Genomic DNA, 72,089 nt, shown 5'->3' on the forward strand with positions numbered 1-72,089 from the left:
GGATCCAGCGGACATGTAGTCGGATTGCTGGAAGTCAAGAGTTGAAGAATTTCATCTGTGGAGAGAGGAGAAAAAGAAGTCAGAGAGTTGGATGTTGGGGAATGCACATTAGTTGGAGGAGTGGGAACAGAGCAAAAGGACTGGCAGATTGCTGCAAACTTCTCCTCAAAGAAGGTGATAAAATCTTCTGGAGTAAGAGATGAGGAAGGGGGGGGATTAAGGACAGAAGGAAAAATTGTGAAGAGCTTGCGTGGATCAGATGGTGATGATTCGAATTTCTCTCTGTAGTAGGATAACTTTGCAGATGTTACTTCCAGTGAGAACTTGGAATGGAAAGACTTGTATAAGCTAAGATCTGAATCTACGTGAGATTTCCACCACCACATTTCTGTAGTCCTTAGTTCTCTCCTGTGGCAGTGAAGTGTTTCTGTTAGCCAGGGGGCAGGTGGGGAGGACTTAGTAGGTCTAGAGGAGAGAGGGCACAGAAGATTTACTGATGAAGAGAGTGTAGAAATGAGTCAGGGTGAGGAAGGGTGGACAAAATAGTAGAAGTAAGGGAAGAGGGAGTTATGGAGTGCAGATTGCGATGGAGGAAGGAGGAACATGTTGGAGAGGACTGGATGGAAAGAGAAGGAAGGGAAAGAGAGGATAGTGTCGTGGAAATGTACTTTGCTTCATTTTGTGGAAATTTAATTTGCTTTATTTTGCTTTGCTTTGTGTTTCTATAGTCACAGCATAACAGTCTGCAGATAAGTGTGTAAGTCAGGGACACCAGCTGCTCGCATACTGTTCTAACCATAGAGATAGAAGAAGTCTTCAGCAATCAGGTTAACCAAAACATGAATTAGCAGATACCCTGTAGGAGTCTTTTTTTTTCTTTTTTTCTCTTTCTTCTGTTCTGCGTATAAGGGGAGGGGAACCGTACTGCAGGTCAGTTCTCTTACTCTGTTATACAGGGGACAGAACTCAATAAACTTTTTACTTTTACTACTCAATGCATAAAGCTGTCTGTGTTTGATGTGCTCTCACTTTTCCACCACAGATAGAAAGTGATGGGCCGAGAGGTGGAAGGGGGTGACTGCGATGTCCAATGGTGTGGTGGTATGGGTGAAAATCAGGTCCAGAACATTGCCCGCTTTGTGAGTTGGAGGAGAGTGGTTGAGGGTGAGGTCAAATGCTGGAGGATGCAGATGCAGGAGGAATGCAGCTTGTCTGATGGAAGGTTGACATCACCAAAGAGAATGAGTGGATTTCCTTCAATGGGGAAATGACTCAGAAGGATGTCAAGCTCATCAATGAAGTGATCCAGGGAACCTGTAGGGCAGTAGATGACAATGATAAGAAGTTTGGTGGGGAAAGACACTGTAATGGCATGAAATTCAAAAGAGGAGATGGAAAGTGATGGAAAGATACAGACACAGTCGTCCTAATTTAAGTCAGTTCAATAAATGCTGAGCCTGCCCCTAACGTCAGGGTGAAATTACACCTGTAGTGAGTAATCACCACTACCAAGCAACTAATAACTAAGTTTAGACAACAAGCCTTGAATTTCACAGAATCTAAGACAAAAGTAAGTGAACTCAGAGCCTACCTTAACCAACCAGATGATAATCCAATGAGACAAACCAAAGCACAGTGAGACAAACCAAAGCACACTTCATAAATTAGATATTGCCTCACTTTGAGGGAGTACTGCTAAACTGTATGTCAATACCAAAAGATAAGATTAGATCTAAAGTATTGTTACAATTATGAGAAAAAATAGATCTAAAGTATGGTTACAATTAGTAGACCCAACAACTTTCTGAGTGACACCCATAGAATCAAGAATTGATTGAAATTTAATTTTAAAAGAATCTATATCTATATCTATAAAACACTGTTTCGACCCAACCTAACCTACCTGATCATTCAGCTAATGGTGTCTAGCAAGACATTATACATAGGTCAGCTTGTAACATGAATTCTCTCCCTATGTGATATAAGAATGTGAAAGTCCACTGTTTTTATTATAGGCACAACATGGCATGCATTGTGAAATATAGTTTGTGTAAAATACAAAAATGGTCTATCTTAAGTCAGTCTATCTTAAGAGTGGATGTGTGTTAGCATGAGATGCCACATGGAAGCTATCTTACATGGACTCAACTTTGTCTTCCCTGCTCTGATGTCTTATAATCCTGGATTGTCTTTGTGCCTCCAAATACTCTGAAAGCCTCTTTTCTTTCTCGTTCTCTTGCTCTTGTTATGGCTTACAGTTAAGTTGTCATCTGGGCTCCCCTGAATATGTTGGTCTCAATCCCTAACCATGTGATGTGAGCCCATTCTAATCTCTAACAATCACGTACTGTTCTCTGAACACCGTTTAGACATCCATAACCTGAACCATGGTGAATTTTAAAGGGGCTGAACATATTACAGCATCCAACATCATACCCATTAACTCACACACCTCTTTAACATTGTCCTTCATAACCTTTATCTGCCTCAATCACAACATCATTATTGCCAATGTGTAGAACCACTAAAGAGTCCTGACGTTGGGCACTCATTTCCCCAGAATACATTTCACCATGGCTGTGGGTGCCTCTAGAGGGATCACTACATTCATGTACTGAAGCTGAGAGTCTCTTATAACCAGAGCTCTTTAGTTTATGTACTGAAGCTGAGCTCTTTGGTTCACATACTGAACCTGATAGGCCGATATATTCAGAGCCCCTTCAACAGTCTGCTCTGAACATGTTCCACAGAGTGGGTCAAACCTGTTGGACACGTGGACCTGAAATTAACAATGCTCAGGGCTACAGCTATGCTGCTGAGAAACTACCAATTCACTCCTCTGTGAGAGTGATAATGTCTGAGCTGGAGGCTAACTATTTATGCCTGTGCCATTTATGGCTGCTAGACTAGATCCTACAGTCTGCACTCTAGACTAGATCCTACAGTCCGCTCTCTAGACTAGATCCTACAGTCAGCTCTTTAGACAAGATCCTACAGTCTGCCCTCTAGGCCTAGTGCCCGAGTCTACTCTTATAAATCCGAGATTTTCTCAGTCAAACTAATGATTACTCTACAATTCTCACAGATGCATTTATTGCAAACGATAAATCTACACTTCTCACAGATGCATCTATCCTAATGTCAGGGTAAGTTGTGTTGCACTCAACACAATCAACAAACAATTCTGAATTCATGGTGAAATTAAAATACTAGATAGCTAGTAGGATACTTAGCTGTGGTTAGTTGCCTGCATCAGCAAATTTTAATTAGTAGTCTCCTGTGTTTTGTAGACATTGTCAATATCAGAATTTAATGCAGTTGCGTCTAACAAAATGAATAAACAGTTGGAGGACTGTAAAGATTGGTATACCTAAACGGTGTCTTTCCAGTACTGGGTATTTTTTGTTTGCCTTATCAAACTCCTGTTGTGTCTTGTCCTCTGATTGAACTGTCGACAGTATTAAATTAATCTACAGAGGAAATATTTTCAGCATTTCAGCTCTGTAATTCATCATCCTCTAATCGAACTGCACTTTGTACTGTATTTACTCTTCATTTGCAGACTATCTGGCTGTGGTCTCACTGAAGAGTCTTGCAAATCTCTCACATCAGTTCTACAAATGGAAAACTCCACACACAGAGCGTGAGGTTATTAATAATGACCTGCAGGATTCAGGAGTAGAACAGCTCTGTGCTGGACTGAAGAGTTCACACTGTAAACTGAAGATCCTCAGGTAAGCTTTCCATTAATTATTTATTGAATGGAACCATTATGGTTAAAAAAAATCAATTTCTGGTAATTTATCAAATGTGATTATCTTCTTTAAAGCAATTACAGAACTGCCTTGTAGTACAGCATTAACAAAGTTTAAATAAGGCACTGCAGGACAATACATTTCTGGTGAAACTAGCTGCATTTCATTAAATGACCACACAGAAATCAAATTTTCCACACATAGCAATAGAAAAGTATAACAAAAGCTGATGTTTATTTAGGGTTTAACAGAGTGATAAAAGATCATTAACATTGTTGCTTCACTGACTAGTTAAGTGGGTCACATGTTCCTGTGTATAACTGGAGCAGTCTAAGGCTGTATTCTAAAGTAAAATAAAGGTTTGTGTCACTGCTACTCTGATGTATATTAGCAGGTTACAAAAGTGAAATGGGGCAGGTGAGAAGACACATGAGATAAGACAGATGAGATAGGAGGTAAATGGAGTTCTTAATTGTGGAAAAAATGACAAATGCATGAGTCAAGTAGATTCAAAATTCTAGTAATAGGCTATAAGTACATTAAGCTTAAAGTAAAAAAGAACACCACAACACACACACCATGTAGGAATACAGTTTACTATTTATTTAGTATTTACACAATATTTTCCATGGGATGTCCTAGACATCTCCAAATTGCCCAAAACCCTCACCAAATGCACACAAAGCCACAACAACTATGTTCAAAAACTTACTAAAAGACAATATTAACTTCATTATTAGCTTTATTGCTATTCCTACCCTTCCCCCACTCCGAGTCTGCATAAAGGGCATCTTTCATGGCTTTTCCATTTCTTTGTGTCATATAGTATTTTGAGTATTTAAAAAGTCTGCATGTAAAGTCTGCCTAAAGTACACACCAGAGTGAATAACTCCATACACAGTAGAGTGAGTAATCGACTTAGCCAACCTGCTAGCTAAGTTTAATGCCCCTGTATTTTTAAACTTGTATTACACTTTTATGGCTTTTCTATTTCTTTTAGCATGTTATATGGTGTAAAAAGTCTGCATGTAAACATTCTGCCTAAAATGCTTACCAAAGTGAATAACTCTGTACACAGCAGAGTGAGTAACTCTCTCCCAAATAAACCACTTTTCTCAGCTGTCTGAAAGGTCTTGTGGAATTTTTGGTCATTTTCTTTGTTACAAGATGACCCAATCTCATAACACTTTCCATATTGTCCACCTATCAGCACTTAGCTAACTTGCTAGCTAAGTTTCTAATGCCACCAGTATTTTTACAAATGTATTATACTGAGTTTTGCATATCTGAGAGAACTCAATGATCACTTGAGAGTCTGTGAACAGCTTGGAAACCACCAGACACGGTAATGATTTCTAACATTTCAAACACACTCGTGTTTATAGCTACTCAGGACAGACTGCTGCAAGACAGGGGCAGGACATGTAGGAGAGTAACTACTCTGGCGGATGACCAATCAGAATAGAGTGGTCAAGGTAACCAATCAGAGTACACTGTTTTTGAGAGGTGGGTAGTTAAAGGCACAAGAGCTCTAACAGAGTGTTTCAGACAGAGAGTGAAAAGAGATATAGAGTGTGAGGAAATGTCTTTTTAGAACACTGAAGAATGTAAATCTGTTCTAGTAGACCCCAAAAATACAATTATGATCATTGAAAATTAGAACAATAGGTCCCTTAAGTCTACTTAATGTAACATATCAACAATACATCTACTTAATGTAAATAACCTATCAACAATACATCTACTTAATGTAAATAATCTATCAAGAGTACATTTTCAAGATATTTACTTCAGTGTACTGATATGCTTCACTGATATGTTGTTTCCATAATCCCACCATCAATGTTGTTGGGACAGATGATACTGTATACCGACCCATTCTTCTGTCTTCAATGCATGTGCATATTTTATTACATATTTTATTATTATGCATATTATATGTGTAACCACATCCCTGTGTTTGATTTGTCCTCACTGACACACGTTTACCCTCACCTGTTCCTGTTCACCTCACCTTCGCCTCATCAAGACTACACAGTACTGTACTGCAGTTTATCTGAATGCTGCTAAACAGACCAAATGTGCTTGTTTCTGTAGAGATCATGGATTTTTAGCTCGCTATTTAGGTGTAATGCTTAAGTACTCACATATGTACTTAATCTCATATTACACTTGTGGAATATTGAAGAAGTTTATACAGTTTAGTAGAATTGTACTAATATAGCAAAGCCCCTAAAAGTACGATTTTACTTAATTCTGGGTTTGATTTTATGAACATTTGGTAAGAATTTCATAGAGCAACATTTCTTCTTAGGCTATGCCCCGGTTCTCTCCATAGTATAGGCTCACACCAGAACGTAACTGTATTCATGGCAGGGTGCTCTCGGGTACTTGGTCTTAACTTATCTGAAATGACATTTTACAAATTTAATGAACTGATAAATCTTCAATTGTCTTACATTTTATGCTTCACAAGTGTCTTCACTGTCATTCAAATGTGTAAAATAAAATTCCTATGACTAACACGGCTATTTCTTAGTTGCCCTGTCACCCAATGTAAATCTGAAAACTGTCTAGTGAAGACAAGAAGTAACATTTGATATACTGGTTAAGAAATTTGATATAACTAGTTAAGAGATTTGTAGTCTAAGTTTGCTTCCATAATTAATGATATGTCAGGGAGTAAAACATTCTCAACTTCCTCACGGCACCTGGAGAAGACAGCTAGGAAACAGGAATCATTAGTCAAGCTTTAATATTATCAGAGGAGGAAATCACTCTCTCAACTGAGGTAGCTAAGACATTTTTAAACTTTTTTTTTTTTACCATGACTTAATATTTTGACCTTGTTAGAAATGTAGATATACTGTCCTTGCCAACATTTTCTCCCAGCTGACATGATGCTTATAGATTAGAGTTTAGTCCTTCAGCACTCTAGCTAAATAGTTTTATGAATTGCTTAACACTGATTATGTCCATCTAGATGAGGAAAAATCTGAGTAGATTTTTAATTTTAATCAAATAACATTTGATCTTGTTCAATCTGGTTGGCATATACACTGTCAAATGGATATATGAAGCTATCTAGCTAGATAACTAACGTTACCAAACTCAAGTCCAAGTGACTAGCAAGTGGTCGTGGATCTCTACAGGAAATTCTAGACAGACTGATTCAATTTAACACTGTCCATCTCAAAATGTTCCACTCTATTTATAATTGTGTAACTTTCTACATATTTTGTGAATATGGTTTGAAATCCCCTCAGAAATCAGCTTGTTAGCTCCAGCTTTATCTAGCTAGCTACATCTGAGCATTACAGGGAAGTAACAGCTCTGCTCTCACTAGCAAAATACCGGAAGAAAGAAAGATAGATAATTTTGTTTTTGCTTCTGTCTGTATTCATTGCTTACAATATCCTGCTATCATTTATGTAGAAAGTGCCTAATTTAACTAGATTTTTTTCTGTCAGTTTCTTGATCACTTGGTTTATTTGGTGTTCTTATGTCTCTTCAAAATGATGAAGCTTCTCAACATTAGTCTGAAAGTATCAGTTTCTCAATTGCCATGTTTAAGTTATTTAAAATAACTTTATTTTTGTATATCCTCACTGCAAATTTGGTTTTAAATTACACTGGAAGTAACAATAAAAGTCTTGAAATGTCTTAAATCTGACTTGGGGGTGCCTGCAGACCACATGTGTGTGTGTAAGGGTTGGTGCCAGGCCGATGCCCCCTCCAGCCACCAGAGGGAGGCCTTGAGTCAGGCACACCACTAATTAGGCTAGACCTTATATAAGCCCAGTGATCCAGTCATTCAGTGCTGGGTCTTTGCAAAAGTTCTGGGCCAAGCTTCTAGCTGGTAACTTCAGGTATTGAGGTCTATGAGCCCTCGTGCTATACCTCACCTCTTGTCTGCAAGGGTGTTTGTGTGTTTACACATCCCCTCCCCTCTCAAGTTTTCCCCCTTGTGCTATACCTTACCTCTGTGCTGTGAGAGTGTCTGTGTTTTTACACATCCCCTGCCCTCTCCAGTTTTCTCTCTTGAGTCTGTCTCTCTCCCGAGCGTGGTTTCTCACCCAGTAGGCTGTTGGTGTCATTGCCTACCTGACCTGGGTTCGAGCCCACCTTACAGAAAGACCCAGCCAAGGACCCAGCTCAACAGTTTGTTCTGGAACAGGTAAAGGTGGCTCTGACTAATCAGGGGGTGACTGTTGATCAACATGAGCAGGCCCTGCAACAGATCCTCTCTCCGTTACAGGCCCTGACAGACTTCCTGACACAAACACCAGTGCCTCTGGCTCCTCCTAGTCAGGAGGCAGCTGGTGCTGAGGCAGCAGCAGAGCCAGCCCAAATCCTGCCCACCTCACATCCAGATCCATTGCCCCCTGCCCCTGAGCGCTATGCCGGTGAGGCAGGAGGTTGTAGGGGGTTTCTCCTTTAATGCTCACTGGCTTTCGAGCAGCAGCCATCTTGGTTCCCCACAGAGCGAGCAAAGGTGGCGTACATCATCTCCCTTCTGACTGGGTGGGCTCTGGCATGGGCCACCCTGGTCTGGGAGCACCAAACTGACATCTGTTCCACTGCAGCAGAATTCGCTGCTGCCCTTAAGCAGACCTTCGGCCATCCAGTCACTGGAGGGAGACGATTTCCCGTCTTCTTAACATGCGACAGGGGAGAAGAGCGGCGGCTGATTATGTGAGTGAGTTCCACACTGTGGCGGCTGAGAGTGGATGGAACCCCACAGCACTGATGGCTGCTGTTCACCAGGGCCTCAGAGAGGACCTTAAACATGAACTGGTCCACCGTGATGCTCCCGCCTCTCTCCATGACCTCATCCATCTGCTCTTGCGTATTGACAATTGCATGTGGCAGAGGCTCAGAATACGGGGACCAGAGATCAGTCGAGGCTCTCGTGGAGCTCTGTGCACCTTTAGCCCTGTTCATGTGCATGACCAGCAGGGGGAGTCCGAATCCCAGCTAATGCAGCTCGGACAGCCCGCCTTTCCCGAAGTGAACGCAACGCTTGGCTGCGGGAAGGGAGGTGTCTGTACTGAGGAAGCTTGGGTCATCTCCACCCAACTTGTCCTGAGCTCCAGGGAAAAGACAACATCCGGCAGGGGAGGGAGGACCTCTGACGGACTCGACCAGTCCTCCCCGAGCTCAGGGGTTGTTCCTCAGTACCACAATGGCTTGGGGAGCATCTGAAACACATTTTCTGCAAACTTGAAAGTCTGTAATGGAATCTGGAACTGGATCTGGAATGGAACACACACACACACAACAAACGAACACAGGATGTAACACTTGAAAAAAGATATTTTTTTTCTCGTTGGTTAGTGTTTTTCTGTAATAGTTACATGAATGCTTTATATTCCAAGACAGAAGAGATTATGCTCTCCTGTCAGTCAAGAAATGCAAAGTAAACATTCACTGAGTCTCATAAAGCTGGATAGCCTTCATATTACTGGGCTTTCCAGAAAAAAGATTAAGACTTTGGTTCCACAGCCAATATAATTTACTCCAGTTATTCTTTTTATGAGCCTATACACAGATAATTTCTCTATCTATATTAGTCTTGTCTTGTCTAATAATTCAGTGGAGCACAAAGGATTATTTTTCAAATGAATGGTGTGGACTGTCAGGTGTACAATATAATAAAATCACTCTACAGTATCATCCAGCAGAATACAGAATACAAAACAAATGAGTAAAGCAAGATATCCTGAAATAAAAAATAATGTATCACTTAGATGACAATACCAGCCAGAGAATTACTTTCAGTACTTGTACATTACTGTAATGAATTGGCACTTGAACTAAAAATGTAAAAAAATGCAAATAAGGGTGTGACAGCATCAATATCAGCTATAATTCTCTGAAATGACTGTGTGTGTATTTGTGTTTTTGTGTGTGCAGACACTTCAAAGAAATATGCAGGCACTGCAAGTTAAAGTGAAGAAGTAAGAGGGCCTTTTCTCTTCCTTTATCTCAGCTCACTCATTAAACCACTTATTGCGCAAATGTTTAGGACTTTTTGCATTTTGTCCCCCCAGTATCAACTCTCAGCACCAGCGTCAGATTTTCCATCTGAGATCCAGCCTCCAGGCAGCTTTGGAACAGCTAAAGGCATCATCTCCTCCCCACCTTGTCACAGAGCCAGCAAACTTCTCCTCAGGAAAATCCTCATCAGAGGATGGCGACTACCCACAGAGCACACAGTCCAGTGAGTGTGTGTGTGTGTGAGAGAGAGAGAGAGAGAGAGAGAGAGAGAGAGAGAGAGAGAGAGAGAGAGACAGACAGTTAGACAGATAATCTAACTTCTCTCAGGTTCTGTTCAGGCTTCAGCTGAAGCAGAGTTTGGGTTCTGAAAAGCGCTCACTCCTCACCATATTAAACAGACCTTATCATCATCATCACCTGTTTGAATGATGTATTGTTTGTTTGTTTAGCTCGTGCCTTTGCAGTGCTCTACTTGTTGATGGGAACAGCATGGTACAGTCTGACCTCTGGAATCTCTCTGCTTGATGTTTTTCTGTTCAGCAGGTACATTTGTGTGTGGACATGCGTGTGTGTGCATGTGAACATGTATATGTGTGTGTCTGTACGTGAGTGTATATGAGCATGTTTGTGTATGCAACTCTGCACTCTGCATAGCATGTTCTCTCTCTGTCTCTCCACAGACGCAGTGCAGGTGTGAGGAAGGCTCTCCTTCTCCTCCTTTTCCTCCTCTTGCTGGGTTTTAGTGAGTCTGCATTCCTGAGTCACTACATCTCAAATCATCTCATGTCCGAGCTCCCGTGTGGAGAAAGAAATTTGCACTCAACACACAAAAGACACAATGACAGAAACGCACATGTACTGATGCAGTGTAAGCTGACAGGTCTGCTGGTAGCAGTTAGGAAATGACAGCAGGTGTACTGGTAACAGATTTTTTGATGACTGGCATGTTAGTGATGTGTGTAGCTGACAGGGGCTTTAGTGACAGGTGTGTTATTTTTTACAGGAGCATGGGACTGGTATCTCTTACTCACTGCACAACTGTTGCACAATGATTGATCCCACGCACCTTCACACATCTGTCTGAGCCCCTCTGTATGAGAGTACTCTCATTGGCTGAAGAGTCACTGCAGGATCGAAACCACACACGTTTATTGGATGCCTCCTATGTCCTAGAACACATACTGATAATAAACCTACTGTTTCAAAATTCTTCTCTCTCTCTCTCTCCAGCCTGAGGTCTACGCTGTTAACTGCCGGGCGGTCCGTGGTTCCCAAAGTTTCCTGGTTATCGCTCTGTCCTACCCCGTCCAGATTACCCACGTTACCTTGGAACACATCCCTCGTCACGTGTCACCCACTGGACACATAAACAGCACTCCAAAGGACTTCACCGTTCATGTGAGTCATGAAAAACACACACATACCCGCACACACACAACACCAATGTTGCCTGAGGCTGCTGTAATGATTTTGTTATGCATGTGCATCTAATTTTATGCATTATGCTGTGTGGATTTTTAAAATAGTGTATTTTAACCAATGATAAATACATGTAGCCAATGAAAGCACAATAATAGTTTTAATTAATAGTTTTAATTAATAATGTCATCTCGTGATAGAGCTGCTCCTGTTTAAGGGGTTCCAGGGTGTAATGTGACACAGCCTAATTCTTATACACTCCTGCACTTCCCTTGAACTGACACATGAAAACGAGGAAGGAAAACCTCTTGGAACATTTACCTATGACCAAGATGGAGAAACCATCCAGATCTACCAACTTCCTGTAAGAAAGTTGTACAGTCACTCACCAAAACACAGAAAGATGGAAAATGTACACATCACTTTTTATTCCAATAATGTTAGCACTGTTGTAATGCTAGTAGTGTTAATATTATTAATACTGTATTATTGGTATTAGTGTATTTAATGTATTTATATATACTTTACATATTCACACACACACACACTACTATAAGTAATATCTGCTGTACATATAACTGAGTAGGTATGTGTGCAGTATTTGTATAAGTACAATACTTGTGTTTTATATTATGCTGTAAAATATGGATTTTATGATGATAAAATATTGACAAAGCATTTACTGCTGCTCTTTCTGTCCTCCAGAAAATATGTAAAGAACAATGCATTACAGTGTGTGTTTGTGTGCAAGCACACGATGTGTGTGCATGTGTGTGTTTGTGAAGGGATTATGTGTGATGTATTATAGTGTGTAGTCCATGTTATAATGTTATATAATATTGTAGTATGTAGTGATATATTAGAGTAGGATGTGTTGTTTGCAGGAGTCTCCCAGTGAGGTGTACTGCCTGGTGGAACAACCGGTCCACAGTAACTGGGTTCACCCAGAGTACATCCGTCTCTATCGCTTCTGGGTCCACGGCCTACCCTGCAGCATCTGACAGGCAGAACACAGAACATGAGAATTAATAAATAAATTAATAAATAAGCCCCCTTTCATTCTGTTTACCATCACATGACAAGTTCAGGTCATGACTGGGTGTCACTCTTTTGTACTCAAGTTGGTAACATTCATTGACACGCTGGCCCATTATAACATCTACAGTAATACATCCCCCCTCTAGTGGACAAATTAATGTACCACATCCCAAATGCATGTCAAAAGAACAAGTTCATCCTTGTTTCACTGATCTTAGGCCAGTTTTGCTGTTGCTCCACTTAAGAATAAAAGAATTATGGACAAAAATTTGTACAACACTCAAAAAATAGAACATAAATGGTGCCACACTAAGCTTGTAGTCTTCCAGCTTGCATGGAAGGAGAGCCTTCTCAAGTACAGAAAAGCACTTATGAACACTCCAACCGCTTATCTCTTGACCCTAATAGAAAATAACCAAAATAATCCTATATTTCTTTTTAGTACAAATGCACATCTACTTAGAAATAAAAGTCACACCAATACTCAGATTACATCACATAGTAGTAATGAGTTCATGAATTTCTTTAATGAGAAAAGTAAGCACATTAGCGATAACATTAATAGTATTAAGATGACATCGAGCAGCTACTTAGAGATCAGAACAACCAAGCCAAAACGACTCTAGAATCCTTTACACCGATCCAAGACCTAGAACCTACGTCTCTGATCTCGTGCTCAAAATCCTCCACTTGCTTACTAGAGTCACTGCCCTCACACTTCCTTTAAGGAAATCCTACCTGAAGTAACTGAACCTTTACTAAATTTAATAAACTCCTCCTTGAACATTGGCTATGTTCCTAAACCATTCAAATTATCAGTAATTAGACCACTTATCAAAAGAATGTGAGCTGTCAAACTACTGGCCAATCTTAAACCTTTCATTTATTTCTGCTCAGCAGGTAAGTTTGTGTGTGCATGTGAATGTGTATATGTGTGTACATGAGTGTGTATGCACATGTTTGTGTTTGTATATACAACTCTGTACTCTGCATTGCTATGTTCTCCCTCTGTCTCTCCACTCCAAGAGTCACTGCAGGACTGAAACCACACACATTGATTGGATGCCTCCTATGTCCTAGAACACATACTGTTAATACTGGTAATAAACCCAGTTTCAAAATTCGTCTCTCTCCAACCCATGTCTTGTCATAAACAGTGATCGTTTTTTTCACACCCAATAGTTTGATGCTTTATCGTGTACATTCAGCCAAAACCATCATTTAGGGCCAGCAGACGTTTACCTGTCCAAAGCGATATCTGGCTAGATAGACGAGCTAATTGGAAGATTTCCACTCTCTTGAAGAAAAATCATGAGCAACAAGAAAACGGACACGGAAGACGAAAAAGAAGTCATATCTGATTATATACACGCAGTGTCCCCGAAAAATGTCAGCGCGAAACAGGTACTTCAATAATTCAGTTGTGCAGAGATGAGCACCGCCACGCAGTTTGTTTCTCACTGGACAAACATGAGGGTCGCGGCTGCCAGAAATTCTACACCAGTTTTATCAATAAGAGAAACAAAACTATTAAGTAAGCATCGATGATAAATTACTGTTTGAAATGTAACCTTGTGTGCAACGAATGGAGCAAAGTGTGTTTCCTAGTTTTACATAGTTTTGTGATCTCGGTTAATGGCGAATGTTTGCTGCTAGCTAGTTCTATAAGCGAGCTAGTTAACGCTATATTAGCTAGCAAAAGTGAATCTTTTATACTATCAAACCCATATGTTTAAGATACACAACACCACATAAGGAGCCATCTATATCGCTGTAAATGGCACCTTTCCAAAGAATGAAACATGGTAGCTAATTAATCGTTGCTAGTTTGTTAACACCGACATAACTATTAATCCTGAGCCAGAATTTCAGTAGCTAGTTAGCTAGGTAGATAGCTGGTTAACTTGCTAGTTACGAAGCCGCCATCTTAGGATTTCATACTTCGCTGTCAAACGCTTTTTCCAGTATGACGGAGCATCATGTCACAAGGCAAAAGTGATAAGTGGCTCGGTGAACAAAAAATTGAAATTTTGGGTCCATGGCCAGGAAACTCCCCAGATCTCAATCCCACTGAGAACCTGTGGTCTATCCTCAAAAAGAGGGTGGACAAACAAAATCTGTGATCAACTCCAAGCACTGATTAGGCAAGAATGGGTTGCCATCAGTAAAGATTTTGCCCAGAAACTGATATCCAGCATGCCGAGGTGAATTGCAGAAGTCCTAAAAAAGGGTCAACACTCTAAATGTTAAGTCTTTGCTTAAACCAATAAAAAGTTTAAAAAATTTAAAAAATTAAAATTATGAAATGTTTATAATTGTACTTCACCGTACCATATAAACATCTGACAAAAGGATCTAAAAACTTGTGAAACCCAACATTTGTCAATCTCAAAATTTTTGGCCACAACTATTCACACACTCACACCTAGTGTACGTGTATATAATGCATAGTAACATACCTCAATCACACACGCTATGGTTTTTACCAATGAAGGATGTGCAAAATGTCTGTTATTGTCGAGACTGCAGAATTGACCAACCATAACAGGATCTGCAGTTCCCAGATATGAAGTAATGGATGTAACTTCATCCCCAAAGTAAAACATCCAGATGAATCTTTCTCCTGTTTTCTGCATTTGTAGGTGGGTGGGTTTGATGGTGCCGATCACTTGCGTAGAGGCCTATGGCCTATGTCCCCATGACCAACATGTGGAGAGACATCCCCACAGTGCTCAACCCATGAAGCACACACTCTCTCACCAACACACACACACTCACTCACAGAGGTGATGATGGTGATTGTTTGGGGTTTTTTGTCACATAAAACAGTCTCACAAAGAGGACTGTATACAGGTGTATGCAGGCACAATAAAGGAAGACAACAGTCTTCCCCATTTCACTAAAAACAGTGGATACACTGTCACACTTAAAATACACTACAGTTAACAGTTTTAATAAAGGTTTAATGGAGGACAAACCTGGAGAGACCTGTAGCTCATCTTAGTGCAAGTTGTGTTGGCTACTCTCTTGGTTGGATTTGATTGGGCTGATTAATGATTTAAATGAACTGAAAAGCTACTAGAAGTCTTTACATTTTTTATATATCAGCTGTTCTTAGTGACACATACTCAGAAGATGATTTGAAAAAAAAATTATCTGGCATATTAATACAAGCAAAAATACTGGCTTTAACTGTTTATCAAGTTTTCACTCATCAAAACATTTTGTCATCTGACATTTTGGAAATGTATGAAGAGGTTTCTTTGAGAGGTAATTTAATTTATTGAAAAAGTGTAAAGAAAATCAAATTCACAAATCCAAAGAAATAACATGGACTGGGATTGGTGGGGGACAGTTCGGTGTGTTAGATCAGGGTCAGAGTGAATGACAGTGTTAGGTGGACAACTTGTATCTAGGAGTCGTGTGGCGTGGGGCACTCGTGTCAGGGAGAAGTGTGGCGTGGGGTACTGATTTCAGGGAGTCGTGTGGCGTGGGGCACTAGTGTCGGAGACATGTGGCGTGGGGTACTGATATCAGGGATTTGTGTGGTGTGGGGTACTGATATCAGGCAGTCGTGTGGCGTGGGGTACTGATATCAGGCAGTCGTGTGGCGTGGGGTACTGATATCAGGCAGTCGTGTGGCGTGGGGTACTGATATCAGGCAGTCGTGTGGCGTGGGGTACTGATATCAGGCAGTCGTGTGGCGTGGGGTACTGATATCAGGGATTTGTGTGGCGTGGGGTACTGATATCAGGCAGTCGTGTGGCGTGGGGCACTTCAATGTGGGAAAGTTGCTGCTGCAGACATTTTAATGGCTGGATTGGCACTCTGATGTCGAGCTGTATGTGTGCTGTTGTGACCACAGTGAAGACCCTGTTTCAGTCTCTTTGCTTTCGTGCATCCATGGAGACAGTCACCATCGTCCGTCCTTGGCCGTTTTCCTACCACCAATGCCGGGAACCTCTATGTCCTCATGGCTATGGACAGATTCATGAAGGTTCAACACCTTTAACATTATTTGAATCTTTTGTTACAGGCATTGTTAATTGTTTACTTACTTCAGATCATTTGAAATGGAATGTATAGATTAGAGTTTTTGTCTAATGATCATTCTTAAATTGGGAAAAACTGACAATGTTTAATGACCTGTTATGTCATGGGACTGATTGCTGAGTGATTTTAAATGAACTGCAGTGAACTGAAAATGAAATGAAATGCATATTTACCATATATTAGTACTAAAAAGACATTTCCAAAACATCATATAGTCCAGAGAGCATGTATCTGACCACAATGGTCAAGCCTTTAATGGTAGCCCATGGACTAATGGGAGTGATGTATAGCTCCATTATTTTGTTCCTTTCATTAGTAAAAATATATCTTCATATATTTTTACTGTTCATGTGCAAGTGCAGTTGATCAAATCCAGCTTGTGCAAGAGAAACATGGTGAGGTCCAAATGCACCAGCTAACTGACAAATTTATGATATGGAGGTTTGTTATTTTGTAGAGGTCCATTTAGTTTAAAGTATATTGATTGAAAAAAAAAGTTTAATCTTTGGTGGCTATAACTTTCACCTGGTGCTGAATTTCACTCGGACATTTATTCGTCCGGTTTGAAAGACTTATTTTTTTCTTTGTCTTTTTCCCTTTATCTCAATACAGATTTGTATAGACATGTTTTACACTGTGGTGATCCTATCCTTTAATGGTAATGCATTTTATACTTTAGCTAATTCTGTACAATGAAATTTAGGAGTATAGGTCTTACTTTGAGGACACTAGGCTAATTTGAAATTTGTCTGTATATCATTTTCAGCAGGAATAACCTGCTTCTCAGGGAACATCAGCAGAGATGAGATGGCCAGTGGCAGAGGGGAGATTGACGAGACCTTCCCAGCACTACCTTGGGAGGGACCAGAGAGTTCAGGCAAGAAAAAAAAAAGATTATTTGGTTCAAAACAAACCATTCACCAACATGTTTCCTGTTGCAGGTTTTTAATGAAAAAATATCAGATCAGTATTCACATTGGGTGACATTAAAACACAGGATGTTGACATTGGAATGGTACAGAAAAACTGGTATCATGCCATCTCTATTATTTACAACTGTGTGATAACAGGCTGAAATCGTGAAGAGCTGATAATGTCCTCGGGCATCAGATTCAGTGATGATGACACCTACTATTACAACGTCCTTCTAATGACCTACAAAGCACAATGGTCTTGCTCTACAGTACCTTAGCAAATTCATGAGAACAGGAGAGAATATACAGCAGTGCCATGAGTTCTATATGGCATCAGGTAAAATTGACTTTTTTGGGTATTAAAAGCAAAAAACAAAAAACAAACTCTATTCCTGATGCTACTCCATTATGTGTGTGTGTGGGGGGGGGGGGGGGGGGGCGTGCGTGCGTGCGTGCGTGCGTGCGTTCGTGCGTGTTTGTGTATAATACAACATTTAAGCTACCTTGGTCTTTCCTTGTGTTTCCCTTCCTTCTACTTTCACTTCTGTTTGCTGGTTTTCTCATCACTCTTTTACAGCTTTGTTGCCTAGCCAAAGTTGTTATAGTGCTCTGATGAGCTAAGTCACAATTATAGACAAACACAGTCTAACAATAATTAAAAACACACAAATTCACAGTTGTACTCATCATGTCTGTTAGTAAGCATATTGAGTAAATATCCACATTGTTGGCCAAAAAAGGTCAGTGAACACTTAGAACACTTAAAAATGTACAACCAGGGGCCTGTATCAGAAAGCAGGTTTAGTGAAAACTCAGTTAGTTGGCTTAGAGTTGAAACAAACTTGAGATTTTTTGTTTCACAAAGAGGGTTTGGCTGACCGGGCTCACTGCACAACACCGGGTATTTGCTATTTATTTGATGGGCTATTTATTTTTATCTGATGGATGAGCAGCCAAGACAAAATGATGCTGTACCTGTAATCCTTAATCAAAACCTGCACAAAGGAAAATGTTTTTAAGATCCAGATTTAAATAATTGCACATAATATGGAGCGGTCACCATTTATAGGATTTAAAAGTAAAAGATGTCCAAAACAGATGTCTGTCTTAGAAAAGCAATGTTAATCACCTCAAAAACGATGGACGTGCTAATAGCAGTTTTCCTGCATGCACTGCCTTTAGCAAAATGCATGCCAGCAGTTTGGACTTACTCATCCATGCAGTCTGTACTTCACATGTGGACCTGCTATCCAAATGCATCATTTTTTCTTTCTTTTTCAATTTTCATTTGATAAAGCTGTGATTGCATATGAGGTCATTTAAACCTAAACGTTTGTAATTTGCAGGACAACCTCGGCCAATGGAATGTTTGCTGTCTAACACTGAAGCTTGAATATCTGACAACAGTTTACCAGGCTTGAATATCTCTACAGTTAACCGGACATTGAGAGTGCTTCCAAACGCACATGGCCTTGACAGACACACATGCCTGCTCCCTGCTTTCATAGACCCACTCAGTGCAAACACAAGGAAATAAAGGTAGAGGCATATCGGAATAGCAGCAAATGAATAAGAACAACAGGTGTCTTTGTAACACATTTCAAGTAGAAACTAGTACTATGTAAATTATCATATGTCAGGTTTGTGTTGGTCAAGAGCATGTGCCATAATCGGTTTGTCCGTCTGCTTATGCTGTGGTATCTAGAATGTCTCACAGTCATTAGAAAAATAAGTACCAGAATCCTTTATTGTTTTATTTGAAAGTATGTGATCTGAAATAAATCATCTAATTGTAGGTATTTAGCTCGAAACTAGAGTTGTATTATATAGAATGTCATTAGGTTGAATGGGAATGTAAAATAGTAGCTAGTGGGACCTCTGTGTTCCGTCCCACTCAATGATGTACACCAGGTTGTGAATAAAAGGGGTTTCCTTTTATTTTCCACACTATAACAAGTTCAGCAACCACATTTAATTTCACTGAGGGGTCAGCTAGCAAGCCCACAGGAGGTATGTCTCGCTCTGCCATGCACCTCCCAGTAAATGTTACAACTTCTTCCATAATAACAATATAATAAAATATATAAATTAAAGGAAGCTGTTGTCATATAGTGTAGTCGTTTGATTATAAATAATGATCTCATAATAATCTTATCTACATATTCTTATACATTTACAGAGTAACATTCACTCATATACTCAAATTTCATATCATACATAGAAAACGTCCATCTCATCCATTGTAGTTTTTTTTCCTGATCAATAATACAAATTTTTTTTTAAAAATGAACAGCACCCAGCGATGAACCTCAATTATTTCAAGCTAACTATAAAACAGCTTAAGTCAGCATTTGCTTGCAGGTAGAACACAAAATATTCAGATTAATGCATCTGAGTTAAAAATTAAACACAATGAAATCAAATTAAATTGACTCACCTACAACAAGCTCAGCAATCACATTTAATTTTACTAAGTGGTCAGCTAGCCAGCCTATACAAAACAGGGTATTGTTAGAAATTCTGCACACGTAATTCACTTAGCTTCACATCTCACACTGCTTATAATTATAAGATAACGTATCCACATTCGTAATAATGTGATGAAATCTGCCAACAATAGTGAGACTGAGCATATTAAATAATAAGACAAACTGATCACTTAGTCCACATATTTCTAAATGAGAAGAAAAGTTCTTACAAACAATATAAAGCACACAATTATATATGGGAAAACAGTTACATTTGTCATTAAGAGAAGCACTACTTTATAGACAGAAAGCACTACGTATTACACAAACGTCATAACTGTCCTAATATTAATAGTTCAACAGTCTTCCTCTGTCTATTATGCACACTGTAAACATGTTAAATATCTGCCTTGCTGTTACAATGAAATGACTTCCGGCACCCTGAAAATTGTTTTGCACACACGCAGCTGTAACGAGGTGGCCTGAGTACCGAGGGCAGGGAGCAGGATGCACAGACTCAATCAACATGGACGAACATTTATTACATACAACATAACGGCACTCACATATAACATGAATATGAATACGTTTAGCAATAACGAGACTAATCTTGACATCCACAGGCTACACCAACAATGATCAACAATACTGTACACACTAACAAGGGTTTAAATACACAAACAAGATGAGGTACAGGTGTGTGCAGGCATGGCCATAAACATATACTCCCAAGTCACGTGGCGGGCCAAACCCTGTGACTCGCGGGAGGCAAACATTCTGTGACAGCAGCCACACTCATACACACACAAGCATAGTGCAACTCTGTGTTTACGCATCAATGATTGAATGTGCAAGTGCATGTATATGCAAGTTTAAATTATTATGCACAAATGTAAGTAGTAGGCTATTTATGTGAAAATGTTTCATATATATGTGCAAGTACAGTTTCCCTGATTTCTCTTTAAACAGGCCCTCATAGTTCAGCAGTAATGAGGCTAGTTAGATTTTGCTCAGAAATAAGTACACTTTGGAATGTTATATGTATCACAGTCTCCGGTGGTGAGCCATACATGGTTAATCAATCCAGGTTGAGGAACCTGTTAGAGTCGCTGCATTAATGACATATCTGTTTGCATTGTCAGTTGTTGCTATGGCAGCAATTAAATTAGGAAATTCAAAGAAAAACAACTCATCTCCACTCTTGGAACTTTAGAACCCCATATGTCCCGTGTCATAATGTCACACATGAGGGGAATCCCATGAACACCTTTACAGATCAGTCTGTGGAAAGACACTGAAGAGAACAGATCGAACAATGAGGCGTTTCTGGAGCTGGTGTGCTGGAGGTATCGAGAATGAATATATTGATACAAAGGAGGTGGAATCCAGGAGAGACTTAATAAAGAAAAGCAAAAGAGGAAAGCAGAAGTGGAATCTAAAAAAATTGAAGATAGAGTGGAAAAAACGTCCTACAGTTGGTATGGATATTTGATTATTTTTTCTGCTTTTTGGCCTTGCCTTTCTAAAAGGATTAATTTAAATCTCATGTATAAAAAAACAGTAAACTAAATAATCTTTACAATAAGGGACAAAAACTGACTTATTGAAAATGCTTTTATCCTTTGATCAGCGATGACTAAAACTCTCATTTAAAATATGCAACACCACTTAGTGCAGTATTAGTGCATTATTAATCTATTACAAGGTTTTAGGCTCATCAGGCTGTATGTAGTACATACAATATGTGTTCTATATATATCCAGAAGTAATGATACTTGCTCTGGCAGATTTGAAGATGGCCCATGAACGGACTGAAAGGACTGTGGCAGTATATCTGAGTGAAGTGACTGATGGATATGACTTGTTCAGATCAGCCAGGACCAAGCAGAGATACTCTATGGCACCTGCTTCACCAGCCCTGAAAAGGGTCAACAAAGACACCAAACCAGGTGTGGATACAAAGCAGTCAGCCATCTTCCCTCTAGGGCCAAGAGAACATGAGTGGCTTGTGAAGTGTGCTGCAGGACAGCAGGATCAAATCTGCCAGCTTCTGCTCCAGGACATCAAGCTGGCAGAGAAGAGAAATTTCATTTCTGGCTTCACAGTACTTCACTGGGCTGCTAAACAAGGAAACAGTGAAATGGTGCGCAAGATCCTTCTTCTTTCACAGCAAGGTGGGCCAGGGGTTGACGTTAACATCAAGAGCTACGACGGCTACACCCCACTACACATGGCTGCTATTCACAGCCACGAATCAGTCCTGAGTGTTCTGGTGCATGATTATGGTGCCAACTGCAACATACGTGACAACAGTGGCAAAAAGCCCTATCAGTACTTACACAAGGACGCCTCACGCAAGGTGAGAGAGATGCTCGGAGACCCTCACGCTGCGGATTACAAGCCCTCAGGCCATGAGCAGCACTTTTCCAATCCATCCAAAGGGTTCAGCACTTTGAGTAAACTATTTCAGTCCAAGCACAGAAAAATACTCAGATGCGGATCAAGATTCCACTCAGCCTTGAAGCAGCTTGACCAGCCTTGACCAAGATGAGGACAGGATAGACTATATATTAATTTCCAGAATGTTTCCATACAATGAACTTCCCAAACTAAATAGCATATCCTCAAATAAACATTTTCTGTAATTTGTCTTTCACTCCTGATTTTGAATTTGTGATCAAAACCTTAAGCTTTGAAATAAATCATTTACACATACATGTTTGAAATATTGCATAGTCATATCTGCCTTGAACCATTATCTGTTTTCTTTGAATATTCTCTAATGTTTTGTCTTTGAGTAATGAAATGTTTTTGAGGTCCTTCATCGGCTGTGCAAGCAAAGTGCTTCTGAATTAGTAGTAGGAGAAGCCAGATAATATATGAAAAATTAGTGGTGTGCTTTATATTGTTTGTAAGAACTCCTTTGTATTTATACTCCTTTGTATTTATAAATGTGCAGACTAAGTGCTCAGGTGAAATTAGTGTGATAAAAATTTGCTCTTGAGTTCCAGTTGTTTTGTTTCCCTCTTTCTGTTCTTTTAATACTATATCGAATTAATTTATGTTTTGTAAGGTAACTCGAGGTAAATGCCTGACACAATCAAAGCCTAAGACTGAGACAAAGAAGCTATAAATTTGCATGAACACATCTGTTGAGCCTTTCCTTCTTATGCCACCCCTGAGATCAGTAGTTAAAAACTGATTTCAGCAGAGACATTTTAAACAGAAATAACTACAAGTCTAGAACCTCTCACGAGAAGATTATTGTACTTAGAATAAAATCTTATTTTATGTTTGTCAGATACCCAGTTTGTTAGTCTGTCTAAACTAGATTCATTTGCTCTTCACTACTCAGTCAATTTAAGGTCATCTTCTTTTGGCATTGGTAGAATTTGGATTAGTACTGTTTGGCCGACAGTAATCACCTGATTATATCACCTGATATAATGACCTAAATAACTGTTGCAGCTAAGATTAGTAAGCACAACATCCAAACAGTGTCACCTGAAGTCCAGGTTTACCATGCTCTGTATTGTGGCATTGACAGTATGCATAAGTGAACAGTACCATTAGGTGCACTAAGCCTAGTGGGTTAATTTGGCCTCCTGTTTCTCATATCACGTTGGAGTGTGAGGTTGGCTGACTGACTCTCTCCGACGGGTCACATCAATCCAAACTATCACTTTCATTGCACATCTGCCATCATTAGGTGCTGCACCGGCCCACATGAAACCCATCCCGGGGAGTAGGTGCCATGCACAAAGTCATACACACATACACACACATACAGTCTAAAGTTTATTCGATGTAGCAATTTTGTGCAAGTGCCATTGTCAACCTTAGTTCACATTTCTCTCTGTAATAAATGCCTGCAGCATGCAATGTGATAGATGAGGGCCAGGGTTACAGGCAGCCCCGCAGGCCTGACAGGGACTCATCACTGGGATCAAACTCAGCTCACTCTCCTGCCCTGTACACACCTCCAGTGGCCAGCTAAGTTTTGATCAACACAAAGCATACACAGCACCCAAGCTTAGTATGAGGAAATGTTTTACTGTGAAGGACAACACCTCCTTAATCAGCCCGTAATGTAGCATCAGCAAAACTCTACATCTAAGGGAAGAGAATAAAAGAAAAGAAAAAGAAAAAAGGCAAAGGTCATATACAGCAAACTTGTAGCGTTACCATCTGAACATGATGCACATATAACATGTTTAAAAGCAGTTTGTGAGAATTTCAAATCACTTCTTCTCATGTCAAGCACCTTTGTGTTTGTTCTTTCCAGCAGGATGGATGTCTTGTTTTCTGTTGGACGCTGTTCACCTGTGACTCCTCTGTAAATACGGAAAGAATAAGACTTAAGAATAATGTGAGGTCTTTCACTTCTCCTCTGCCAATCTCCTAGGTGTAGGTTCCACTATGTTTTGCTGTTATTCTTTATATCTATGAAATACTTATTAGATAGAACGGCATATACGCATTAGTTGGGGAAAACAGTACAGACTTTGATAAATGTAGCTTTAAAATTGTGTCATGTAGCTTATGGCAGACATAAATCAAGCATTCACTTATATGCCAACCATTCATGAAAATATTCAACCATGTTGCTGCATTGACCACTGGAGAACATGAGCTGACACTGTAGGCATCGATCCGCAAATCAATACTTCTTTATATAAAATAGGATAAAGCATGCTTTTTCATTTGACTTCAATTACATTTCCAAGAAGTCAAAGTGGCAAAAGAAGAGCCTTTCTAAGGAATACTACATAAAGCCCAAGAGAGACACATTTTTATTTACATTGTAATTTTAGTGGAGTTGGAGGAGTGATTCACACTCCACACCCACTACGGTTGCCGGGGAGAGACATCGAGCTGCAAATACACAAAGCATATTCATCAAAATGACATCAAATGCGATACATTTCACAAATGCGCTGCAAATACACAAAGCACATTCATCAAAATGACAACGCGGTGCAAATTCAGAAAATGCATGCAACGTCAGAAACCCTGGAAATCCAGTCACAACACAATGGAAATGTGCCACAACACATCAGAATTGCTGTTTGCAGAGGACAAGGAAAGGAGGTGTAAGAAGTAAGAAGCCAAGGGTAAGTCACTGGACGGGGCTTGTTCAGCACTGCTATTGTTTCCATTCAGTACTGTTGTTCAGGTCTTCCTGAATAAGACCATCACTGGGATCAGGCTTGGCCTGCAGTGTGTGATGGACTCAGGGATGTGCTCTGCCCTTTATGGGCCTTTTATTGGATGTCCTTGACAAGTGAGGGCAGTAGTTTGGTCCCCATACTGGGCTGGTCAAGTATGCCTATCATCATCACCAAGCTCTCCATTTGCAAGTTTCTTCCCAGTATTGTTGTGCAGTGCTCTGTAGCACTCCCACTCTTTCAGTTCACTCCCCTTCCCTGTAGTGATTACACCTTTTGGTTGGCTTCTTCTTCTTCTCCACTTCCCTTTTCTCCTCTGCACTTGGGTCCATCTAGAATGTCCCTCCTTCCTACAGAATACACCAGGGACACAGTCTGAAGGGGTACATCAACTCCGATCAATCTGACAGTCCTGCTGTCCTGATACAGAGGTATTTTTTGAGTTTTTCTCAAAGCAGTTAGTAATAAGTAAGAGATGTCATTGCTTGTTTGCTGATGGGCTACAGAAGAAGCCTGATATTTGAAGCATGAACAACTCAATGTGAACAGCTAGCTAGGAAACCAGTTTCCAAATCATCTGATTTGGTTGACTTTGTACATATACATACGATTCTACCTTGATACTGCTTAAATAGTCGTTCATATTTTGGTAGTTTGAAGTCTCCACTCTGGTACATAATTATACTTCAATATTGTTTAAATAGTGGTTCATATTTTGGTAGCCTACAGTATCAGACTGGCTTGTCTTATTAACTCGGTATATGTTGTATGATCACTTGTGTGTGTACCAGAAGTCCAGTCATGTGGAGATCAGAGCTCCACAGTGGCTTTGCTGTTGGTTCCGGTGGGGGTGGGGCTTGTGGCAGCAGGGCCATAGAGGAATAAAATTCAGCAGCTGCAGACAGGAAGTGTTGTAAATGGAGATGCTAACCATGACCACAGAGGAATTAATATGAATGGACTACATAACCTTTCAGATGAAAAGCAATTTTTCTTCAAATAATCTAGAGAAATCAACTTGAAATTATTGCATATAACCAATATGAAGTTGAAATGAAAGGTGGGTACAGAACAGAAGAAGAGATTGTTACCCACTAAAACTTAATTTATTCATTCATTAATCCACTACTAATAACCATTATGTCTCAGAGAAAAATTCCACAGTGAACAAGAAAAAAGAGATGTTTTGATTGGTGCTTTTAGGTATGTGGGAGCTGGTCCATTTATGGCTTTGTAGGTAAGTGTCAGTGTTTAAAATCTGATGTGAGCTGCTACAGGAGGGTGACAGAGAACTTCAAGAGGTTGCAGATGAGCTGTGCAGCAGCATTCTGAATGAGCTGCAGGGGTCTGATGACACAGAGGGATAGACCTGCCAGGAGAGAGGCCTGGAGACCACAAGAGACTGACAATGGACAGGTGCATTACACCTGTACCAGAACACCAAGGCTTCTGTGTGAGAGTGGTGTTTACACCTGTACCAGAACACCAAGGCTTCTGTGTGAGAGTGGTGTTTACACCTGTACCAGAACACCAAGGCTTCTGTGTGAGAGTGGTGTTTACACCTGTACCAGAACACCAAGGCTTCTGTGTGAGAGTGGTGTTTACACCTGTACCAGAACACCAAGGCTTCTGTGTGAGAGTGGTGTTTACACCTGTACCAGAACACCAAATATTTCGGAGGATTTTTTTTTAAAGTTAACTGTGTGAATGAATAATGTTCTGCAGTTTAGGGGGTTATTTACTTATTTATGTTTACATAAAGAATCACTTTATAATCCCATAATGACAATGTGAATCAGAATCAATCTCATAATTTGAGTGTTGACAGTTTGCCTAATCTGGAAATTGTTCATTAATTCATATTTATTGAGACATATTTTCTCATAACTATAAATGTGAACATATTTGATGTTTACTTTGCCTGCATACGGACTCAAGGAATAATTTCAGCCATCAGAAAGGAGTCAAGTTCAAAGGCACTCTGTGACTCTGTCAGACACTCACTCACGTACGCACGCCTCTCCACAAAAGCAGTACCCCATCTCGAGTTGTGAAACACCACTTCAGGTGCGCTGGATGAATTTAATCAGTCATTTAAATCATTTTAATCATGTCATGTAGCCAGATAGTCAGACACCCTGTATTTCACACAGAAATGACAGACAGACAGGTTAACGAGCGGCTAGCTAGCTCAGGCGGTTCTGGCCGTTAACTTCGCCCATTAAATCTAATTTTATAGTAAAGTCTTGACATACCAAAACCGGGAATTAAAGCCAGAAAAAAAGAAGTTGACTGTAAAAAACTAATCGAAGGGAATTTTTTAAAAAGGGAACTCGGCTTCATTTACTGCACGTTGTAAAGCAGTGAGAAGTGTGTCAAGGCAACAAGCAAATTGGAACAGACCAATGAGAGGACGCAAGTATTCTGGAACATACTGGAACAAAATCAGGGTCAGTAGAATGGAGGTCGACATGTAGAGACGGACAGAGCCAGAAAACGAAAGCAAAACACAATAACAAAGACCAAATACACTGACAGAAACACAACTGGGATCAGGTTACATGGTAATAACCTGGGATAAAGAACACATGCTAGACGAACAGCAAACACGACAGGACCTTAGTATAAATGGAGGCTTAGCACAATGAATACAGGCTGAGTGAACCAGAGACAAGATGAGAGAAACATAAATAATATATACACGAGATAACAAGGAACATAAACAAGAGTTAACAAAGAACAACTAGAAGCAGAAGAGAACAGGCGGAGCAGTCAAACAAGGGGGAGCAACAGAAAAATCAAAACAAATAAATGCATGGAAAGAAAACCAAGAAGTAAAGCCAAAACAGAGCATGACAGGATTGATAAGGTGAACAAACTGACAGGGTGGGGCCAACCGTGACAATACAGAGTAATAATTGTGAGTCAGACATGCAGGAATATAGAGAATAATAAGGATTACTCAGATATGCAGAAATATACAGAGTAGCGATAATTACTCACACATGCAGGAAGATACATAGTAATAATAATTACTCAGACATACAGGTTCATATGTAGTAATAGTAAATACTCAGTCATGTAGGAAGAGTATATCAAAGTACAGCACTGAAAGCCCTGACCCTTATACCTAAAATGTTTGATGAAAGACATTTACAGCACAGTTGTCCAATGTTCCATCATCATCATCATCAGTATTTTTCCCCTCATTGAAGCACACTGGGATGTGACCCATCTTACATATGTAGTACAGACTTCATCCTGTATCTCACCATTACATATGTAGGACAGATACAGACACGCGTCTACCGTGTGACACTCGTCTGTCCTCTGTAACAGCTGACCCTGATGCTTGGATTGGCTGGAATGGCCAAGTACTCTCTCAGTCAGCCAGGTGGGGTGGAAGGGCAGTGCAGGGCAAGGCAGGACAGGGCAGGCGGCAGAGGCCACAAGGTACAGGTGGAGAACGGGAGGTGCAGGTGGTGGAGGGCAGTGATACCAAATGCCAGCATTTTAGAGTGAGAGTGAGAGAATGTGACATTGAGAGACAGATAGAGAGAGAGAATGTGAGTGTGTGTGTGTGTGTGTGTGTGAGAGAGAGAGAGAGAGAGAGAGAGAGAGAGAGAAAGAGAGAGAATGTGAGAGAGTGTGTATGTGTGTGTGTGTGTGTGTGTGTGTGTGTGTGTGTGTGTGTGTGTGTGTGAGAGAGAGAGAGAGAGAGAGAGAGAACACACATACACACACACACCTGATAGTTAGGCAGATAGACATGACAGAAGAGTAAAAGGATCATTCATCCAATACGAATGATCTGCGTTCAATACTTAATTAAATCTCTGTATTAACAATTTACTATTGTCCATACAGTAGACAGCTCTGCGTTGAGATCTGAAGTAAAGGTGCAGACACTAGTCCTGGGTTGGAAATGGGTTTACCTTCCAATATACGGAACCCCCAGAGCGCCAAATCTTATCAAAGTCATGAGCAACCCCAAATGCATAACGGGAATCTTTGAAGGGGAGCTTTATGGGGAATTGTCCTGCTTAAAGACAGGAAGTGACATCACCCAATTTCCTGTTTTTCCTTGTATTAGTTTCCAATGGAGAGTGGAGTGGAGTGGAGTTTTGATGTTGACTTATATTGGAGAATTTATTATTGCTGGATTTCTTTTATTGAACTTGTAACTTGTAAATACTAAATTGTCTTTTTTGTTAAACATTTTGTTTGTTTTTATAGTGATGGCCAGATGAATCCTTCAAGCTTTCCATCCAATTGGTTCAAAAAAAGGTTCATATCTGGAGGCTTCATGTGCACACAAACCCCCCTGCTGGCTAAACCTTTATTGTCATTTCAACTATTTGTGATGGATCTCTTGGCTGCCAACAATAGAAATAAAAACACCTTAATATGATTTTGTGTGGTTCATTCAGTCATCTAATCTGTTTTTGATATGTAGGTAATAGTATTGGAGGTCTACTAGTGTCAAAAAACAGGTTGATTTCAGTCAATGTTTAAGTAAATCAAATAGGACATGAGATGTTTATGTTGAGATGTTTTTAAGACTGTTGCAGTGTTTTTCAAAGATGGGACAATGGTTATGCTTACGAATTCTGTGGTGACTTCATTCACTTTTATTAAGAAATAATATTTTTTCCACTGTGCTTGGACTCAGTTGATTTCTCTTTCTGGAAATAATCTCCACGGCTTTGGAGAAAACACTTTCACATGGTACTGAGAACGCAGGGGTGCACAAGTATCCCACAGCAAGCCTGTAGAGATTTGGATATATGCACTTTTGGCTCTCCCAGTACTGGAGGGGATCCTGTGTTCTGCTGATGTTCGGTTCTGCCAGGTCTGCACTTCAGCTGTGGCATCAGCAGTGACATTGTGAGTTCTTCTGGCCTCCATGAGCGTGGCATCAAAATGACACCACAGTTTGTTTCCTGAGAAGCAAAACCAGATAATATGAATGAGGTCATAACTCTGAAATTGACTTTAAACCAATGCAAAAATACTAACCAGGTCTTTCAGCTACAGCATCCTGTGATGTTGAAGCTGCAGCTGGTATTGAATGTGACTGTCTAGACCCTATTACATTGGTACATTCAAAGGTGAGTTTTTTAATTCCTTCATCTGCCTTTTTGTGCTAAAGGATCCAAGTGATTTGTATCTTGGGTCTAGCAGCGTTCCCAGCGATATAATGCTCATGCTGTGTGGAGCTTTTCCCTAAGGAGCCTGATGAGGTCTCTCCCAGTTCACTAGCTACCGTTACCTTTGCTGCCTCTTCCTGGAGCATCTTTTCCACCATTTTCAATAATAGCACCACTTTGAAGACAGATACCTTTTTCTCCTCTGACAGCACCAGTGTGGCATTGTGAAAAGGAGACAGTATAGACAGGAGCTCACAAACATTATTGTACTCATCGGAGGTCAGAGCAGGAATACCAGTTTGTAAGCCTGCCAATGCTTACAGGCACCCTGAGTTCTACTAATCACTCCAGCATTTGAAAGCTGCTGTACCACCTTGTTTCAACCTCCTGAATCAGTTTCTTTTTTGATTTTCCCATATGCTCTTGAACAAGGTCCAGCTTCTCCTTTAACAATAAAAACCTAAACGTTACATATGTAGCAATATAAAACAATGTGTAAACAAATGTGAAAATAATGTTACTAACTTTGACAGTTGTGCTGCTTCTAAAATAGCCCACCAGCTTCCTTGCCTTTGTAGGAATGGCAGACAGCACTGGGATTAGTTCAAGAGCTTTTTTAACAACTATATTCAGGGTGTAAGCAATGCAGAAGGCATGATGCAGCTTCAGCTGTTTACCACAGGCAATCATATCAGATGCGCCATCAGTAACTAGGCATGTTACTTTGGATTTTATTTCCCATTCTTCCATAAGAGAGGATTTCACACAGGCCAAATTTTCAGCTGTGTGCGCCTGTGGGAATTTCACTACACCGAGTAATGTGGACTTCAGTCATGTGTTGTCATCTATAAAATGGCAGGTCACACCCAAGTAGTTTGTCTGCTGTCACACTCACTGCAGGAACTTTCTGGACCTCAACTTTGGTCTTCTCTTTCTCTTGTTGATATTTGGTCTCAACCATGGCCTTTGCGGTCTAAAGGGAAGGAAGAAAATATTATTTTTTTAATACTACTCTCATAATTTATCCATGTCACCACACATACTTTCCTAGTTGGGAAAATATAGATTGGATCAAATTTTGCTACTAAATCCCTGAAGCCTTTATCCTCAACTGTGCTAAATGGCTGTGTGTCTCTAACAATCATGAAGACCAAAGCCTCATCCAGCTCTTCCTTTCTGGTCACTGCTTTGTAAAGATTAGATTACACTTTGTCATTTTTACACTTTGTAATCCAATCCAAACTGCAAATAACATGTAAGGTGCAGAGAATAATGCAGTATATAAATATATATATACACAGTATATACACATTATATTTTTTATATATATATATATATATATATATATATATATATATATATATATATATATATATATATATATATATATATATATATATATATATATGCATATTAATGTTAACAGTGAATAAAATTAAATTAGGTTATGGTTTAATTACAGTATTTGCATGTCAGAAGTCATTACATGAACATGTGCACATGTTTTGTTTTTATTTTGTGATGTGTGTGAGGAATGTAGCATCGTGGTCAATGTCATTATTATGATGGGTGATTAACAAATATGAAAATTGGAAATGCATACCCACCTTGGCTGGATCCAACTCTATCCCCCTCATTATACATGACAAGTACAGTAACATAGATGAGGTGTTGTTGTTGTATCCCAGTGGTTTGGAATGGAAAAAAAAAACGACTTGTGAATATTATAGTAGTAACACATTTCATTATTTACAGGCATATTATGTGCAATACCTTATTTGTAGAGATCTGCTCAAAGTGTTTCCATACAGGGGAAACCCTTTTCCTTTTAGCAGGCTCCATGAAAACAAGCTCATCAATGTCACAGGCAAATTGACAGAACACAAACATGCAAATTTTGCATGGATCCATTGCGCTTTATGTGTGTTCATAAATTGTGCCAACACTCGAAATGCTTCCTGAACCAGTGAGGTTTCAGGCATCATCAGTGACGTCATTCATCCTTAAAGAAGCAAGCCTCGATACATGTTTCATAAAAGACTTCCTGGAGCTCTCGACATGTGCTCCGAAGCCTCGGCACAGTAGGGGCCATCACTAGTATCTCACTTGGAGTGAGGAGTAGGAGTGAAGGGTGAGAGTGAGGAGTAGGAGTGTGGGGTGAGAGTGAGAGGTGAGAGTGAGGGATGAGAGTGAGTAGGAGTGAGGGGTGAGAGTGAGTAGGAGTGAGGGGTGAGAGTGAGGAGTAGGAGTGAGAGTGAGGGTTGACAGTGAGTAGGAATGAGGGGAGAGAGTGAGGGGTGAGATTGAGGAGGGGGGTGAAAGTAAGGAGTAGGAGTGATGAGTGAGAGTGAGGTGTGAGAGTGAGTAGGAGTGATGGGTGAGTGAGGAGTAGGAGTGAGCAGTGATAGTGAGGGGTGAAAGTGGGTAGGTGTGAGGGGTGAGAGAGTAAGTAGGAGTGAGGGGTGAGAATGAGAAGTGAGAGTGAGGGGTGAGAGAGTAAATAGGAGTGAAGGGTGAGAATGAGGAGTAGAAGTGAGGGGTGTGAGCCACTCAAACTAGGAGGTGCACCATATTAAAAACATCAAGGAAGCATTAACAAGAGAGCCTGACATTCTACCCGACTCACATGAACATGTAGGGAATTCCACAGCAGATATTTAAAAAATAAATGTTTTGTTTTAGTTGAGAGGAAATTCAACTATGAAATTTAAAACAAGCCTCGTAAGATGTTTATTGTAATCTAATCTGGATTCACAACCGCATGAGATGAATTTCTCAGATGTGTTTTCTTCTTCTCTTTCCCCCTGGTTTGCTTTAGTCTGTTGTCCAGTTTGTGGACATAGTGCCCATCACTTGTGAAACAGAATGTATGTCATGAATAAATGTCTTGTTTGGTCCTTCCTATTGTCCGTCTCTATGGTTTCCTTTCTCATGTTTCACTTTTCCAGTCCTGTTCCAGTCCCTGTTTTGGTTTTCACTGTTCATGATTTGCACCTGCGCCTTGTTTAGTGTTCATTAGTTCAAGTATTTAAACCCTGTCTGGTTCCCTGTGTTTTTGCTGTTCATTGCGTGTGTTTGTGTGGAATGTATTGCATGTATTGCATGTATTGCATGTATTGCATGTATTGCATGTATTGCAAGCTCGTCTTTGTTTCTAAGCCTCTGTTTATGTTAGCCTGTTTGATTCTAGCTGTTTTGTTTTTCCTTAACTCCGTATGTTACTTCTTTCTGTTATAGCTGCTTTCCCTGTTTGCCTTCGTGTGCTTTTGGTTTGTGTTTCCTAGGCTTTGTTATCCTAGCCCTTGTTTTTGTTATGTATTCTAGGACCCTTGACTACTCTGACTACAACTCTGGATTTGCCCCTAAGAAATCTCGCTCTCCTCCGCACATGCGACCACCTCATTACCGCTCACCATTACAATAACCTGAACAATAAGGGGAACTCTTAAATAAAATATGTTGACAAATGGCAACTAAACTATTTAAACTATTCAAAGATACTACAGACAAAATTGTCTGTTTTTCCATGACTTGACAAAAGTATTTACAGTTGCATTAAATTACATCACAGGATCGCATAGTAATATTTCCATAAACATATTTACAGTACTGGGCAGATCCTCTTATAGTGATTGATACATATTCATCAATATGACAGCATGTGTCCTCTCTGAGGATCAAACCTTACTGTACCTGCTCTACCAGGTGAGCTTCAGGAGCGCTCTAATCATGTATACATACACTGATCTTTGACCCCTGAATGGGACAGAGAAAGGCAGTGCGGATCTGTGTGTGTGTGTGTGTGTGTGTGTGTGTGTGTGTGTGTGTATTTAAACATACAGAGTTATAATTATATGTGTATGTACAAGATTGGTCACTGTGACAAGATCAAGAGGGATTGTGGGATCAAATTCAATCAAATTCAATCAGGAAGTAACTAGTACAGTGATGGAGAACTGTTTAGAAATCAAACTAAAACAAATCTGGATCTTGTAGAGAGATATTGTTGTAAATGTAGAATAGAAACATACTCAGAGTTCAAAGTGAATGAACCAGTGGAGAGAATGAGCTACACAAAGGGGGGGGGGGGTGTACACAACAACAACAACAACAACAACAACCACCACCCTGATCACCACCTGTGCTCCGTCATAACTATGATCACTGCTGAAGCTCCAGTCTGTCATATTAACACACAGCATAATTACTGCACCATCACTGACTACATTTACATATTAACACACAGCATAATTACTATACCATCACTGACTACATTTACATATTAACACACAGCATAATTACTGCACCATCACTGACTACATTTACATATTAACACACAGCATAATTAGTATACCATCACTGACTACATTTACATATTAACACACAGCATAATTACTGCACCATCACTGACTACATCTACATATTAACACACAGCATAATTACTGCACCATCACTGACTACATTTACATATTAACACACAGCATAATTACTATACCATCACTGACTACATTTACATATTAACACACAGCATAATTACTGCACCATCACTGACTACATCTACATATTAACACACAGCATAATTACTGTACCATCACTGACTACATCTACATATTAACACACAGCATAATTACTGCACCATCACTGACTACATTTACTTATTAACACACAGCATAATTACTGCACCTTCACTGACTACATTTACTTATTAACACACAGCATAATTACTACAGTAAACAGTGGTATTGAGGCTGAAGTATTTGTTGATTTATTGAGGGTCGGCTGTAGAGGGATTGAGCTTCAGGAGCAGACAAGGCCAAACTAAAAAAAAAAAAACATAAGACACACTAGAAATAAAACTACTACTATTATTATTATTATTATTATTATTATTATTATTATTATTATTGGTTACATTTATTTAGCACCTTTCTCAAACTCAAGGACACTTTACAGACAGAAATCAGCTTTTATTCTCAAATCACTGATAGACTGATGAGAAGCGGCAGCCAATTTACACACACAGTCTGTCAGAAACTACAGACCCCTGTGGGACTGAAGGGTGCAGGGGAAGGGGAGGAGGTTCAGACCAGGACAGAGCAGCACCCATAGCTGGACATATACACACACACACACACACAGAGCAGCACCCATAGCTGGACATACACACACACGTAGAGCAGCACCCATAGCTGGACATATACACATACGTAGAGCAGCACCCATAGCTGGACATATACACACATACGTAGAGCACCACCCATAGCTGGACACATACACACATACGTAGAGCACCACCCATAGCTGGACATACACACACATACGTAGAGCAGCACCCATAGCTGGACATATACACACATACGTAGAGCAGCACCCATAGCTGGACATATACACATACGTAGAGCAGCACCCATAGCTGGACATATACACATACGTAGAGCACCACCCATAGCTGGACATACACACACACGTAGAGCAGCACCCATAGCTGGACATACACACACATACGTAGAGCAGCACCCATAGCTGGACATATACACACATACGTAGAGCAGCACCCATAGCTGGACATATACACACATACGTAGAGCACCACCCATAGCTGGACATATACACACATACGTAGAGCACCACCCATAGCTGGACATACACACACACGTAGAGCACCACCCATAGCTGGACATATACACACATACGTAGAGCACCACCCATAGCTGGACATATACACACATACGTAGAGCAGCACCCATAGCTGGACATATACACACATACGTAGAGCAGCACCCATAGCTGGACATATACACACACACGTAGAGCAGCACCCATAGCTGGACATATACACACACACGTAGAGCAGCACCCATAGCTGGACATATACACACATACGTAGAGCACCACCTATAGCTGGACATACACACATACGTAGAGCACCACCCATAGCTGGACATATACACACATACGTAGAGCACCACCCATAGCTGGACATATACACACACACACGTAGAGCAGCACCCATAGCTGGACATATACACACACACGTAGAGCACCACCCATAGCTGGACATATACACACATACGTAGAGCACCACCCATAGCTGGACATACACACACACACGTAGAGCACCACCCATAGCTGGACATATACACACACACACGTAGAGCAGCACCCATAGCTGGACATATACACACACACGTAGAGCACCACCCATAGCTGGACATATACACACATACGTAGAGCAGCACCCATAGCTGGACATATACACACATACGTAGAGCAGCACCCATAGCTGGACATATACACACATACTTAGAGCAGCACCCATAGCTGGACATATACACACATACGTAGAGCAGCACCCATAGCTGGACATATACACACATACGTAGAGCACCACCCATAGCTGGACATATACACACATACGTAGAGCACCACCCATAGCTGGACATACACACACACGTAGAGCAGCACCCATAGCTGGACATATACACACATACTTAGAGCAGCACCCATAGCTGGACATATACACACATACGTAGAGCAGCACCCATAGCTGGACATATACACACATACGTAGAGCACCACCCATAGCTGGACATATACACACATACGTAGAGCACCACCCATAGCTGGACATACACACACACGTAGAGCACCACCCATAGCTGGACATATACACACATACGTAGAGCACCACCCATAGCTGGACATATACACACATACGTAGAGCAGCACCCATAGCTGGACATATACACACATACGTAGAGCAGCACCCATAGCTGGACATATACACACACACGTAGAGCAGCACCCATAGCTGGACATATACACACACACGTAGAGCAGCACCCATAGCTGGACATATACACACATACGTAGAGCACCACCTATAGCTGGACATACACACATACGTAGAGCACCACCCATAGCTGGACATATACACACATACGTAGAGCACCACCCATAGCTGGACATATACACACACACACGTAGAGCAGCACCCATAGCTGGACATATACACACACACGTAGAGCACCACCCATAGCTGGACATATACACACATACGTAGAGCACCACCCATAGCTGGACATACACACACACACGTAGAGCACCACCCATAGCTGGACATATACACACACACACACGTAGAGCAGCACCCATAGCTGGACATATACACACACACGTAGAGCACCACCCATAGCTGGACATATACACACATACGTAGAGCAGCACCCATAGCTGGACATACACACACACGTAGAGCACCACCCATAGCTGGACATATACACACATACGTAGAGCACCACCCATAGCTGGACACATACACACATACGTAGAGCAGCACCCATAGCTGGACATATACACACATACGTAGAGCAGCACCCATAGCTGGACATATACACACACACACGTAGAGCAGCACCCATAGCTGGACATATACACACACACGTAGAGCAGCACCCATAGCTGGACATATACACACACACGTAGAGCACCACCCATAGCTGGACATACACACATACGTAGAGCACCACCCATAGCTGGACATATACACACATACGTAGAGCACCACCCATAGCTGGACATATACACACACACACGTAGAGCAGCACCCATAGCTGGACATATACACACACACGTAGAGCACCACCCATAGCTGGACATACACACATACGTAGAGCAGCACCCATAGCTGGACATATACACACATACATAGAGCACCACCCATAGCTGGACATACACACACATACATAGAGCACCACCCATAGCTGGACATACACACACACACGTAGAGCACCACCCATAGCTGGACATATACACACACACGTAGAGCACCACCCATAGCTGGACATACACACATACGTAGAGCAGCACCCATAGCTGGACATATACACACATACGTAGAGCACCACCCATAGCTGGACATACACACACACACGTAGAGCACCACCCATAGCTGGACATACACGCCCATACGTAGAGCACCACCCATAGCTGGACATACACGCACACACGTAGAGCACCACCCATAGCTGGACATACACGCACACACGTAGAGCACCACCCATAGCTGGACATACACGCACATACGTAGAGCACCACCCATAGCTGGACATACACACACATACGTAGAGCACCACCCATAGCTGGACATACACACACATACGTAGAGCACCACCCATAGCTGGACATACACACACATACGTAGAGCACCACCCATAGCTGGACATATACACACATACGTAGAGCAGCACCCATAGCTGGACATATACACACATACGTAGAGCAGCACCCATAGCTGGACATATACACACATACGTAGAGCACCACCCATAGCTGGACATACACACACACGTAGAGCACCACCCATAGCTGGACATATACACACATACGTAGAGCACCACCCATAGCTGGACATATACACACATACGTAGAGCAGCACCCATAGCTGGACATATACACACACACGTAGAGCAGCACCCATAGCTGGACATATACACACACACGTAGAGCAGCACCCATAGCTGGACATACACACACATACGTAGAGCACCACCCATAGCTGGACATACACACACACACGTAGAGCACCACCCATAGCTGGACATACACACACATACGTAGAGCACCACCCATAGCTGGACATACACACACATACGTAGAGCACCACCCATAGCTGGACATACACACACATACGTAGAGCACCACCCATAGCTGGACATACACACACATACGTAGAGCACCACCCATAGCTGGACATACACACACATACGTAGAGCACCACCCATAGCTGGACATACACACACATACGTAGAGCAGCACCCATAGCTGGACATATACACACATACGTAGAGCAGCACCCATAGCTGGACATATACACACATACGTAGAGCACCACCCATAGCTGGACATATACACACATACGTAGAGCACCACCCATAGCTGGACATATACAAATATACGTAGAGCACCACCCATAGCTGGACATACACACACACGTAGAGCACCACCCATAGCTGGACATATACACACATACTTAGAGCACCACCCATAGCTGGACATACACACACACACGTAGAGCACCACCCATAGCTGGACATACACACATACGTAGAGCAGCACCCATAGCTGGACATATACACACATACTTAGAGCACCACCCATAGCTGGACATACACACACACACGTAGAGCACCACCCATAGCTGGACATACACACACACATGTAGAGCACCACCCATAGCTGGACATACACACACACACGTAGAGCACCACCCATAGCTGGACATACACACACATACGTAGAGCACCACCCATAGCTGGACATACACACACATACGTAGAGCACCACCCATAGCTGGACATACACACACATACGTAGAGCACCACCCATAGCTGGACATATACACACATACGTAGAGCACCACCCATAGCTGGACATACACACACATACGTAGAGCAGCACCCATAGCTGGACATACACACACATACGTAGAGCAGCACCCATAGCTGGACATACACACACATACGTAGAGCAGCACCCATAGCTGGACATACACACACATACGTAGAGCAGCACCCATAGCTGGACATATACACACATACGTAGAGCAGCACCCATAGCTGGACATATACACACATACGTAGAGCAGCACCCATAGCTGGACATATACACACATACGTAGAGCAGCACCCATAGCTGGACATACACACACATACGTAGAGCAGCACCCATAACTGGACATACACACACACACGCAGAGCACCACCCATAGCTGGACATACACACACATACGTAGAGCAGCACCCATAGCTGGACATACACACACATACGTAGAGCAGCACCCATAGCTGGACATATACACACACACGCAGAGCACCACCCATAGCTGGACATACACACACATACGTAGAGCACCACCCATAGCTGGACATATACACACATACGTAGAGCAGCACCCATAGCTGGACATATACACACATACGTAGAGCAGCACCCATAGCTGGACATATACACACATACGTAGAGCAGCACCCATAGCTGGACATATACACACACACGTAGAGCAGCACCCATAGCTGGACATATACACACACACGTAGAGCAGCACCCATAGCTGGACATACACACATACGTAGAGCACCACCCATAGCTGGACATATACACACATACGTAGACCACCACCCATAGCTGGACATACACACACACACGTAGAGCACCACCCATAGCTGGACATATACACACACACACGTAGAGCAGCACCCATAGCTGGACATATACACACACACGTAGAGCACCACCCATAGCTGGACATACACACATACGTAGAGCACCACCCATAGCTGGACATACACACACACGTAGAGCACCACCCATAGCTGGACATATACACACATACGTAGAGCACCACCCATAGCTGGACATATACACACATACGTAGAGCAGCACCCATAGCTGGACATATACACACACACGTAGAGCAGCACCCATAGCTTGACATATACACACATACGTAGAGCAGCACCCATAGCTGGACATATACACACACACGTAGAGCAGCACCCATAGCTGGACATATACACACACACGTAGAGCAGCACCCATAGCTGGACATATACACACATACGTAGAGCACCACCCATAGCTGGACATACACACATACGTAGAGCACCACCCATAGCTGGACATATACACACATACGTAGAGCACCACCCATAGCTGGACATACACACACACACGTAGAGCACCACCCATAGCTGGACATATACACACACACACGTAGAGCACCACCCATAGCTCGACATACACACACACACGTAGAGCACCACCCATAGCTCGACATACACACATACGTAGAGCACCACCCATAGCTGGACATATACACACACACGTAGAGCACCACCCATAGCTGGACATATACACACACACGTAGAGCACCACCCATAGCTGGACATACACACACACACGTAGAGCACCACCCATAGCTGGACATACACACACACACGTAGAGCACCACCCATAGCTGGACATACAAACACATACGTAGAGCACCACCCATAGCTGGACATACACACACACACGTAGAGCACCACCCATAGCTGGACATACACACACACACACGTAGAGCACCACCCATAGCTGGACATACACACACATACGTAGAGCACCACCCATAGCTGGACATACACACACATACGTAGAGCAGCACCCATAGCTGGACATACACACACATACGTAGAGCAGCACCCATAGCTGGACATACACACACATACGTAGAGCAGCACCCATAGCTGGACATATACACACATACGTAGAGCAGCACCCATAGCTGGACATATACACACATACGTAGAGCAGCACCCATAGCTGGACATATACACACATACGTAGAGCAGCACCCATAGCTGGACATATACACACATACGTAGAGCAGCACCCATAGCTGGACATATACACACATACGTAGAGCAGCACCCATAGCTGGACATATACACACATACGTAGAGCAGCACTCATAGCTGGACATATACACACATACGTAGAGCACCACCCATAGCTGGACATACACACACACGTAGAGCACCACCCATAGCTGGACATATACACACATACGTAGAGCACCACCCATAGCTGGACATATACACACATACGTAGAGCAGCACCCATAGCTGGACATATACACACATACGTAGAGCAGCACCCATAGCTGGACATATACACACACACGTAGAGCAGCACCCATAGCTGGACATATACACACATACGTAGAGCACCACCCATAGCTGGACATACACACATACGTAGAGCAACACCCATAGCTGGACATACACACATACGTAGAGCACCACCCATAGCTGGACATACACACACACACGTAGAGCACCACCCATAGCTGGACATATACACACACACGTAGAGCACCACCCATAGCTGGACATACACACATACGTAGAGCAGCACCCATAGCTGGACATATACACACATACTTAGAGCACCACCCATAGCTGGACATACACACACACACGTAGAGCACCACCCATAGCTGGACATACACACATACGTAGAGCAGCACCCATAGCTGGACATATACACACATACTTAGAGCACCACCCATAGCTGGACATACACACACATACGTAGAGCAGCACCCATAGCTGGACATATACACATACGTAGAGCACCACCCATAGTTGGACATATACACACATACGTAGAGCAGCACCCATAGCTGGACATATACACACATACGTAGAGCAGCACCCATAGCTGGACATACATACACACGTAGAGCAGCACCCATAGCTGGACATACACACATACGTAGAGCACCACCCATAGCTGGACATATACACACATACGTAGAGCAGCACCCATAGCTGGACATATACACATACGTAGAGCACCACCCATAGCTGGACATATACACACATACGTAGAGCAGCACCCATAGCTGGACATGTACACACATACGTAGAGCAGCACCCATAGCTGGACATACACACATACGTAGAGCACCACCCATAGCTGGACATATACACACATACGTAGAGCAGCACCCATAGCTGGACATATACACACATACGTAGAGCAGCACCCATAGCTGGACATACATACACACGTAGAGCAGCACCCATAGCTGGACATACATACACACGTAGAGCAGCACCCATAGCTGGACATACACACATACGTAGAGCAGCACCCATAGCTGGACATATACACACATACGTAGAGCAGCACCCATAGCTGGACATATACACATACGTAGAGCAGCACCCATAGCTGGACATGTACACACATACGTAGAGCAGCACCCATAGCTGGACATATACACACATACGTAGAGCACCACCCATAGCTGGACATATACACACATACGTAGAGCACCACCCATAGCTGGACATATACACACACACGTAGAGCACCACCCATAGCTGGACATACACACATACGTAGAGCACCACCCATAGCTGGACATACACACACACACGTAGAGCAGCACCCATAGCTGGACATACACACACACACGCAGAGCAGCACCCATAGCTGGACATATACACACACACACGCAGAGCAGCACCCATAGCTGGACATATACACACACACGCAGAGCACCACCCATAGCTGGACATACACACACACGCAGAGCACCACCCATAGCTGGACATACACACACACACACAGAGCACCAACCATAGCTGGACATATACACACACACAGAGCATCAACCATAGCTGGACATATACAAACACACAGAGCACCACCCATAGCTGGACATACACACACACACACACACACACACACACACACACAGAGCACCACCCATAGCTGGACATACACACATACGTAGAGCACCACCCATAGCTGGACATATACACACATACGTAGAGCAGCACCCATAGCTGGACATATACACACATACGTAGAGCAGCACCCATAGCTGGACATACATACACACGTAGAGCAGCACCCATAGCTGGACATACACACATACATAGAGCACCACCCATAGCTGGACATATACACACATACGTAGAGCAGCACCCATAGCTGGACATATACACATACGTAGAGCACCACCCATAGCTGGACATATACACACATACGTAGAGCACCACCCATAGCTGGACATATACACACATACGTAGAGCAGCACCCATAGCTGGACATATACACATACGTAGAGCAGCACCCATAGCTGGACATGTACACACATACGTAGAGCAGCACCCATAGCTGGACATATACACACATACGTAGAGCACCACCCATAGCTGGACATATACACACATACGTAGAGCAGCACCCATAGCTGGACATATACACACACACGTAGAGCACCACCCATAGCTGGACATACACACATACGTAGAGCACCACCCATAGCTGGACATATACACACACACACGCAGAGCAGCACCCATAGCTGGACATATACACACACACACGCAGAGCAGCACCCATAGCTGGACATATACACACACACCCAGAGCACCACCCATAGCTGGACATACACACACACACACACACACACAGAGCACCACCCATAGCTGGACATACACACACACGCAGAGCACCACCCATAGCTGGACATACACACACACACAGAGCACCAACCATAGCTGGACATATACAAACACACAGAGCACCACCCATAGCTGGACATACACACACACACACACACAGAGCACCAACCATAGCTGGACACACTCAAATCACTCACAGACAGATGAGAAGCAGCAGCCAATTTACACACAGTGTTCTCTCTATTAGAAACTACAGGAGAACCAGGTGTAGGAGAAGGGGAGGAGGTTCAGACCAAGACAGAGCACCAACCATCACTGAACATACACACACACACACACACACACACATCTATCTTTATCTATATTCATGCACAACTCACATTGATACAGGACAGTTTGAGTATCCAATCATCCTAACCTCCATGTTTTTGGGAGGATTCCAGAGGAAACCTACGCAGATACAGGGAGAACATGGAAACTCCACCCAGATAGGGACTCGACCCCCACACAGACACAAGAACACCACGGAAACTCCACCCAGATAGGGACTCGAAGGCTGAGAGGCAAACATGCCAACCACCAAGCCCTTCTGTCCAAACAACCAACTGTCCCAAATGAACACAAACAAAATTAAGTACAATAACCCTCCCTACTCCCAAAAACTAATAAACAGAAGTAAAGAACTGAGCAAATAAAAAAGGTGTCAAACTCCAAACTTCCCAACTACGATTCACGCAGGACTACTACAATACACTATACACAGAATAATATTTACAACAGTGAACACGTCCAGAAAAAGGGGAAGCAGAGGCCCAAAACCACAACAATCATCAAACACTTACTGAACAAACAACCAGCTTCAGCAACAGTGAAGATGTATCTCTGTCTGTCGCTTCTTCCCAGTCTTCCCCTTATATTCCCCTTATGCGCTGGGTAGAATGAGGCAGCCAATCAAGACAACACCGCAGCCGAGAACAATTCCAGCACAGGACAGAAGACTTGATCAAGTGGAGGAGGAGCATCAAGAAGGGGACGTAAACAAACACAAATTTTTCCCACTCAATCACTCTTTTGTTTTGGTATCAGCAAGCAAGCATCACACCAAGTGGTGTAAAACATCAGTGGCTGGATTCAACATGTCCATCCACCTCAAAGAGTCCAGTGAAAATCAACCAGGTCCACATGCTCTATTGGGGATATACTTTGATAAACAGGACCTCAACTAAGACCAAGACCTCAAACTATGACACTCAGTTCACGCTGTTTACATGATCCCAGCATTCATAGTCTAACTAATATGGAACCACGGATGTGCATGTAAACATAATTACTGATACTACGCACACCCCCCTCCCCAACAAAAAGTAACTAGGCAACATTAAAATCACAGTAACCATACTTACCTTCCACAGTAACTGTGTATGTCTGTATAATCTCTTCATGCTTAGTGTCTCTGATGATGTAAACTCCACTATCAGATGGTGTGGTTCCTTGCAGCTCCACAGCAGAGATAAGCAACACTCTCTGAGTGTATTCAGGTTTACACTTCAGTGAGTGTCCAGCCACTGTACAGATCTGTCCACTAGAGGGAGCAGCTGCACCTGTGCTGTTATAAATCACCTCCACTGACTCTGATATGAGCAAATCCAGCACCAGAGGTTCACCAGGCTTAATCTGAACTGAAGAATTACAGGCTTTGGAAAAAACAATTAGAAACTTCAATGTAATATACAACTGATTTGACCATGTAACCTCAGAACGGCAAATCTGATATAAACATTTAAACGTTACATACAAGCTCCTTCTGTTTTTCCCCACATATCTGATATTTGAAGTTTACAATTCTATGTTCTACTTAGAACATACTCTAAGTTCTACTTAAAGTTCTCTCTGTCTACATAAATAATGGTTTAGTAACAATAACTAGGTAATCCATTGAGGACACTTACCCTCTATCTGTAGACTCACATCACAGAGCTCTTGACCTTTACAGGCGCAGGTGTACAAGGACCTCTTAGTGTAATCAGCATCAGTGATGGTGAGGGAGAGATCTCCCTTCAGGTACTGATCATGGGACATGTGAAATCCCTCCTCTGACTGGCAGGATGTCTGGTTACACTGAGCCAGTACGTCATGTGGTGACACGGACACGGAGAGACGTTTGGAGGCAGGTCGCCGATTGCGCGTAAGCTCAGGTTCAGCCGCCCAGTTCAGTAAGATGATGAAGTGTATCTATTAATATTTTATATTAACTGTTACCTTATAGAAAGCATCACCCTTGCCGTTCCTGGCAGCTTCACTAAATATTACATATTAATTTATTATCTATGCAGATGGATACTTTTTCCGTCCTATATTGCTGAGCCGTTATGTTCATAAATCACTTTCTGACAGCTAGCGCGCATATCTGGACGGTAATCAGAAGTACATCTATATAAAAACTCTTAAACTCACCGTTACAGATGTCACCTTTCAACCTGAAACTTGATTCAAAATGTTTCAAAAATTAAACCCGCGTGTAACCTCTGCCTAAAGGCGCCCTAATGAAATCATTTAGAGGAAGCACATCTCAGAAATTTCGTGTTAGATCAATGCAAGTTAGCGCGGTGCCTCCAGAAATGTGTCTAGTACTATGTTGATAGTAATAAATCCTTTTAAACCCTCTCATGATTAATGACCCGAATGATTCACAGATTAGTAAATACAACAAATGACACTTAATTTAAAAAAAAACAAAAACATATCCCTGCACAAAAGAAAGCAATCGCGAAATAACAGAAGCAAATCACAAACAACGAAAACCGATTCAACATAAGTATGACCGATTAATGCAGTCACCTATTAACGTCACCACAAGCGGCGGAAAAAACTCAACGCGAAAAAAATACCAATATTAATATTTCTCTTACCCTCAGAGGCTTCAGTTGCAAATCAACCAATTGAATAATTACGGAAATTAGCAAATAAACGCTCAACAAAAATTGGTCAATACAGCAACGTAGTACGTGGATGTTCACAAACGTTTGTGTTAAGTAGTGATAGCAAACGCACTGACGCTTTTTCCTAACTACCAAACAAAAAAGTTCATTACTCACAGCTTCATGACACAGTACACAATAGCGGCATCTGGTGGCCAAAACTTCAAAGTGCTTTGTGCATCTGGTTGACAGATCTTTATTTGTTTAGGTAGTTGGTTAGTTATCTATTTATTTATTTCCAGCTTTTAAAACGTGTGCATGTCTTCAAAATCTCATTGCTGATGTGGGTACATACATCCAGGGCAGGATACTTTGATGGCTGAATAATGTGATGTATTCTATTACAATACATAAAACAGTAATATATTCAGAATACATTTAGAATGCACCCAGAACACATCTTACTAAGTCATATTTAAGAGCAAAACTATTTTATATATTTTAAATTTAAGTTCTAAATTGTGAACAGCTTATCATTAAACTGCCATCAATTTATGACTTTATAAATTAAAGAATTATAAATAATTATTATAATAGCGTTCTTATAAAATATTCTACCTTATTTGACGGCAAAAGTTAAGTGTTCAAACTTCAGAACGCTTTTTCCCATTTCCGGCTCTGTGGTCACGTGATCATTGTAGAACGAATGAAGCGCGAGCGTGTTTCATGTTTGAATCACGCGCCAAGGTTCAGGTTCAAGTTCGACATTTAGCGGTGAGTTTAAAAGTGTTTATATGTCGATGTACTTCTGATTACCGTCCAAATATGCGCGCTAGCTGCCAGAAAGTCTGATTTATGAACGCAACTAGCCAACTGCATAGATAATAAGTTAATATGTAATATTTAGTGCAGCTGTTTTAAAGTTTGCATGTCTGCTAAGAACTCTGATTGTTCTCGCGGACTGTTGAACGGGTTCATGTGTTCATTTAGGGACTTTAGCTCCTGCACCAGACCAGAGTCTTAACAAACATTATCGCGCTTGTGTGAGAAGCTGAGAGGAGACGCGAGTAGCTGCTTGTTGTGGCGCTTCGGCTCCTCTCCATGAATCATGGACTTGTGAGTATCGGAACAACCAGCCCCGTGTGTCTCAGACGCTTCATTCTCCACTTGTGCACCAACGAGTTAACACAAACGCTTGTGAACATCCACGTGCTATATTGACCAAAAGTGCGAATGTTTCTACATAAACTAACCGGTCACTTTATTAAGAACACCTGCCTTGCACATACAGTAACGCTTGGAGTTAGTCCTGTTTAAATTATACTCCAACCCAGATGAGGAGATCTTTGGAACTGGTAGAGAGAAGCCTGTGAAGCACGTGGAGGAGATGCGGACCAGAATCACTCAGTTTAGTAGTAAACTTGCTGGTTTATTCACCACGTGACACAGGCTGGCTCCTGGAGTATTGTAGACAGCTCATAGATGAGTTGTAAAAACATCCAAAGCTCATAACGCGTTACTAAATAAGTAAATAACGATAAATGAAGATCTGGGTCCAGCAACGTCCGTCACGCACAGTACAAAACCAGCTCTTCCGCGTGGGCTACGTGCACACGCCTTTTACGTAAACGTAACTTAAGGGGACAGTCCGCAAATTACTGACCCTTACAGTACTCCTGTTTTATAGGTGCATTACAGACTAATTGATTCTGCATGTTGCCAGGAACATCTTATCAGCCCAAAGAAAAACTGTTTCAGGTTTATTTCCGTGTTTGTCTTGACATATAAGGCTGGTAACAGTGCACCCGCTGGCAGACAGTTTCAGGTTTTCTGGGTCATCAAGTCTTTCATGAGCTGGATCAGATGGAAAACTGTGCAGGGCGGTGGGTCCCCAGAACCGGGGTTCAGAACCTCATATGTGTTAAGAATATTCAGACAGGATTCATTTGACATGGCGAGGTGCGGTGATGTAATCATTTCCCTCGTTCCTCAGTGATTTTACTCTCGCCATGTCAGTCATTTTACCTACTGCAGCGTCAGCAAGAATTCTTGCACCTTTTTCCTGCTATAAACGGTTGTTTGCTGTAATCTCAGGGGTTTTTAAATCCCGGGTGAATATCCAGGGTTCACATATCAGAGTTTGGGCGCTTTTATCTCCAATCACGGAAGTGCTCGAGGAGGCAAATGACTTCTCAGAAGTTTTAAGTAAATTCCCCTACACGTATGTAACCTGCTAATATTCAAACCCAAGTCATTATTATTATAAGTGGTTTCATTAAATAACAGAATTCTGTGCAGATGTGTGAAAAATATTCTGTGGTTTCTTTCAACGAAAGCTACGCATCACACGTGGTTATTTTTGTGAGATGGTAATACGTAAATCCAGTAGCCACTGACATGTCTGTAATTTATCCCGAGGTTTCTGATCCTGTGTGCGAGTCTGTCATACACTCTAGAGGTCTTGTGGTAAAGTTGCTTTACGTATACGACTGGAAAATGAGTCCCGTCTGATTAGTAGTTTAATGTTGCCAGAAATATCAAACACAGCATGACTGCTGGGAATAAGGGAACTAAAGTGACACAACGTACAGGCAGGCAGGACTGTGATGTTCTGGACCCTGGACTAACCCCCTCTGGTAAAGGAGGATTACTGTGCTGCTGAGGTGTAGTGGGGTTTAGTCCCGTTTCTACTGTGAGATAGATGGTGCTTTAGTCCCGTTTCTTTTATGGCAGGTGGTATAATCAGGGTACTGTAAATAAGCGACTTTTTTCCTAATAGTGATCACTCTGAGATTTACTCAGCTGCTCCTACCTGTACAGTACTGACTGGGTTCTCCTGTCTCCTCTGTACAGTACTGACTGGGTTCTCCTGTCTCCTCTGTACAATACTGACTGGGTTCTCCTGTCTCCTCTGTACAGTACTGACTGGGTTCTCCTGTCTCCTCTGTACAGTACTGACTGGGTTCTCCTGTCTCCTCTGTACAGTACTGACTGGGTTCTCTTTTGTCTCCTCAGACATGCTGAGCAGGTGTCACTGTGTTCTGCTGTTACAGCTGCTGACAGTCATAGCTGGTAAGTGGATAGAACAGGTTCTCTCAGGTCATCAGAATTTCATCCTTGACTTTGGTGTGTTAACCGGACTATTGTACCTGCTTGACCTTTATCTTTATTTAATCTTCTTTATATTTAATAAAATTATTATTAAATTAATTAATACATTCTGATGGTTGTTTTTAATAATTCATTTTGCGCTGCACAGCGTAAACGATGCCATCCATTTTTATAACATTTAAATGGATAAACAAGTTTACTGCATTGCTGCTATTCATGAGAACTGTACTGTATAACTCACTGTGGATGCTCGGCTCCTTGTACCTACTGTATAACTACAGTGTCTGTCTCACTCATATACCCCATTCTTAGTCAGCTGGCTAAGGTAACATGAACACAGTGATACTTTACTAATAATGTCATAACCTTTTTTTCAGAACACTGAGAAGGGATAGGTTGCTAATGGCCCACCCACAGAATGAGAAACATAAAATTATTAAATTTCATTGGACAGATTTCCTGTCATTTTGCTAATAGACTTGCATTTCAGAACCCTTTAATTAAAAGATCACCAGAATGGTCATGTAGACACAGACATAGAAGGCACAGATGTCCCTGCAGCCGTACTAATGAGCAGTATCAGTCAGTTCTGCTCTTACTTAGAAATGCATCTTTGAGTAACCAAGCATATTTAAGTAGCCTGAGTGAATGGGTTGATTATTTTTAGTTTTACTGTATTTATAGAGAGAGCACGATACCAGTTTTTCTCTATTGATCTGATACTGATGTCTTGCATTTGATTGTCGCCTGATATCAATACCAATCTAATATTTTTTCATTAAAAGCCACTGTGGTTCAATTGTGTAGGGGATTATTTAGTGTGGGATGTATTTTATATATGTATAATTATATATTATATATAGATACTTGCGCTGTATCATGCATGGATATGACAGATAAAATAAATAACATTCTAAATAATAAATATTGTTTACAAGTTGATATTTATTGCCTTGATATGTAATATTGGGTCGTTTTCCTCTCTAAATAAATTACAGTCTAATATTTGGTCTCATTTGTTTCTCTTTATCTAATTTCAGGACTTGTTTGACAATCTGATGAAGTTTTAGTTCAAATATTTGCAGAAATATAGAAACTTCTAAACGGTTCACAAACTTTCAAGCACCACTGTAACGTTTTAAACTCTCTTTTCTTAATGTGTCTTTAAGGCTTTTTTCCTTCAGTAAAGGTGAATCTTCATGATGCTGCTACTCTCCCCTGCACTCAGATGTGTTCTGGTCTGCTCACATGGACTGTGTCCTTTAAACAACTTGACATTCTGGCTCAATGTAACCAGACATCCTGCCAGTCAGAGGAGGGATTTCACATGTCCCATGATCAGTACCTGAAGGGAGATCTCTCCCTCACCATCACTGATGTTGATTACACTAAGAGGACCTGGTACACCTGCGCTTGTAATGGTAAAGACATCTGTGATGTGAGTCTACAGATAGAGGGTAAGTATCCTCGTGGATTATCTAGCTATTGTTACTAAACCATTATTAATGTAGACAGATAGAACTTGATTTATCTGGGGTAAATAAAGTAGAACAGAAAACTTCACAAACATTAGATATGTGGGGGAAACACAGAAGGAGCTTGTAGAATGTTTAAATGTTTATATCAGATTTGTAGTTCTGAGGTTACATGGTCAAATCAGTTGTATATTGCATTCAAGTTTCTAATTCTTTTCCACAGCCTGGAATTCTTCAGTTCAGATTAACCCTGGTGAACCTCTGGTGCTGGATTTGCTCATATCAGAGTCAGTGGAGTTGATTTATAACAGCACAGGTGCAGCTGCTTCCTCTAGTGGACAGATCTGCACAGTGGCTGGACACTCACTGAAGTGTGAACCTGAATACACTCAGAGAGTGTCACTAATCTCTACTGTTGAGCTGAGAGGAACAGCTCCATCTGATAGTGGTGTTTACAGCATCAGAGACATTAAGAATGAAGAGATTATTCAGACATACACAGTTACTGTGGAAGGTAAGTGTGGTTACTGTGATTGTAATGTTGCCTAGAGTTGAGGTCCTGTTTATCTAAGCATATCTCCAATAAAGCATGTGGACCTGGTTGATTTTCACTGGACTCTTTGTGGTGAATTCTCACATGGACACTCACATGGACAGCCACTGATGTTTTACGGCACTTGGTGTGATTCCTGCTTACTCATACCAAAACAATCATGAGATATTGAGTGATGAGTCAGAAAATTTGAATTGTTTGTGTTTGAAGGTGTTACAGCCTTGTTTGTGTTATGGGTAGGGTTATTTGTGTTTGTTTACATTTGTTACATTTATGTTTGTTCAGTGAGTATTTGTTGTGGTTTTGGGCCTCTGCTTGTTAAATCATTCTCAGTTATCGCATCACCTCTTTCTGGATGTGTTCACTGTTGTAAATATTATTCTGTGTATAGTGTATTGTAGTAGTCTTGCGTGAATCGTAGTTGGGAAGTTTGCAGTTTGACACCTTTTTTATTTGCTCAGTTCTTTACTTCTGTTAGTTTTTGGAAGTTAGGGAGGGTTATTGTGCTTAATTTGGTTTGTGTTCAGTTGAGACAGTTGGTTGTTTTGGGCAGCAGTGGTTGGCATGTTTGCCTCTCAGCCTTTGAGTCCCTCCCTGGGTGGAGTTTCCGTGTTGTCTGTGTGGGTTTCCTCTGGGGTCCTCCCAAAAACATGGAGGTTAGGATGACTGGATACTCTAAAACTGTTTGTTTGTTTGTGTGTGTGTGTGTGTGTGTGTGTGTGTGTGTGTGTGTGTGTGTGTGTGTGTGTGTGTGTGTGTGTGTGTGTGTGTGTGTGTGTGTGTGTGTGTGTGTGTCCGTGTCCGTGTCCGTCCAGTGATGGTTGGTGCTCTGTCCTGGTCTAAACCTCCTCCCCTTCTCCTACACCTGTTCAGTCCCCCAGGGGTCTGTAGTTTCTGATAGAGAGAACACTGTGTGTAAATTGGCTGCTGCTTCTCATCTGTTTGTGAGTGATTTCTGTCTGTAAAGCGTCCTTGAGTTTGAGAAAGGCGCTAAATAAATGTAACCAACTAAATAATAATTTTTTATTTCTAGTGTGTCTTATGGTTTTTTTTTTTTTTTTTTAGTTTGGCCTTGTCTGCTCCTGAAGCTCAATCCCTCTACATACGACCCTCAATAAATCAACAAATACTTCACCCTCAATACCACTGTTTACTCTAGTAATTATGCTGTGTGTTAATATGTAAATGTAGTCAGTGATGGTGCAGTAATTATGCTGTGTTAATATGACACTGGAGCTTCAGCAGTGATCATAGTTATGACGGAGCACAGGTGGTGATCAGGGTGGTTGTTGTTGTTGTATACACACACCCCCCCCCCCCCCCCTTTGTGTAGCTCATTCTCGCCACTGGTTCATTCACTTTGAACTCTCAGTATGTTGCTATTCTACATTTACAACAATATCTCTCTACAAGATCCAGATTTGTTTTAGTTTGATTTCTAAACAGTTCTCCATCACTGTACTAGTTACTTCCTGATTGAATTTGATTGGATACTGATATCCAGGTGGGAGGTGCTGAGCTCACCAGAGAACACACACAAATCTGTAGAAGTGGTTACTATGGTAACTGGTGAAACATTATGCGTACCTACTTGTTAAGATCTTGTGCAGTGATGCTGTTGAGATCTTTTTGTAAGGAACTGGAGCTGAACTGCCCTTGTCCCACAATCCCTCTCAATCCCATCACAGTGACCACTCTGGTACATACACATATGATTATAACTCTGTACTGTTTAAAGAGTTGTTCATAATTTCTGACCATTTTTATGTCTGTGTCTGTTGCAGAAGTCCAGCCACGTCCCAATCAGAGCTCCACAGTGACGGTGTTGACGGTGCTCCTGGCTCTGACGGGGGCGGGGCTTGTGGCAGCAGTGCTGGTGATTGTGCAGCTGAGGAAAAAAATCCCGGAGCTCTAGAAAGGAAGTACAGTGAATGGAACAGTAACCATGACAACAGAGGAGTTAATATGAATGGACTAAACCACTCAGATGAAGAGCAGAGGTGATCTCCCAATAATAACCGTGAGAGTCTGAGAGATGATAAATTATTTCGTTCTCTTTTACACACAGACAAACGTATCCGCACTGCCTTTCTCTGTCCCATTCAGGGGTCAAAGATCAGTGTATGTTCGGTCATGCATGATTAAAAATGTAATCACATTAGCTCTCCTGAAGCTCAACTGGTAGAGCAGGTACACTAAGATTTGATCCTCAGAGAGCACACATGCTGTCATACTGATAAATATTTATCAGTCACTATAAGAGCATCTGCCCAGTACTGTAAATGTAATGTAAAGATGTTTACGTAAACATTACTGTGAGATCCTGTGATGTAATTTAATGCACATTAAATACTTTTGTGTTAGCTCATGGAAAAACCGGACATTTTGTCTGGAGCATCTTTGAATAGTTTAAATATTTTAGTTGCCATTTGTCAACATGTTTTAATTAAGAGTCCCCCTTATTGTTCAGGTTATAATTTCAAGAGTCTCCCTTATTGCTCAGGTTATAATTTCAATAGTCTCCCATGTGGTCTTGGTGATTATGGTCAGTTGTTGTGGTTGGTTTTCCCAATGCTGTAATGCTGCATTCATTTCAAAGCATTGTATTATGGAAACAGGCCTCATGTCATTTGGCCTGCTTCATGCCACTTGTGACAAATGTTTCAGATCATTAAACAAATTTACTTGTTATCTTTGTCCAATATTAAAACACAAAATGCAGTTTTTAAATGAAGGTTTTTATTATTAACGAGAAAATAAATAGGACCTGCGAGACAAAGTGAAGTAGACCAAAAGATCCTTAAAACTAGACAGCATGCTGCGAGCCAAAGAAATTCAGAAACTCATCGTCTTACTTTCAGATATGTAATGAGCATTGATTTAGGCAGAAATTCACCAGGACACTTCACAACACAGTTAGTAATGCTATAAAATGTCATTTAAGATATAATTGGTTCAGTAATAGTACAGTTTTGAAGAGAACCACAACCGAGGCATACAAGCGCTAATCTTTTTGTATATCTGTAACGGCGTCAGTCCTACCCACTAGCCTTTCTCTGCCCAAACGTAGATCACTGTCGCCTGATTACTGATTAATTACACCAGTCTCTCATTTTAGTTTCTTTTATAACCTCCCTTTTCCCATAGTATCCTCGCGAAGTATTGCATTCTCATGCATACCGAGTGTTTCTTGTTTCTGTTGCTTTCCCCCTAAACACCACCTCACTCTTAGCCCCTTACACAACCTCGGATTCTACCTTCTGGTTTGGACTTGGACTGCCCTTGACTCTCCCCTTCACCATTCCACTCCTGTTTATGACTACCCTTCTATTTTGCCTCACAAGTCCTTCCTGCCTGTACTGAAAATAAACTCTTGCATTTGGATCCACACTTACCTGTGTCCTGACGATTCCTTACAACATCCTTGTATGATGCACTTACATACGCGTGACCCACCTTGCTCAGACCACGTTAGGCTGTTGTGCATGTAGATATCAGGAGCACACGCAGTGAACGTATTCCAAGGCTGTACTTCACAAAAGGAGCAGACCGTGGTGCACTTACAGGTGTAGGGCTGCACCCAAAACGTTCTCGCCCCAGTTCTGAGAATCCTGATCTGTGCAGCCAGTGAGGATTTATTACGACACCTTCACTTTTTTCTCTCTGCATTCAAATGTTTAATTATTCAATTTTTGGTGTATACAATGAGTCCCTTTTCTATCTAATTTAATCTTATTTATTCAAAAGAGGCACTTTTTTCTCTCTAAACAGAAAATGTCTCCTGATAACTTAGGTTTATTTTAGGTTCGGTTTTAAAATTAGGTTTATTTTAGTCCGTGATGATCAAAACCGTACCATATGGAGCTGTCTTCAATCGTATTAGCTTTTCAAAGCTTCAAATGTGAAGTTTTACATTCATTTTTGTAGACTTTTTAAAATCCAGTTGCCTAACTCTTTCTGGCATCATCCACTGGTTCACTGTATCACTGTATGTGACAGTTTCTCTTCCGCCAGCTTGCCTGAACGTTGGTATATTTTGACAGTTTTCAGTCTGTTCTGCAATGCTTTCCTTTGTACAGTTATCCATGCTTGGTTAAATATGTGGATTCAGATCTGGAATAAATACTAACATACCCATTAAAGATGTTCCTACATGCTGCAGTATGTTTTTCCATTTTTTATTTTTGTTTATTTTTTTGGACAGCTAATAAGTTAAAAACAATTTGCAGACACTTCAATACTGAACAAAGCAGAATATCCCGATACATTTTAGACAGTTTACATCAGTGTCCAGGATACATTCCAAGAACATCTTAACCTTTACAGCATTTGGCAGGTGCTCTTATTCAAAGCCAATCACATTTTAAAGCAAATTCTAGCTGGTTATCCATTAATAGGTCTTTGTCATTGCTGTACATCAAAAAAGCTGTAATACCAATAATATACAAGAAATACTTCTAAAAGAGCAAGAATTTGCCTCTCCAAAGCAAGACATGCCTCTTTCTTCCGCATCAAAATTTTTGCTTGTATTAAAAGTCAAATCCTAAAACCTTGGCAAGTTAAACAACCAGAATTTTTGATGCACCTTGTTCCTCACTGCACTAGTGCTCTGCATATGTAAAAATGAAGACCCAGAACATGCAAAGATGTCATCAAAATATAGAATAGTTGCTTTAAGGAATCTAAAATCTACGATTGTCAATATTTGTTTATCACAGCTGCTAGCTAGTGTAACTAGTTAAGAGTGCATTACGACCAATATCTAGCTAAGGTTAGCTACTTTGAGTGGTTACCTACCTAACCTAGCTATCTGCTTTACTTGGCTATTTTATTCTGACATGTTCCAATCAAAATGAAATGAATAATCTCTTCTGATTGTTTTCTGAATCAATTCTTGATGATTCAGGGTAGCTAGCTAACCTAGTAAATTTAGCCACCTGGTCAAAGTGTAAAAGCCATGATTATTAAGGTTGTCTGCCAGATTTAATTTAAAAAAAGAAAGAAACAAGTTCACATGAAATGGGCCTTTATGAAGACATTGCTTTAGCCAGCGATGCTGACTTTTGTATCATAGCAAGCTTTAGCTAGCTAACCTAGCTAGTTAGATACTCGATAGAAATCTGATCATTTCCAATGTACCATTACGGGAGGAGAAAAAACACCAAAATAATCTAGGGTGAAGTTTAAGATAGCATGTTAACTAATCATCGGCATGTGAGTGACTATATCAGCTGATACCTGCCTGTAAAGTGTCCTTGAGTCTGAGAAAGGTGCTATATACATGTTAATAATAATAATAATAATAATAATAATAATATTATTATTATTATTAGCTAGCAAGATGAAACAAAAAGCATCAGGGAGATGAGGAAGAAAATATGTTACTTGCAGGTTTGTCACCATGGGGAGATTTACAAGTGGGTTCTTACAACGCGACACATAAAAAACTGAACAGAGCCCGAATGATGTGATATTGTTAAGGGACTGAGGGGGCAAAACGTTCAATTAATATTACACATACAAGACATTTAATACACGTTCACAGTAATCATGGTTTATACATTGAAAAAATGCATCAAAAACAAATAATATGAACAGTTCCATAGCTGGATACACCTGATATATTAATGGACAGAACACAGGAGTTTATGGAGAAACAACCTCTGTGCTTGAGAGGAAATAAGATATTTTAACATACACTAAATATCAATCACAAGGTCCAGTAATACACAGTCCAGTAGTACGTTTTAGTAATGCTAAAATGAGACAGCAGTGTACATGTCGTCACACCTGGTGTTTGTGACGTCACTGAAGCAGATATATAAAAAGGCTCATCTGGTGTCATGGTTACCATTTGGACAAAGTGCGCAAACTGAACAAACCAAAATACAAACTACAAGTATATTCAACAATTGTTATTTCACATTTTCCTGTGGATAAATTGGATTATTGTCAGTATACATTTCTCCGATATCAAAGATAGGCCTAAATATTCTCTTTAATGCAAACCGGGAAACGTCTATATGAAAAGAGTGCATAAAGGAAATAATTTCTTTCTATGTTTCGTTTTGATTGCGACTTTAATGTCTTTATATTAAAAGCTTAATTTTGCTTTGAAAAGTGCTGGGTTTTGGATTCATTTCAGATGTCCCTTAAATTCGCGTTCCTTTCGTCATCGATGGCACGCGCCTTCACTGAAATCAGCGCTTGGTCTAAAAGGAAGAAGGTCCACAAAATGTTTTATGCCCGTTTGTAAACTTGTCGGCGTCGAAATGTATCAGCACTGTAGTGGAAAATATATTTGTAATACAACTTTTCTATTTTGATTTAAAAAAAAATCGTTTCACGAAATATCAGTTGCGCTGCGTTCTGACATTGTGTGAAATTCTAAAAGTTTTCAGATTATAATCATGAACGTTTTCAGATTCTGTCATTAGAAACACGATGACTAATACATGCATGTTACTTAAATTATTTAATAAATGAAGGAAAGATTGCTTGTAGATGAAACATTAACATTTTCACTTTCAAAAAGTGGTGGGCATAAAAACAGCCATTTAGGAATGTTACAATCTGATTTTCAGCCGTAGTGACATGTAGCATCCCCATCATTATTTACGCACATGCTCGTGAACAAAGTAAAATTGTTATTTGTGTGTTGATCAGTTTAAGAGACTATTGAATAGATTAAGAAAAGTGTGACGGCCCGAATCCTGCAGGGCAAGGAGCAGGACACACAGACCTCTCTCGTCCCAGACAGACATTTATTAAACACGAAAGATTAGTAATCAACGTTAACTGCACTCATATGTAACGAACCATTGCAGCGTGAACACAGGGACAGGCAGACACACACACAACGAGTACAACCAGTAAACAATGAACACTAACACTAACATTAACGTAAATGACCGACATCGAACGAAACACACACACACACACGAAGAACCGGGTGCAGGTGTGTGCTAACGAGGGGGGCGTGGTTACAAACAAGACGCACGTCACACCGAACAGTCAACAGGGAACTCCCACTGCACGTGGCGGGGCGTACCACGTGATCAGTGGGAATGGGAGCTTACCGTGACAAACGTTTGCTGAAGAGTAGTTGGATATCAACTAAGGGGTTTTTGTAAAATAATGTACAAATAAAATAATAAAATAAAATACAAATAATATACACAAATTATGCGTTATGTAAGATGATTAATCAGAAACATTCTTTAGTAGAAACATTTAGACTATATATATATATATATATATATATATATATATATATATATATATATATATATATATATATATATATATATATATTAGTTAATATGCAGTAGGAGCTGTAGGAAGCTCTTTTAAATTTATAGGAATTTTAATTATAATTTTAATTAATTCTGTGTTGAGATTAGTTTAAATACATTAAATTAAATTGTTCAGATTCAGAGACGTTGAAGGGGATATTAAAGAAAGTATACATACAAATTATTTAATATTTGTTTTATTTATGTGTTGTTTAGCCTAGATAAGGAGAATGCTGTATAGTTTAATCTCAGAGAATGTGTATTAATATACATTGTGGGATATCAATTGATAAACTTCAAATAATATATTACCAAAATGCCGCCAGTGTGACTCCAAGGTCGAAGCTACCCGGCACCACCAGCATGACCTGAGCTGCCACACACCGCTGCTCATCAGGAGGGCGAGCTTACATAAGGTAGAGAGCAGAGCTGTATGCCCAGCTCCGCCTGCCCCCTCCCTGGTGCTGCAGTGCATCCGTGTGCCCCGGGTGTGCAAGACTGAGGAAAAAACAAAGAGGCAGGACAAGTGCCAGGCTGGCCAGGCTGCCTCTAATCCCCCTGGAGCCAAAGACACATCTGTTGTGAAGGTTTATTTCTCTCTGTTGTTAACAAGGTGGGACAACAGACAGGTGAGCATAGGGGACCTTGGATCAATGGGTTAAAAAAATTACTTCTGACATTTACTTCACCCTAGAATACTAGAGAATTGAGTTAATTTTCTATTAGGTTCATTTCATCAGATAAACTAGAAAATGTATTAAACGATGGCACCTCTAAGGATATTTGAGAATGGAGTCTGTAACGAAAACTGCAGCAAGAGAAACAAGAATGTACTAAAGAGATTCCATATAAAACTCCTAAATTAACCTTATATTTCATAAGTAGTGAAGAAACAGTCATTTTAGGCAATAGTCCTGTTCAGATTTGTTTTATTTGTCTGTTGTGTCTCAGCGCCTGCACATGTGAAATGAATGGACTTCACCTGCTCTGCAGATGACCAGGGTCAGTTGCCCTACAGCCTCTGTAAGCAATAGAAACCTTCAGGGCCATGTTTGCAAACTTGTTCTCCAACCTGATATTGTCTGACATCCAGCATTCCTGACACTCGTGCATATTACTTCCTGAGAAAAATCTTTAATTAAATGTAGTTTTAAATGTATGCAGAGATGTTGGTCTGTGATATTTCCATTTCAATCCCCTTGAGTGTGTCTCCGTTTCCTGTAGGATGACTAAAGAGAGAACCTCCAGTGCAAATGTAAAAATGGGGGTACGTTTGTTGTCTTTCTTCACAACTGCTTCCTCTCCAACATACACATACTTGTGTTCTTTTCTTTCTACTAGACAAATACAACACACATTACATTTACTTTGACTTAAAGCACAAAGTTCCACTTCTGACTCTTGGTCTTTCCTGATTCAGAAAACACCAGTTCTCTTCTGCTGGTAATCATGGAAAGAAACTCATTACATATCTAAACGTTTTATGTTTTACACAGTCACAAATGACCCCAAACATAAGTAACCAAAGCTGATTTTAAATTCCTTTTATTGTAAAGATTTTTAAAATAATACTAAAAAAGAAATTCCCACTAATATCCTGCAATTATGCCAACTGCAGAGTCGTTAAGCACAGTGCTGCTCACCTCCTCCTTAAGTTAGTAATAGGACTGTGATGAGGTCATCGGGATACAGGACTGTGATGGTGTGATAGGGATACAGGACTGTGATGATGTGATGGGGATACAGGACAGTGATGAGATGATGGGGAGGCAGGACTATGATGATGTGATGGGGATACAGGACTGTGATGAGGTGATGGGGAGGCAGGACTGTGATGATGTGATGGGGAGGCAGGACAGTGATGAGGTGATGGGTAGGCAGGACTATGATGATGTGATGGGGATACAGGACTGTGATGAGGTGATGGGGAGGCAGGACTGTGGTGAAGTGATGGGGATACAGGTCAGTGATGAGGTGATGGGGAGGCAGGACTGCGAAGCTTTAGGCTGCTTGACAACTCATTTAATATGAATAGCCGCTTAAACACTTTACCTGCACTCTTTACATGTAAAATAGGGTGACATATTGTCGCCCTTTTCTCTCTCTCTCTCTCCTGTGTTTTTTCCTCTTTTCATTTTTGGTAACCAGATTTTTCTTTTTAATTTGACATGATGCTTCATTTCCAACATGCAGTGCACTTATTGCAGTTACAGTTTGCACCTTTTTGAGGGCTGAATCGGATCTTAGGAAGTGTGAAAAACACAAGTAGGCAGTGCCCAACACAGAGCTAACACACTGAGAGGACTTCAGGGAGGGTTTTGTTCATATAGAAACTTGGACCAAAGAATGTGCAGAAGGTTTTGATTGGATTGTTTTTATTATTATATTATTATTATTATATATTATTTTTATTTAGGTTTTGTCTGGCTCCCAAATGGTGTAACTCACTTCCACTGGCTGTCTAGACAGCAAAGTCCCTTGCAATCTTCAAATGCTGACTGAAGACTCACCTATTTGTGAAATATTTAGAATGACCATTGATCCTGTTTGTTATTGCACTTATTGTTGCCTTGTTTTTTGTACTCATGCACCCTGTTTTTTGCACCCTGTATTTCTACAGTATTCTACTTCATTGGTATGTTGTACTCTATACTGTACTGGCTAGGATGTGTTCTATGAGGAAATGACAAAGCACCTTTGTAAGTCGCTCTGGACAAGAGCATCTGCTAAATGCCAAAAATGAAAATGTAAATGTAAATGCTTGATGGTCTGTGCTTTTGTTTTGTAGCAGAGTATGGAAAAGTAATTACACTGTTTAAATTCATTTTATAGATTTTTTAAAAGTAATATTAATAAAGAAATTTCCACTAGCCTGGCTCCAGCTCTGGATTTTTTCCTTTTTCTAATGGGGCTGACGGGGCATGTCAAGGTTTTCTCCCATGGACCCTGCAATCAAGGCATCCAGAGGGGGTGGCTGGCATACGGCTGTTTTTCCCTCCGCTGGCAGGGGAATGTCGTCCAGAAGCTGATCTGCCTCTTGTGTGACCAAGAACACTGACAAGTCTTCAAACAGGCAGACTAACCGGCTTCAAACAGGCAGAGTTCCCCAGCCAGTGGAGTCCCTCCTGAGCAGCTGGTCGACCATGTTCTTTTCTCATGCTGTTTTCCTCACACACCTGCTCACTAATGTCGTAGAGGCACATCCAATATTGCACTCCTGTGAATGGTCCTTACTGCGTCCGCATTGGGTCTGCCATTCTGTGACATGATGAGCATCAGGGGAAAAGGACAGGATGCAGGCACAAGTCTCAGAACAGAAATATGCTGAATTAAAACAAAAGTAAGGCAAATGTCATTTCAGTAATTTCTGCAGACAGGGTAGAGCAGGCATTGCATAAACAATGACTGGCAACTTCACCGGCAACACAGTGCTGATGTTCCTTCTGCCTCTTTCTTTTAGCTGTGCTGCCGGAGTCCATCATTGCACTTTATAGCTCCCGAATTTACACACCCTCGTACCTGCCTAATATTCTAGTCTCTCTGCTTTTGTTTTGCTCCATTCTATAGCTGGTATCCATAGCAAGTCTTGGTGATTTCACTAAGGAGGTTCAGGCCAATGCAGAACTGAAGCAGGGACAGGGTATATCCTTGGTAAATCCCACACTTGATGGTGACTCGTGATATTGGTCTGAAGTTAGCCTCTAGGTTTGTCTTCTACAGCCCCATTTAATTCTTGATGAAAGCTCTTGGAGTCCTGTTGATGTGATATAACCTCATTTAAGGATCCACTGAATCATAGGTTTTCTTTCACCAGCAGCTGGTGCTTGGCTCCTCTAGTGTTCTTGCTAATAACATTTTTGGCCACGCTCATGTATTGGGCCATGTGCCTACTTAGCTGCAATGATGCCTGACAGGAGCTTCCATGTTGTACAGTGGAAGGATCAGGACTCTCCTGCCTCCAGTTAACCATTTAGGGTGGGTCCCATCCATTAGCAGCTGGTTCATTTTTGCTGTGATGCACTCATGGAGAGCAGCCAGCTTCTTCAGAGAGTAGGCATGGACCATGTTAGGGCCTGGAGCTGTACAGTTCTTAATGCTTGTGACTCTTTCTTGGATGTCTGCTAACATGATGGTTACTGGATCCTGTTCATCTCTCAGGTTCTGTATACACTGGGTATTGTTGTTGCGATGCCTCCTTCTCCCATATGTCTGTCCAGTAATGTTCAGTCTCGAGCTTTGGTGGGTCTGTTCTTATGCAGATTCCCTGCCACTGAGAGTACACAGTGGACGGCTAATGGGAGAACATCCTGTTTATTCTCCTGGCTTCGACTTCTCGTGTATTATTACTACATCTCTTGTAGTAATAATTCTGATGCTCTCATCTTTACTCTTATAAATCCCACACTACCCTGAAAGGTATGACAGGTGTGTAGCTTTTGTATGACTTTTGATCTGGGACCTGCATGTTCTACCGAAAATACATATCTTCCTCTTTTTGAAGGAAAGCTACACTGTTCTCAAGTCAGCAGTTACAGGATATTTCAAGTAGTTCTGCATGTTGTGTATGACTGTACTTGTACAGTCTGGCTGCATTCCTGTAATGTTTGTCCGAGTGCCACAGGGCGTGGAGCAGTACACACACTCTCTTGACGTGAAACATTTAATGACACAGTAGCAGTGAACATACACACACTTAACACTAACGATAAAGATTGTAACATAAACACAGGCTAGACAAACATGGACACTAACATATGCTCTGACTATGACAAACAAACAATGACCAACACTAAGGCACACACTAACGGGTGTTTAAATAGACAAACAAACACTCAACTTTAAACTCTGTGCAGGTGCGTGCCATTACAGGGTTGTGGCTTTAAACAGGAGTGAACCACGGCACGGCAGGCCGTACCATATGACTGCGGGGGGAGTGTCCCGTAACAATTCTTTAATGCATTCTTACCTGTGAGCCACTCTGGGCCCATTCCTGTTATTCAATACTGGGAGAATCACATGATAAACTGAACAGGACAAAGAGATCGGTATGAGAGAGACTGAGAGAGATTATCATTTAATTAGGCACATAAATCTAATTCAGAGGAAAATGAGTGAGTATATAAATATCTACTGTAGATTCAGAATGATCAGAATTTGAACTGAAATTCCAGTAGATGGTGTTAGTGGAGACAGACAGCAATAATAGAGGTCCTTAGTCCTTCTGCTGTACTTTAACTTTTTATCTTGTTAACCAGCTCAATTTAGCTCATTTTATTTCTAATTCAGCCATGTTATTTTGCTTTGCTTACGTTATGTGAATTGTTTGGTGACTATAACACTTATCTACTGTGGACATTTATTCATTTATTCCTCTTTGGGAACATGTCACATTTGAGTGTGGCCCCCACTTTTATTTGATTTTTCTGCATTTTACTGAAACTCAAATATATTGAGTTTTACTGAAACTCAAAGAGTTCCTGGGCTGTGATGCCATTTTCACAGGCATGAATTCGCTAGGGTCTTTTTCACTGATACATTGTTCATTTTAAGTTGTTAAAGGAGAGCATGAGTTCCAGACCCTGAGACATGTGTCAGTTCTTCTCACTGGCACTACTGTTCTGTTTATGGTTACAGACTGGCAACATTCAGCAATAAAATATGAAGATACATTTTGTGAAGTAGCAAATAAAATTATTTATTGTACAGCACACAAACTCTTAAAGGACCAGAGTTAGACAAAGTTTAAAATAGACACACCAGAAAATTTAATCTTAGCTTTAATTTGACAGAACAGTAATCTACAATGGGAAAAGAAGAAAACAGATCAAGGAGTAATTTCTTATCAAACAAACAACAACAAAAAACAAACTAACAAACATAATTTGAGTGCAGTTCCACAATGTCTGACTTCTTGGTTCTGTCCTCTAGTACATGGGATGTGTGTGGTGATTCAGTGTTTGATTTGTTGGGACTGATCTCTAATACATGGGAGTGTTACAGTCCTCAAACAGACTATACATCGACTATAGAGGTTTTCAATCAAATACTATACATGAACATTGTATTTTTTAATGTGTTTTAATTATTATTATTACTATTTTACAGCACAACATTACTAATGTTTGGGTCCAGATACCTAGCAATTGTTTATAATGGCAAGGAAAAACTTCCTGGGTGAAATTAAGGAAGACATTGGGACAACCCAGATTCAAGATGGAACCTATCCACCACTGGGCAGCCCAGCTAATAAACAGTCCATGCTTTATTATATTATATATAATCCATTTAGTATAGGCGTATAGTTCAGTACAGATGTCAGCTTCTTCAGTGGGTCAAGGGAGGGCGAGCTGTTTCTGCAGCTGTTCATCTGGGTGTGCTGGAGTGGGTGGATGAATACAGCAACATCAGTTTATCTACTGGCAGCACTGGGACAGTTTTTTCTATTATCTCAGATTCTTCATCACTGATGAGCCGGTCTAGTCCATATGCAGTCCATAAGCAGTAGTCATGTGCCAGTGATCTGCATACAGTTCCAGCAGGTTTATCAGTAGCACCAGAACTAAAAGGGAGAACTAGGGGGTGACCATAGTGCTGAGGGTCTCTGAAACATTGTGTTCCACCCACATTATCATCACAAATTTGAGTGATTGCTTGCAGTGCCTAGGCAACACTGTCAACACCTCAAATTTCTAGAAAACTCTTTCAGTTGGGGCCCTAGGGTCTGCACCTTTATATACAGGTAACTAACCAACCTTTTGTGTAAATAATTAAGTCTTCAGCATGGATTTAAAAACTGCCAGTGTGTCTGAGTCTCCCATTAAAGTTGAAAGGTTGTTCCATAACTGAGGAGCTTTAAAGATTGTTTTTACTTTGGCTGTAACTAATTCTAAGGGAAATTCTGCATTTATCTTAGGAACACATACTCACTCGGATACTGCTGGGCCAGAACATTTAGAGCTGTATAAATGTGACACTCAGATACTGTGGGCCAGAACATTTAGAGCTGTATAAGTGTGACGCTTGTCGCGATGTGGAGTTAGAGCAGGATGCGGGACGAGTTTCGTAAAAGATAGGCATACGTTAACACACAAAACAATGAAGACATAGCATGCAGGCTATCAGGGTTAAACACTGACACAGTCAAACATAAACTATAGACTTTTATATTTATATTTACATTTATGACATTTAGCATTCTAATGCCACACAATGAGGAGCAGGTGTGGAACACAGGGAGGGTGTGGCCACATGGACGAACATATGCACACACTCAAACACACACGGGGAGACATTTGGGAGGAGGGGCTGTACTGTGACAGAGTCCTTCCCCAATGGTGCGACTCCCAGCGTGCCAACCTATCGGGCTACAGCCCCGAAGCCAACGGCCAATGGCGAAGCCGGAGGACCGAGCGAACCAACACGGGCCAGTGAGAGCAGGACAAAGGGGTTGAAGGATAGGGACCATGATGACAACAGACACAGGACAGACACACTGACAGGGACAGGCACTGACATAAAGGGGGACCAATTGACCAGCACAGACAGCGTGATGGGGACAGACACAGTGACAGGGACAGCTACAAAACTACATTGAGGAACATTAAGGAGTCCGGGGAAGCTGCCAAGAGCCCCAGGCTGTCCCCCAGTCGTCAGCTGGGCTGAAGTACAACCGGCCTGTGGAGGATCGCCCCTCGCCGATTTGGGGGGCTGTGACTTCTGCGCACCCGTATCAGGAAGCACACAAGCTGTTTTGCCTGTCTCTGGGGTGGGCACTGGTGTCACTACCTTCTTGCCTCTGCCAGGCTTAGGTATGGGTGCATGAGTTGCAGGGCTTTGTGCCCTAGTGGAGGGAGTTTCCTCCTCGAACGTGGGATGGCTTGCTTGTTCCTGAGCGGCACTCCATGGGTGGAGCCTTGGGTGGTATTTTAGGTGCCATTGGCTCATTGCTCCTGGAGACTACAGACTCAATGTCACTATCAGTGGGAGGATCCCCATAGAGGATCTCCTCCGCCTCCATTGGTGGATCCTCCACACAGTCGAACCCCCAAGTCCGACCTCAGATTGACAACTCTCCCTCCATAATCGGTGTAACCTTCATAGTAGTCCATGGACCCTGCGGAGTCCACTTCCGAGTACTGCTTCCCATAGTCCGGCTCGGTTCTGTAAAACTCCACCGAGTCCAACCCTGGATCATACCCAGGGCCCCCTTAAAATCCACCAGTGGCCTTCTCCCCCATTGTGGGAGTAAGGAGTGAGGCCAGGATGATGGAGGGTCTCTCTGCGAGGGTTGTGGAAGGGTGATTGCTTCCTTTCTTCCCTTTCCTTCTTTTGCTCCCCTTCCCAGGCATCCTTCGTCAGTCAGTGTTTCTGTCACAATGTGGAGTTAGATGCGGGGAGTTTGAAAAATATAGGCATACGTTTATTAACACACAAAACAATGAAGACATAACACGCAGGCTGTCAGGGTTAAACACTGACACAGTCACATATAAACCATAGACTTTTATACATGCATACTAATGACGCACAACGAGGAGCAGGTGTGGAACACAGAGGGCGTGGCCACACGGATGAACATACACACACACACACACACACACACACAAACAAACATACAGGGGGAGACGTTTGGGAGGAGGGGCTGTACCGTAACAACACTCAGATATTGTGGGCCAAAAAAGTGTGTAGGATACAGACATGAGCCATTTACATCAAACAAATGGATTTAAATGAAAAATGAAGTTAAACATGGAGAAGTACAAACTTGTAATGCAGGGCAACAAGACTAACTAGACAAACAAAGCAAATAGTCCAAATAAGTGACACTAAAGTGTTGAAAGGAACAGACTTTATAGGGGGTGTTGTGAAGTGGAACACGGGACCTCTGTGTGAGGATGTGGCCTTGAAATGAAAACATAAACCACATGGAAGATAGAAAACGAACAAGGACCATGTGGAAAGGAGGATGCTGGTGAGGGGCATTACAATATGTCAAGATATCATCAGTCTTTCTACAAGTTGGAGTTTGTTTAACTGAATTTTTAGAGCATCCAATTAGAATGCTATTAATATAAATATAATCTTGCATATATATATATATTTTTTTTTTCTATGCACCCCTGTTTTCTTTTCTTCAGTTTGGACAGAACACTCTCCACACTGCGAGTTATACTGTGTATGACTATGTATGTGACAAATAAACCGAACTTGAACTTGAACTTGAACTTGATCTTGATGAAATAAAAGCATGGACCTATTTCCCTGCATCTGTTGAGTAAAGTATATGCAATGTAAATATGAAAATGTAAGTTTTACTCGTTTGTTCTACTTCACTGAAATGTGGGACATGAAAAGGGGGATATTGTATAAAAGGGCTGTAATTCCTATCTGGTTCATCCTGTAGAGATGTAAATACTCGGATTATAACTGCTATTCTAAGCTGTAATCTCATGGCCATTGTTTTATTTTAAATCCAGTCTTCTGGAGTAAAGAGCCAAAATCCACTAAAACTATGCTATTGTCCATTTCCTTACAGATTGCACTGAACTACATGTTAAAACAAGAAGGAATTTGAGGTGATCTGACAGAATCAAATACTTTATGAGATGTGAACACTCTGGACAGCACCAACTTGTGAAGAGAGGAACATTATGCACTTTGTAGAGGAGAGTGTCTGAATCTGAGCTTTATTTATACGCCTCTGCATGGAGAGCAGTTTTTATCTGATTTTTGACCTAATCAATTGGGCTTTCTCACCATGTGAAGGTTTTCCTGTAAGTGAACAGTGATAAATCTAAAACAATGGTTTTGGAGTGAAGTCAGTATTTATCCTGCAGTGTTTCTGATGTTGAGCTGGCCTTCGGTTCATTTTATAATTGAATATCCTGCATTACTGAATTTATTTATTGTCGTGCATTATGTATCTGCATGCGTTTTTGCAGGTTTACAGCTGTAATCTGTAACAGGAGACATGACCTCCAGAATGAGTCTCTGAGGAACAGCACACACAGAAAGGAGAGAGCTGAGAGAATAGAGGGATTCTGTGGAAAACAAATTTTCACCAGCACTGATCAAAAAAACTCAGAAATGTATGAAAATACCTCAATGCCTTAATCCCTCAAATATTGGTGAAAATGAATGACAATTTCATCAAATGCACTAATTGTAACACGGGAGGAGGTGGAGAGCGAACACACGTGTGAAGTGATGACGCCATAACGAACCAAACTGATTGACTAGAATAAATAAATAATAAGTTTCAATAATCGACACAGACTAACAATACAGAATAGAATGAATAACAAACAGGCTAACAGGAGAATAATGTGATAGCAGGGTGATGGCGAGAAATGGGCAACCAGGGAATACAACATTAAGGAAATACTAACGGAGAACAATAATAAAACATAACGGTGAGCATGAAGACAGACAAATGGGAACAACACAGAACTGGGCTACATAAGATCAACAAACAATACTGACGACGAAGATACAGAACTAAACAAGGAAAGCAACATGCAGCAAGAGTAACTAAACACAGAGAACAAACAAGATTGAACTAAACAAAGAACAAATGAGATCAGACTAAATACAGAGAACACACGAGAACGGACTAAACACAGAGAACAAGCGATATCGGACTAAACACAGAGAACAAACAAGAATGGACTAAACACAGAGAACAAGCGATATCGGACTAAACACAGAGAACAAACGAGAATGGACTAAACACAGAGAACAAACGAGAATGGACTAAACACAGAGAACAAACGAGAATGGACTAAACACAAAGAACAAACGAGAACGGACTAAACACAGAGAACAAGCGATATCGGACTAAACACAGAGAACAAAGGAGATCGAACTAGAAACACAATGATAGAGCCCAAACGAGAACTGACCAGAAACAGTGAGAGACACTCTAAGACCAACAAACAAGATACGTAGGGACAGAGTTTTTATACCACTGCAATCAGGACAAACTAGGAACAGCTGGAGTGAAAGGGGAGGCGACAGGGAACCATGGAGATGAATGAAAACCCAGAAGTGATTTGGTTGCCATGACAACGGGGAATGCTCAGGCTTGTAGACGTGACACTAATCAGATACACTGAGTGGTTGGTTGTGTTTTAGTCTGATTCAGGGTAAGAGATCAGACTCACCTGAACCCAGCTATGTGTCCATGAAGAGTAACTGGTCAATGGGAGCTCCTGAGCCCTTCAGAGAGAGAGAGAGAGAGAGAGAGAGAGAGAGAGAGAGAGAGAGAGAGAGAGAGAGAGAGAGAGAGAGAGAGAGAGAGAGAGAGAGAGAGAGAGAGAGAGAGACTGTTCTACTGAGCTCAGGTAAGGATGATGTAGGGAATGTGACTTCTACTGAGCTCAGATAAGGACGATGACCTTTCTATGACTGTTGTCACTTTGTAAATAATTAACTATAAAACTAATATTCTGCCTTTGTGTCATACACAAACTCATCTAGAAATCTGGTCCTACACTTCACTTCCCAGAATCCTCAGTAGAGTCAGGTTAACATCCCCTATCAGCAATCATCTAGTCAGATGGACTTATTGAAATCATCATCCCCGGAGTATTAATTAGATCAACTTGCTCCTCATTTCTATTCCTTTGTAAAAACACTGTTGATGTTCTAAGACTTTGTAAAGTATTGCCTCTGTTTTTCTAGAGCTTGCCAAGCTGTTCCATTGTCTAGTCAGCGTTTCTGTGTATTGACCGGGTTTTGTATTCATTGACATTGTTTTTGGATTCTCCCTGTTTGGATTTGTTTCCTGGTGGAATACATTTTCTGGCTTGGCTTGGACTGTTTTTGACACTCCTATTGCTCCTTTGCTCCAGCAATGCCACTGTTTCGGTTTTGATATAGACCTGTTATCTGAATTTGTTTTTTGATTATCCATATACCAATAGCATTTTGGATCATAAAAACATTTTTTATTATTTATTATCTGCAAGTGTTGCATTAGCCTTTCATATTCCTAAGCTTCACAAAGCAATCATAAGAGTAACATTGTAAAATATATATAAAATAAAATGAATAAAACAAAAAGAAATCCAATATGACAATGTATGTATGCATGGCAATTCACACATAGTTTCCAGTATCTTCTCCCCAATTGTGCGTTTTAGTCTGACTGAGGGTAAGAAGTCGGATTCACCTAAACCCCGCTGAGTGACCAGTCATTGGACCATCTATGGAACTTCAGAGGTGGAGAGTGTTGTAGTGATGAGAGGAAAGTGTCGTTCCTAGATCTTCCTAAGTTCACTCAATACACACTAAATAGAAATAAAGATGCAGACTCTGGAATTAATTGAAGAGAAGAGCTGGTCCCGTCTTTATTCTGAGCTCAATGTTACAAACGAGGCATTGTCCGGAGAATGTTTAACAGTCTCAGGTGGGCACTCCTTTTATACATTTTCTTCTTAACCATTTTTGTTTTTTCATAAAAACTTGGCCAGGTTCCACTATTGTTCTCTAAACCATACATTATTCAATGTATGCAAATTGATATTCAATACTTACACCAACGAGTTCTTGGTACCATTAGGTTCATCCTGAACTACTTCTATTTTTTAAAGGCGATCATATTCTTTCCTGCATGAAACCAGTTTATTCTGGACCATCCCTATTTTTCAGTTTTCAATATTATTTTATTACCTCATAAGGATAGTCTCCTGGTTTAGGACAGTGTTCCTCACTTACAGTCCCACCTGATCAAACTCACTCAGCTCATCAT

General features: G+C 41.2%; 2 protein-coding genes across 2 annotated transcripts; one reads left to right on the plus strand and one right to left on the minus strand.

Moving 5' to 3' along the window:
* Positions 1 to 26,086: 26,086 nt before the first annotated feature.
* On the minus strand, positions 26,087 to 47,677 carry LOC118241375 (uncharacterized). The gene is made up of 6 exons (XM_081722244.1): positions 46,896 to 47,677; positions 45,936 to 46,218; positions 45,390 to 45,680; positions 31,573 to 31,589; positions 30,861 to 30,938; positions 26,087 to 26,200 (listed from the first exon to the last, which is right to left on the minus strand). The coding sequence occupies exons 2-6, from the start codon at positions 46,063 to 46,065 to the stop codon at positions 26,087 to 26,089; spliced, it is 630 nt and encodes a 209-aa protein (XP_081578370.1). The 5' UTR covers positions 46,066 to 46,218; positions 46,896 to 47,677.
* Positions 47,678 to 48,774: 1,097 nt separating this feature from the next.
* Positions 48,775 to 54,734, plus strand: LOC145657527 (uncharacterized). The gene is made up of 5 exons (XM_081712827.1): positions 48,775 to 48,787; positions 49,920 to 49,976; positions 51,185 to 51,472; positions 51,714 to 52,004; positions 53,828 to 54,734. Exons 2-5 carry the CDS (start codon positions 49,922 to 49,924, stop codon positions 53,956 to 53,958), a joined length of 765 nt encoding a protein of 254 aa, XP_081568953.1. The 5' UTR covers positions 48,775 to 48,787; positions 49,920 to 49,921; the 3' UTR covers positions 53,959 to 54,734.
* Positions 54,735 to 72,089: the final 17,355 nt, after the last annotated feature.

The sequence above is a fragment of the Electrophorus electricus genome, chromosome 1, assembly GCF_041902795.1.
Source record: "Electrophorus electricus isolate QZ-2024a chromosome 1, ASM4190279v1, whole genome shotgun sequence".
Taxonomy (NCBI): domain Eukaryota; kingdom Metazoa; phylum Chordata; class Actinopteri; order Gymnotiformes; family Gymnotidae; genus Electrophorus; species Electrophorus electricus.

What these genes read in the sequence shown, in the direction of transcription:
- LOC145657527 (XM_081712827.1), top strand. Translation starts at nt 49,922, where the DNA reads ATGCTGAGCAGGTGTCACTGTGTTCTGCTGTTACAGCTGCTGACAGTC. An exon ending in TGTGAGTCTACAGATAGAGG is followed by an intron (nt 51,473 to 51,713) that starts GTAAGTATCCTC and finishes TCTTTTCCACAG; the next exon opens with CCTGGAATTCTTCAGTTCAG. An exon ending in ATACACAGTTACTGTGGAAG is followed by an intron (nt 52,005 to 53,827) that starts GTAAGTGTGGTT and finishes TGTCTGTTGCAG; the next exon opens with AAGTCCAGCCACGTCCCAAT.
- LOC118241375 (XM_081722244.1), bottom strand. Translation starts at nt 46,065, where the DNA reads ATGTCCCATGATCAGTACCTGAAGGGAGATCTCTCCCTCACCATCACT. An exon ending in TGTGAGTCTACAGATAGAGG is followed by an intron (nt 45,681 to 45,935) that starts GTAAGTGTCCTC and finishes TTTTTTCCAAAG; the next exon opens with CCTGTAATTCTTCAGTTCAG. An exon ending in AGGTCCAGAAAGTTCCTGCA is followed by an intron (nt 26,201 to 30,860) that starts GTGAGTGTGACA and finishes TGTGGTCTCCAG; the next exon opens with GCCTCTCTCCTGGCAGGTCT.